General features: G+C 46.2%; 1 protein-coding gene across 2 annotated transcripts; it reads right to left on the bottom strand.

Moving 5' to 3' along the window:
* Positions 1–19,863: 19,863 nt before the first annotated feature.
* LOC101604847 (arachidonate 5-lipoxygenase activating protein) lies at positions 19,864–62,420 on the bottom strand. Of its 2 annotated transcripts, XM_004659987.3 has the most exons (5): positions 62,307–62,420; positions 49,821–49,920; positions 39,401–39,471; positions 34,280–34,361; positions 19,864–20,305 (listed from the first exon to the last, which is right to left on the bottom strand). In XM_004659987.3, exons 1-5 carry the CDS (start codon positions 62,374–62,376, stop codon positions 20,143–20,145), a joined length of 486 nt encoding a protein of 161 aa, XP_004660044.1. In that variant the 5' UTR covers positions 62,377–62,420; the 3' UTR covers positions 19,864–20,142. The 2 variants fall into 2 exon arrangements, with proteins under 2 accessions (XP_004660044.1, XP_045011015.1); XM_045155080.1 differs by lacking the exon at positions 39,401–39,471.
* Between the last annotated feature and the right edge of the window lie 9,304 nt (positions 62,421–71,724).

The following is a 71,724-nucleotide window of genomic DNA, read 5'->3' as shown; positions in this document are numbered from 1 at the left end:
CGAACTCTGCATATGGGCTCTGCTTCTAGGGGAGGCTTGCCACAACTCAAGAGTCAAAGAACTGCAGTTTCTGAACACGAAAGGAAAGCCTTCCTACAGCTTCAGCACGAAAGATGGCTTCCAAGGAGGACCCACCGTTGAGGAGGGAGAAGGGAGGAAGGTCCTGATAACACAACGAATTTTGTCAGGAAGCAATTCATAGCAGTGCTGGAGAGATGGCTTAGTGGTTAAGGCACTTGCCTGCAAAGCCTAAGGACCCAGGTTCAGTTCTCCAGGTCCCATGTAAGCCAGATGCACATGGTGGCACACGCATCTGGAGTTTGTTTGCAGAGGCTAGAGGCCCTGGCATGCCCACTCTCTCTCTCTCTCTCTCTCATAAATAAATAAATAAAAATAAAATATTTTTAAAAATTATAAAAAGGGGCTGGAGGGATGGCTTAGTGGTTAAGGTGCTTGCTTGCAAAGCCAAAGGACCCAGGTTTGATTCCCCAAGACCCAAGTAAACCAGATGCACAAGGGGGCGCATGTGTCTGGAATTTGTTTGCAGCGGCTGGCGGCTCTGGTGCACCCATTCTCTCTTTCTCTCTCTCCCCCTCTTTCCCTTTGCCAAATAAATAAAAATAAAAATTATTGAAAACCAAATCCAGATGAATGCTTTCAGAATATCCATGTCTATAGGATTCCATGTCTGTAGGATTCATCGTGCACCAATGCTCCTTCCTCTCTGAGAAGGCTTCAGGACCTGCATATCCACGGGACTTACAGTAAGCCAAGCACCCTGCTGGGGATGGAGTCTAAGCCCTTGGTCAAGGCTGTCCCCAGCACACTCAAAGCCACTCCAGGAGGAGAAAACAGAATGCGTCTTCCGTTTTCTTTTCCTGCCTGCTATTGGGGCCTCGGTTTTCAAACTAGGTGGGATGTTCTGGCTGGCCACTTAGAGGCATTTCTCCACAGAAGAAGTTGTAAGTGGGACTACTGTGTGTTCCAGCAGCCCAGCCCCCAGGGTGTGGCCAGGTGCCCTGCTGGTTGGGCTGCTGGCTGGAGGGAGGTGCTGGGACTTGGGGCAGTTCCCATGGCAACATGCAAGAAGGCAACAACAGCATGGGGGGGGAGGGGATTCAGGAGCCTCAGAGAAGAATGCTTTGTAAGTGGTCAGTTCCCATGGCAACTCCATCAGCCAGAACCAAGTAGCCAAGGCTGGGATACCTGTGGCTGCCCCCTGGAGTGTAACACCTTTCCAAACGGGGTATTTCTAGTGCTGGCATGCCCCAGGTGGCTCTGCTCTCATTCCCTGCAGACAGTTTCGGAGCATCTGCATGGGACCCTGGGAAGAAGACAGTCACCCTGGCAGAACTTCCACCTGCTCACCTGTTGCGTGAAGGAATAGTGTCCATTCCAACCAACGAGTCCAGAAGGAGGACGAGAAGAATTGTGCACTTTCCCGATTGTTTTGAGAGGCGGTCAGCGAAATATGTCACAGATGAGGAACGGGAGGCGCAGAGAGTGGCCCAAATCTGCAACCGTTCCTTCGTCCTGGGAAGGTATAAGCCTGTTTCCTTTGCAACTAGGCGTGACCCTGTGGTTATCCACATGGGTGATGCATTTTCTCTACTGAGAGCCACTTCTTCCAGGCCCGGTCTCAGCTGCCGAAGCATGCCACCCCATTTTCATCTTTCAGCCTGGCTGGAATGGCAGTGGACCCTGAGTGTCCTGACAATCAGCTGGTGACGATGACAGAGGCTTGTCCAGTATGAGTCCCTAGGTGGTCATGCAGAGGAGCAGCTGCCCCACAGACCAGTTTCCTGGCTCAGCACTGTGACTTAAGTAGGAAATCAACTTCCAGCATGACTATGGACATTACTCAAGTTGGTTACTTTCTCCCCAGTTAATCTCCCCTAAACCAGTACATGGAGGAGAGTATCATCTAGCTTCCCTGTGCCACATTTTAGACATGAGTGGTGGTTTCAAGGTAACTGATGGCATCTAAGCTATGAGGATCAATGCTGGACAGATCCAGAGACACTGGGGTCAGAGCTGCGCTGTGCATCACAATAGCTTCTACCTGTGGTCTGGAGACACTCTTAAAAAGTTGGCCCCAGGGCTGGAGAGATGGCTTAGCAGTTAGGCGCTTGCCTGTGAAGCCTAAGGACCCTGGTTCGAGGCTTGATTCCCCAGGACCCACATTAGCCAGATGCACAAGGGGGTGCACACGTCTGGAGTTCGTTCGCAGCAGCTGGAGGCCCTGGCGTGCCCATTCTCTCTCTATCTATCTGCCTCTTTCTCTCTCTGTCTGTCACTTTCAAATAAATAAATTACAAATAAGCAAAAAAAAAAAAAAAAGTTGGCTCCAACAAAAATGAATCATTCTCAGGATACATTCTTGGGAAGATATGGATTTGCTGCAGGGTGTTATATAAAATATTTGTGGGCTGGAGAGATGGCTCACTGGTTAAGACACTTGTCTGCACAGCCTGAGGACCTGGGTTCAACTCCCCAGTACCCACATATAGATGCATAAGGTTCTGCTTGGGCCTGGAGTTTGTTTGCAGTGGCTAGAGCCCCTGGTGTGCCTACCTCTCTCTCTCTCTCTCTTTCTCTCCCTCAAAACATAAATAAACTATTTTTTGTTTATTTGTATTTCTTTCTTTGAGAGCGACAGACAAGATAGACAAAGAGGGAGGGGGGAGAGGGAGAATGGGCGCATCAGGGCCTCCAACCACTGCAAACGAACTCCAGACGCAAATGCCCCCTTGTACATCTGGCTTATGTGGGTCCTGGGGAATCTAGCCTCGAACTTGGGCTTCACAGGCAAGTGCTTAACCACTAAAGCCATCTCTCCAGCCCAAATAAAATAGATTTTTAAAACTACTTGTGAATGAATGAGTGGGTGGGTGGGTGGGTGGGTGGGTGGGTGGGTGAATGGATGACAGCAGATCTGTGGACAGATGAATGAATGAAAGGTTAGTAGCTGAATGAATGAGTGGATGGATGGGTGGAAAACCACCTCTACGATAGGGCAAGGGAATGAAAGAATGTCACAAGAGCCGAGCCATAAAGGTGATCACTGCAGCAACAATATCTTCTTGCTGAGTGTCGGCATGTTCAATCAGAGCAGTTGCAGAATTCTAGAAAAGAGCAAGAAACAAGGGTCATGGCTTAAACGGCCCTCGCCACTGAGAATGCTTCCCACTCGTCCTAACCAGAGCCACAGAGTTGCTGCTTCAGCACATGAAAGTACCCAGGAAATTTTGAATTTCAGATATAGGTGGCATATTCTTTTTAAATTTTTTTTTCAATTTTTATTCATTGATTTGACAGAGAAAGAGGAAGAGAGAGAGAAAAAAAAGAGGGTGATAGAGTGAGAATGGGTGCATCTGGGCCTTCTGCCTCTGCAAATGAACTCCAGATGCATGCATCACCCTATGTATCTGGCTTACATGAGTCCTGGGGAGTCCAATCTGAGTCCTTTGGTTTTGCAGGCAAGCAGCTTAATAGCTAAGCCAATCTCTCCAGCCCTGGAATATTTTTATACTAAAAAAAGTATTGGACTGAAGAGATGACTTAGAGGTTAAGGAGTTTACCTGCAAAGCCAAAAGACCCAGGTTCGATTCCCCAGGACCCACGTAAGCCATATGCACAAGGGGGCACACACATCTGGAGTTTGTTTGCTGTGGCTAGAAGCCCTGGCACGCCTGTTCTCTCTCTCTCTCTTCTCTCTCTTTCTCTCTCTTTCTCTCTCTACCTGCCTATTTCTGTATTTATCTCTAAAATAAATAAATAAAAATAAAATATATAAATTTAAAAAGTATACATCATAGGCCCAAAATGCAAATTAATTGGCCACTGTGTGTTTGCTCTTCCAACCCTAAGCCTTGTGAGGGACCTGGCTTGCATAGACAACAGGGGAGACACTGTCATGCACTGGCCAAAGGCCACAGCTTCAAGGACTCCTGCCCTGGGTCAGGTGTAGTGTGCCTGTTAACGACCAGGTCAGAGATCTCCAGCAACTTCATTTGGCCTCTTTCCTGCATTGTAGAATCTCGGTGTTCTAACTATAGACTATGGTGAGTCTATAAATAATGGTGTAAATTGGAGCAGCAAACACACACACACACACAAAACAACCTTTGGTTTTCAGTCTACTGGTTTCAAAACGGAAATCCGTCCAAGTAGACTGGGTTTAGTGTGAAACATAAGGTTTCATTCATTATAACTTAGAGGGTGGGAGCGCAGGAAGCCTGTCTGCTTTTTACCGTTGAGGAAAGTCCCTGTGTTCTTTCCAAGATTCTGCAAACAAGCCTGAGTCATATACAGTTACTGTCACTGACGAAAAGCTGGTGGAAATACAGTCTTGTTAGCACAGGGGTCTTTGTCGTTTTACTCTGGTGCTGGGTTTTGTTTTGTTTTGTTGACAGGACCTCATAGCTCAGACTGCCCTGAAACTCACTTACGTAGCTCTGACTGATCTCCAGCTCATGATCCTTCTGACCCTTGTCTCCTGAGCGAGAGCACAGGTGTCCCACTCAGTCTTTGAACACATGTCATTGACCTTGTTCTTAAGGTTCGAACAATCTTGGCTTGTTTTCTTAACATTTCCTGGAACCATGCGAAAGTTAGAAATTAAAGGAATCTCACCTCATCTTTCTCTCCTATACTAATGGCCTTGCAAGTCTACATTAAAATCTCCATAGGAGGGCTGAAGAGATGGCACAGAGGTTGAGGCGCTTGTCTGCAAAGCCTAACGATCCAGGTTTGATTCCCCCGCGCCCTTGTACCTGGAGTTCATTTGCAGCAGCTGGTGGCCCTGGCGCACCCATTCTCTCTGTCTGACTCTCTATCTCTCTCTACTTGCCAATAAATAAATGAAAGTATTTTCTAGGCATAGTGGTGCATGCCTTTAATCTCAGCCCTTGGTAGGCAGAAATAGGAGGACTGCTGTGAGTTTGGGGCTACCCTGAAACTATATAGTGAATTCCAGGTCAGCCTGGGCTACAGCGAGACCCTACTTCAAAAAAAAAAAAAAAAAAGTCTCTTCCCTCCTGGAGCTGTGTAGGGGTGAAAGAGGGGTGAGAATGGTCAAGTTTTAAACAGTATCTCTTGGAGATAAGGTTGTCAGGATTTGTTGGTGGCAGAATTCATGTCAAAATGAGCCCAGTGTTTTATCTCAATTACAACAGTGTTAACAAGAGCAGAGGAGGAACCCCCTGGAGAGAGGGTGGTTGTGGGGCTGGAAAATGCGGGGTTTGGGTGTCAGTGAATGGATGGATCATAAAAAATTTACTAAGTAAGTTTTAAAATTTTTTTTCTTATTTTTGTAGTCAGTAAATATATTCAAGTTGGTACCATTGTTAGCCTCCTCCCTGTCCTCTCCCCTCCACCGGGACCCTCCTTGTTGGGGTATATGGGTCGTGCATTGTGGGGTTAGCGTTTAGTTTCAGATAGGAGGAAATGTCTCTATGTGTTATGACCCAACGTATGGCCCTGACATTTTTTCCGCCCCCTCTTCCGCAAATTTCCCTGAGCCATGTTGGGTTCATATTAGGTCTGCTTCCATGTCTCTATCACAACTTCCAAGGCTCAGTGTCCATTGAGGAAGAGGTGGCAGGAAGAATGTAAGAGTCAAAGGAAGAGTAGGACTCCTTACAACGTGCTCCTCCAGACACAAAATGGCCTGGATATCCATGACCTCACAGTGCCTGACACTACCTACACAAGACCATCATAAGAGGAGGAAAAGATGATGATGACATCAAAATAAAAGAGAGACTGTTTAAAAAGGGCAGGGGATATGAGAGTGGAGTTGTGAAGGGGAAAGTGAGGGGAGGGAATTATTATGGTTTATTGTCTATAATTATGGAAGTTGTCAATTTAAAAAGTTCAAAAAGGGCTGGAGAGATGGCTTAGCGGTTAAGCGCTTGCCTGTGAAGCCTAAGGACCCCGGTTCGAGGCTCGGTTCCCCAGGTCCCACGTTAGCCAGATGCACAAGGGGGCGCACGCGTCTGGAGTTCGTTTGCAGAGGCTGGAAGCCCTGGCACACCCATTCTCTCTCTCTCCCTCTATCTGTCTTTCTCTCTGTCACTCTCAAATAAATAAATAAATAAATAAAAATTTTTTAAAAAGGTTCAAAAAAAGAGGGCTGGAGAGATGGCTTAGTGCTTAAGTGCTTGCCTGTGAAGCCTAAGGACCCCTGTTCAAGGCTCGATTCCCCAGGACCCATGTAAGCCAGATGCACACGGTGGCACAATGCATTTGGAGTTCGTTTGCAGTGGCTGGAGGGTCCATTCTCTCTTTCTCTCTCTCAAATGAATAAATAAAAATATTTTTAAAAATTCAAGAAAAGAATATGAGTTTGTTTCATAATGCCCACAATTTATTTTTAAATAGTTGGACACTGGGAAAAATAGAATTGTGAGTTTTACTAGTCTCTGTTGTAGAGGCATTGAGTTGCTATCACAGAAACCCCATCATCCAGGGGGGTGACCTGGATTCCTACCAGAAAACGTCACCTCTTCCATCAGCTGAGGTTTTGAAACGTGGCATGTGAGCAACAGAAATGAGTTTTGACTAGTAAAACGAGACACTGATTATCAGCATGATGATACAAGAAAGTGGGCCCTCAGGTAAAATTGAAAATATATTCGAAATTGTTGTTAGACTTTTTCTCACCCATGCATGATCAGGCCACAAAAACCAAGTGAGGGGTAAGGGGATGACTCAGCAGTTAAAGGCACTTGCTTGTAAAGCCTGTTGGCCTAGGTTCAATTTCCCAGCACCCATATCAAGCTGGATGCAAAGTGGCACAGGTATCTGTGATCCCAGGGCACCTGTGTGGTATAGCATGCACATGCCCATACACACAGTAAATAAATAAATTAGCCAGGCATGGTGGTGCATGTCTTTAATCCCAGTCAGTACTCAGAAGGCAAAGGTAGGAGGATTGTTATGGGTTCGAGGCCAGCCTGAGCTACAGTAAGACTCTACCTTGAAGAAACAAATTAATTAATTAATACATATTTAAGAAAAACAAGTAAGGGATCTCCAAAAGTTTGAGGCCACCCTGAGACTACATAGTGAATTCCAGGTCAGTCTGAGCTAAAGTGAGACCCTGCCTTGAAAAACCACACACACACACACACACACGCACACACACACACACACACACACACACAAACAAGTGAGGCTCACCGCCATGCCCGTGAGAATAGAATTATAGCTCTCATAGAAAATCCTGGGACCAGCCACTGGGAGAAGGATTCTGGTTTTCTGGTGATGGCCCATGGGTGTCAGAGTTCCTTTATTAAGTGATCTTATACCAAGAGGTGGAATTCATCCAGCTCTATTTTTTAGGGGGGGGGCTGTTTGTTTTTTATTTTGTTAATAACATGATGAGGTTTCAGGAAATGCTAACCTTCACACACGTGAAACTCAGTGAGGACATATATCCAAAAGGCAAGAGTTGTGCAAAGACTTACCTGCTGAAGTCACTTCATAATATAATAAGATGAGATATATCTGAATTTGGACCCCAGACACCAGATATGCTACTTCCTAGCTCTTTGACCTTGGGCAAATCTGTTTACCTTTGAAACAAAGAAGTCAATATTACTTGCTTACTTGTGTTATTGAACAATTAAATGAGATACGACAGTGGCTGAGGACCTGGCACACCAATTCTCTCTCCCCCCACCTCATTCTCTTTTAAAAAGAGAGAGAGAGAATATTTCTTTACATGGGCATGCTGAGCCATCCCCTCAGCTCTCACTTGGCTTTTTTTTTTTTTTAAGATTTTTTTTTTATTTATTTATTTGATTATTTGAGAGTGACAGAGAGAGAAAGAGGCAGAGAGTGAGAGAGAGAATGGGCGCGCCAGGGCTTCCAGCCACTGCAAACGAACTCTAGACGCATGTGCCCCCTTGTGCATCTGGCTAACGTGGGACCTGGGGAACCAAGCCTCGAACCGGGGTCCATAGGCTTCACAGGCAAGTGCTTAACCGCTATGCCATCTCTCCAGCCCCTCACTTGGCTTATGAGGTCTGATCATGCATGGGTGAGAAAAAGCCTGACAACAGTTTCGAATATATTTGGAATTTCACTTCATGTGTTAATCTGCCTGAGCTAAGAGCGGCCCAGATAGCTAGAATAATATTATTGGGGGCGGGGGGGGGGGAGTGAGAGAGGGTGTCTTCAGAAGAGATTAGTGTTGGAATGATGAGAAAAGAGGATCCGCCTAACCAAAGCGGGTAGGCCATCCAATCCCCTGCGGGCACAAATAAATAAAAAATGGGAGGAAGGGTGGGTCCCCCTCTCCTTGGGCTGAGACTCATCGTCTTCGCTTCATAGTTGCTGCTTCTGGTTCTAATCACCCCACGGGACGGGATGCCGCCTCCTCCAGCCTCCAGCTCCTCCCATCACACTTCAGAAACTCCAGGAGGAACGCAGGCACTTTCGGCTGGGATCTCAAGTCCACCACCACACCTTAGGGCTGGGCCCTAAGAGCCACCTCCTCTAACCAGGTGGCTGCAGATCCAAAGTACAAACTAGTAAAACACTGAATATCCTGGGGACCATCTATTCAAACTACCACAAGTAGCATCCATGATTCCTTCTCCAGTCTGAAGAAAGCAAGCCCTGAGTTCTCTCCCATGACCGAAGGCTTGCTGATGGTCTTTTTAAAACATTTTTAAAAAGAAAGAAAACAGAACAATGGGAAGGGTATTAAGAGTCATAAATAATGTTACCTTTTTTTTTTTAAGCCTTTCCTCAAGGTCAGGCTCTGGGCTCAGCACTCATTTGCTATGTTTTATAACGTGCCAGTTGGGACTCCCTCACTGAGGTAAAGTGCATCAGTGCAGAAAAGTACACAAGTCATTCTCAACTTCTTCGTGACCCACTTTCTTGCTCAGTCCGGCCTCTCCCATTTAATTTTTCAGTTATAGCCCCCCACCACAAGGAACGAATGGAGGCAGGAAATTCATGAAAGTTGGGGGGGGGGTGCTTGGAAACTAAGAATTAAATGAGGTGAGAGTCCAGCATTAGCTCTGCTTTCTGTGGTCCCATTAAGCCAGATGATTGAAACACTAAAGCCATCATGACACTGTGGCTCTTTTACACACACACACACACACACACACACACACACACAAAGCTTTCCTACAGCCTTTCTCTGTAGCCCAAAGCTAGAAACTCCAAACATCATCAAACCTTAAGTATCAGTCCTTCTAATGTGTGACTGGCTGATTGGCTGGTAAATTTAACTATCACCAGGAAGCACTGGGTTTGTTCAGGTTATTATGATAAAACACCACGGATTTATAAACAACAGCAATTGATTTCTGACAGTTCTGGAGGCCGTGAAGTCCAACATCAAAGAACTGACATTGGTGGTGTCCAGTGGGGGCTTGTTTACTACTGGGCATCACTGATGCGACCTCCCAGGGTCCTTGCATGATGGACTGCATTGAGCTTGCTTTTTATTTTATTTTATTTTATTTTATTTTATTTTATTTTATTTTATTTTATTTTATTTTATTTTATTATTTATTTGGAAGAGAGCCAGGGAGGGAAAGAGAGAAAGGGAAAGAGAGAATGGGTGTGCCAGGGCCTCCATCCGCTACAAATGAATTCCAGATACATGTGCCACCTTGTGCATTTGGGTTTTTGTGGGCACTGGGGAATTGAACCTGGGCCCTTAATCTTCGCAGGCAAGCACCTTAACCACTGAGCCGTCTCTCCGGCCCTGAGCCCGTTTCGTAAAGCACTCTTCCCTTCATGAGGACTCGACCGCTCAAAGGCCCTGCCTCCGTATACTATCCACCTTGAAGACTGGCACCTCAGTATAAAAATATCGGGAGGGGTATAACCATTTCAGACTGTAGTCAGGACAGGGTGAGAGTGTAGGGTTGGTGTGCATGACCTCTTGACTCCCTGGAGGAATAGACGTTTCCGGGCAGTCATAGTGACCTCATTCTAGTTGCCACAGGGCTGACCTTGAGTCTCCGGATGTATATACATTAAAGTGATAGTGCCCCAAATGCCCGTTCTTTTGCTCTCTTGTTGATTGGCTGAGAACTTATTAGCTTAAATTCCAATAAGGCTTCTATTTCATGGTGTTTATGCCAATCTATGAATAGTGAGCCTGTGTTTGCTATTTAAGACAATTTTCGTTAACATTTGTTTCCAGAAGTTATAAGAGATAAACAGAGTTCTTTCTCTTTCAGTGGATTATCTGACTTTTTTTTTTTTTTGGAAGCCTCTCCCGCTTTCTTTCAAGGCAAGGGTGCCCACTTGCAGGGCCGCAGTCAGCTCTAATCTGCATGCTCCACGCAGACACTGTGTGCTGCCTACCAGCACGGTCTGAGGGCTTAGCAAAGAGGAGGCTCCACCCCTCTTGGGATTCTGGTGTGTTGGTGTGCCTGCCAAGGCAATATTTTTAATCTGGATGGCACAAATGAAGAGAAAGCCCTCTTAAACATTTTAATAAGAAAAAAAAAAACCCTGAGCCAATCTGCCATCGAGTGCCTTGCTTTCTAGTGATTTCATGTCTACAATAGCTCCACAAGCTGTTTGGCTCTCCATATCCAGATACCACAAGCCCCTAGGGTGACCATAAAAAAATATTTTAATGACGTACCACATCTGCGATCAGAACTACCTCGTGAAATGCTCTCGGGATCTTATGGTAACATGCTTCAAGGAGCTGATTTCCATATTTAGCTAAGACTGGTATATTGTTTGTGGCAACTTCCACAGACACGTTTCCCCGTTGTCTAAGAAATCGTATCTGAAGGTGTGTGCTAGGAGCAGTGTGTAGCCTTTATTTCAGCCACGAGGCTCTGCCCAGCTCCTGCAAAATTTAAGGAGCCGCTCTCTCCAAGGGGGTAGGCTAGAGCTGCAGGTGTCTTGAAAGCTTTTGAATGGCCACATTAAAAGCTATACAATAGGGCTGGAGAGATGGCTTAGCGGTTAAGCGCTTGCCTGTGAAGCCTAAGGACCCCGGTTCGAGGCTCGGTTCCCCAGGTCCCACGTTAGCCACATGCACAAGGGGGCGCACGCGTCTGGAGTTCGTTTGCAGAGGCTGGAAGCCCTGGCACGCCCATTCTCCCTCTCTTCCTCTATCTGTCTTTCTCTCTGTGTCTGTCGCTCTCAAATAACTAAATAAAAAATTTTTAAAAAAGCTATACAATAATGCATGACATTAATTCTAACAATCTGCCTTATTTAATGTAACACATGCACAAAACTAACCATGTCAACAGATGGTCCGTACAGGAATATTATATTGAGATATTTCACATCCAACATTTCCCCATTTTGTCTTAAAATTCCAATGTGTAGGGCTGGAGAGATAGATGGGTCAGTGGTTAAGGTACTTGCCTACAAAGGCTAAGGACCATGGTTCAATTACCCAGTACCCATGTAAAGCGAGATGCACAAGGGGGCGCATGCATTTGGAGTTCACTAGAGGCCCTGATGCGTCCATTCTCTCTATCTGACACACACACTCTCTCTCTCTCAAATAAATAAATAATAATCCAGTGTGTGTTTTACATTTTCAGCACATCTCTGCAGAGAAGCCAAGCAGGCTGGTAGATGCTCGTGCTGAAGGAACCCCAAGATGGGGACCCCACGCTCTGCCCAGATATGGCGACACCCCAAATCACTCACGAGAAGCGGTCTTGATGCAAACTGCAAGAGGATTTTATTCCAAGCGCGCTGGGGCCCACAGTCGTACACCGCACAGGGGTAGAGGACTGCAGAGCCCCGAATGCAGGAACGGGACAGTTTTTATAGGGTTTCTAACAAAGCCTGTGCATTAGACCAATCATTTTTTTAACATCAGGAGCCCACGGGGTGCGAGCCAGTCAGTTTGTGCCACTCCATAGTTTCTAAGCCAATTAGTTTAATTTGTTCAAGCCCCTCGTGGACCAATCAGTCTCCTATGACCTTGGCGGTCAGCATTTGCGCAGGTCCTTGGGTGGGGGTAGCAGAGTGTGGTATCAGTCTCCTATGACCTTGGTGGTCTGAGGCAGGCTGCTACAGCTTATGGTGCGGGCTACTAAGGCTTATAGTGTGGGCTATTAAGGCTTATGGTGCAGGCTATTTACAGACACCAAATAAGTGGTTCACTTCATTACTCATTTCCCATCCTTGAGGGCTATCTCATGCCCTTTTTACCTAGTTTTATATTAGGAGCGGGCTCTGATATAATGAGAAGAGGGATTCTTTACTTGCTTCCAACAGAGAGTAAAGCCTGGAGTTTGAGGTATGCAGGGGCCCGCTTAAGCTCCCTTTGGAGCGTGATAGTATTTCTGTGCTTCCGAATTCTTGGGCCTTTCAGTGCAATGCTAGGATGAAGCTCTCCTAGGGGTAGGGAGTCTGAAATCACACATGCTGAGGAAAACCCAACAGTCTGCATAGGAGGGTGCTAGCAAACCCTCTCTGGAGTGGCACTAAGGTTTGCATTTTTAAAAAATATACATTTTTTAGTTTATTTGGGAGAGAGAGAATGAAAATAGGCATTCTGAGGCCTTTTGCCACTGCAAACAAACTCCAGATAGATACGCTACTTTGTGCACTTGGCATTACACAGCACAGTAGGCAGCTTGGGTTTGCTGAGATCAACTTCCAAAGCAGGCAGCTATGGAACAAGGGACTTACTGAAACTTACAGATCAAATGAAGTTCCATAATGGCAGAAGTTGGCCCTCTTTCACAGGACCAAGCAGAGAGACAGAGAGAAGCCACAAGCCACCAGCAGCAGGCAAGCACACTTAGAACGGCAAGCAGAGCTCAGGCACGCTGCATATCTTTAGACAGGAGTTCCAGATCCACCCTCATGCCCCAGGGATGGACCCTAGGATCAAGCCACAGTGACGCCTCCTCCATCCAGGTGGCTGCAGATCTAAATTACAAACTTTGATAAAAATCCGGCGTATTCTGGGGGCCATCCATTCCAACTACCACACACGGGAACTGAAGAATTGAACCTGGGCTGGCAGGCTTTGCAAGCAAGTGCTTTAACTGCTGAGCCATCTCCCGAGCCCAAGATTTACATTTTCAAAGTAACTTCTACAGTGGTGTTTTGCTTACTAAAGTTTGAGAACATCCCTTGCGGTTTCTGGAATGTCCCCTGTAGGTTCCTGTGTTTGAACACTTGGTCCCCAGCTGGTGGCGCTGTTTTGGAATGTTGTGGAATCCTGTGCCACAGGAAGTGGGTGGCTGAGAACAGACCTTGAGGTTTTATCACTGGGCTCCACTTTCTCTCTGTGCTTCCTGACTGCAGAAGCAACATGACACGTTGCCTCATGTTCCTTCGGCCGTGCCTTCCCCATCCTGTACCCCTTCTTAAACTATGAGCCAAAATAAACCCTTCCTTAGGTTGTCTTATTGGGCATTTGGTCACAGCATTAAGAAAAATGACTAATACACATTTATCAGGATCCCTGTTCCAAATGTGCTTCTAGCCCCATGGCCCTTACCATCAGGCATCACGGCCCTCACACATGGTTACAGAGACAAGCCACTCATAAGACCTAGTCCATTCTTTCAGACATTTATTGTGTATTTGTTGAGCATTGATTATATACCAGTCTAGCAAGATGAGCAAAAAAAAAAAAAAAACCAAAAAAAAAAAAAACTGTCCTTCTGAAAGTTACATTCTTTCTTTTTGTTTGTTTGTTTTTTCAAGGTAGGGTTTCACTCCAGCCCAGGCTGACCTCCTGGAATTCACTATGTAGTCTCAGTGTGACCTCAAATTCACAGCTATCCTCCTACCTCTGCCTACCAAGTGCCTGGAAGACTGGCTTTATTCTTTTTTATTTTTGGTTTTTCAAGGTAGGGTCTCACTCTAGCTCAAGCTGACCTGGAATTCACTATGTAGTCTCAGGGTGGCCTCAAACTCATGGCAATCCTCCTACCTCTGCCTCCTGAGTAATGGGATTAAAGGCGTGCGCCACCACACCTGGCTTGGTTTTTTTGTTGTGTTGTGTTGTGTTTTGTTTTGTTTATGCAAGGGAGCAAGAGTAAGGGGGGAAAAGCTTAATATTCTTTTTTAAAAAATATTTATTTGCAAGCACAGAGAGACAGAAGAGAGGCAGACAGAGAGAATGGGTGTGCCAGGGCTTCCAGAGGCTGCAAACAAATTCCAGATGCATGTGCCACTTTGTGCATCTGGCTTTACATGGGTAATGGGGAATTGAACTCAGAGCATTAGGCTTTGGAGGAAAGTGCCTTAACCACTGAGCCATCTCTCCAGCCTTGAAGCTTACATTCTTTTTTATTTATTAAAGAGAGAGAGAGAGAGAATGGGAATGCCACAGCTGCCAGCCACTGCAAAGGAACTCCAGACACATGTGCCCCCTTGTTTGTGCATCTGGCTTTACATGGGGAATTGAAACTGGGTCCTTTGGCTTTGCAGACGAGTGCCTTAACTGCTGAGCCATCAGCCAGCCCTTGAAGCTTATATTCTAACGCAGGGGACACGGAGGGACAAGTAAAGGAGGAAATGAGTGTCCAGGGCTTCCAGTAGTCAAACAAAGCCAGGCGGGGAGTGACCAGGCGGCGGCAGAGCTGGGAGGAAGGGCTCCCTGCGGAGGGAGACACTGAGTGAAATGAGGGACCCCAGCATATTCACAGTCTCTGCGATGGGAGCAGCATGAAGACTAGGGTAGGGCTGGAGCAAGCCAGCAAGGGATTTGGCAGAAAACAAAGACCTACCTGGTCTCTTGTTGAGAGCGTGGGTGGCCACCCAAAGATGTTTGAGGGTTACTCTTAAGAGCAGTGAGGGTCTCCTGGTAGGGTGGAGCAAGGTCATATAAGGCAGCATCTGATGGAGCTGGCTCTTGCTAATTGTCCAAGAGAGACCATGTGGACTCAGGCAAAGGCTTCACCAGCTGTGAGGTGATGGCAGGAAGAGCTTGGCAGTGGTTGGCTGTGGGGATGGGGAGGATGGAGAAGCGAAGCGCATCTTTGCGTGAAGCCGGAGTATCTGAGCGACAGGTGAGCATTAACTGAGAGAGAATATGATAGTGTGACTGTTTACGACTCCAGGACAAATTCATATTCTTAAATCTCACTGCCCACCCCCCCATATGATGGTGCTAAGGGGTAGAGCATAGGAGAGAGATTAATTTATAAAGCCAAGCCCTCAATGGGATTAGGATACTTATAAAAGAGATCCCAAATAAATTCCCTACCCCTTCAGAGAGAAGACGGCATCTATGAGTTGTGAGACGAACGAACCCTTACCAGACACTGAATCAGCTGGTGTCTTGTCCTTGGACTTCCCAGCTTCTGAAATTACAAAACAAATTTCCATCATTTAAATAAATGTCTATTGTTTAAGTATAAATGTAAGGATTTCAGAATCCCCTTCTTTTACCCCTATTATCTTCCACTGCCCTGTCCCTATTCTAACTTCTCAAGGAAGCTACCTCTTGTTAAAGAAATTAAGGTTTTCAAAGAGTTTTTTTTTTTTAATTTTAGAAAAAGAGAGAGAGAATTGGCACACCAGGGCCTCAGACACTGAAATTGAATGCCAGATGCTTGTGCCACCTAGTGTGCATGTGCATCTGCCTTATGTGGGATATGAAGAGTCGAACATAGGTCCTTAGGCTGCGCAGGCAAGTGCCTTAACCACTAAGCCATCTCTCCAGCCCAAAGAGTTGTTTTGAACCCCTCCCTATAAGTAGGGTTAGAGACTAGGTCTGGGATTCTAGAATCTGCACCTTCTGTTATGGTCATTTCTAGACCCTTCTGTACCTGAGCTGGTAGGAAAAACCATTCCTTCCCTCAGCCACACCCGCTGAGCCAAAATTAGAAATGAAAGCCCAGCTTCCCAAGATCTGAACAACGTGCCTCCAGTGAAATTTCCACCTCTAGAGCCAGACATTTCATGCAACACAGTGCAGTACCCTTCCCTTTCTACTTTTCCGCAAGAAAACCTTAAAACATTTCCTTTCTCATAGTAGATGGTTCAGAGCCTCCTTCTCTCTTTCTCGCTCTGAACCCCACCACTCCCTGGCTGGTATTAACAAAACTTTGGGCCCAAATAAACCATCTTCCACAGTGGTCACCTAAATTCTGAACCTAACAACCAGCTTATAGTGTTTTGTTATAGCAGCAGAATGCAGTATATAGATTCTTACCATGAAAATTCCATGCTCATCCATCAGTATGGAGGGGAGACAGGAGTTCACTATAGTTCTCAGCCTCCTTTCTTCCTTATTTGTACCTTTTTTACCCCATGGGGATAGGAAAAGGTCAAAGAAGGTTACTGCAGGGAGGAGGAGGGCACTCTGCTTCTTCCATCATGAAATTCTCTCCCAGGTGGTCACACACACACACACACACACACACACACACACACACACACTGCCCCACTTCTTCCCAGAAACCCACAATATCACCATTCATCTGGCTCCCTTTGGCTCCTCTGAGCCTGGGAGCCAAGTGAGGGAGACAACGTCCAGCGGGGACCCACCGTTCCAAACACTTCTCTGGAGTGTGAGCAGGAACACAGCACAGTTTGACTCCTGCCACTTATAAGGGAAGGGTGGAGAGAATTTATAGATGTACTTAAAGGTCTCTAAGTCAGTTGGCTTTAAGCTAATCAAGGGTGAAGTGACTGCTGAGTAAGAGGAGGGACTAAAAGCCACCGGGTGAAGGAGAAATGTTACAAGAAGAAAAAAATAGAATCGATTCCAAAGAAAGGACATTGCAAAGGAAAGAAACCAAGCCATACACAGCTTTAGCCCTGTGAGTCCCCCAGTTGGGGAGGAGAAGCAAAAGCCTCATTTAATAAGGTAAGCCAGACATCCCTGAGGGAAGTCTTACCCACGGGACAAGCCCACAGCTCTGAGACGCAAGTCCAGTTGCAAGTCTTGCTAAGGCAGTGACCTTTTCTTGTTTGTTTGGTTTGGTTTTTCTTTTTTAAAAAAAGAATTTATGTAATTTATTTATTTATTTTTGGTTTTTCAAGGTTGGGTCTAGCTCTAGCCCAGGATGACATGGAATTCACTACGTCGTCTCAGGGTGGCCTCGAACTCACCTCGATCCTCCTCCCTCTGCCTCCCGAGTGCTGGGATTAAAGATGTGCGCCACCTCGGGTCAGTGGGGAGAGAAGTTGTTCCAGCTGAGATGGCTGTCGTCAAGCACCAGCTTAAAAGGAAACTGTTTAAACCTGAGCTACCCTGGTGGGCTAAGAAAAGGCACAATCCCAATTCTGGGAGCCAAAATTTAATTGTCCACAGGCTCGGGATGAGAGATGATCCTAGAAAGCAACCATGGAGACTGGAATGGATGGATACCAACAAGCCAAAAAGCAAAATATACGGGGAAACGAAGCCCTGCGCACTGTGGCTGGGAGCAGACTTCATGGACAGAGAATAACCATGGTAACTGACATCCCTGTGTCTGAGGTCAGGATGCTGAGGAACCTCAGGAGCCACCTACCAGCTGTGAGGTTCAGTGCTGGAAAGTCCGAGAGCTCCAAAGCTCTAGAAGGACACTCTACATTCACAGTCACATGCACCTCTCTGGGCAGTTAATGCTTAGCGGATATGAACACGTGAAGACGGATGTACCGCTCTCACAGGTACAGGTCTCAGTGCTGTGGTTGGTCCCCCATGCCCTTATACAAATTAGGAGCTAGGTTGCTTTCTCCTGGCAGGTGGTTAGCCAGGAACTGACTTACAGAAACACAGATGCCCCCAGATGCCCCGCTCTTGCCTGCTCTGGCAGAACTGAAGTTCACATCTGATTCAGTCTCATCCAAGATGGCTGCCAGCAACAACTTCCTGTTTCTTTTTTTTAAAAGGTTTTTTTTTATTATTTATTTATTACAGACAGAGAGAGGAGTAGGATTAGAGAGAATGGGCACGCTAGGGCTTCTAGTCACTGCAAACAAACTCCAGATGCAGACGCCACCTTGTGCACCTGCATTATGTGGGACCTGGAGACTCGAACCTAGGTCTTTAGACTTCGCAAGGAAGCACCTTAACCGCTAAGCCATCTCTCCAGCCCAACTTCCTGTTTCTTTCTCAACTTTTCCAGGGTTTAACACCTGTGGGCTGGCACTTCCTGAGTCAGTCTCTTGAGCCCACCAACCAATCAGGTCCCTCCCTTGTATGCCTGAGCCCAGTGATAAGGCTCGTTCTAATTGGATGCCTGATTCTGGACCTGAGCGGTGTGTGAGCCCCTAACCCTTCTTCTTTGCCCTTAACCTCTTTGTAGCCTTCTTACCTTCTCTCCCCTTTGTGAGGTGGATTTTCTCCTTCCCTCTTAGCTCTCTTTAAGATAAAATTCATGATTTTCCCTCTTCTGAGTCTGCATTCTCAATTCTTTGTTGACATGGGTAAAAACCTGAAATGAGAAGTGCTGAAATGGGAGTTCTAATCCCACAGAGCTCTCTCTCCCACACACCATCAACATTGGCCACCTCAGGATATAAACTGGGGAGTCTCAGGAGAGTAGGAGAACCTGCTCAGCTCACGGAGTCGGAGTCGCAAAGCTGTGTGGCCACCTGGTAACGCAGAGGAGGGAAGCTATTAAAGTGAAGGCAGCTCGCGTGAACATCAGACACTTGTCCAATCCAGACTTACGACCAGCCCAAGACATAGGAAAGATAAGAGATCACAAATCCACTTAATCCCACCTTGTGCATAGAACTGACAGTGTCCTGTGTGGAGCGTCCCACAGAGGCCCAGACGATCCAGGCTTTGGGTTCTATCCTCTACTTTCAAGCGGGCAACTCGGACATACCTGGGGGAGGTTCACATTCTTCCTGAGCTTGTGACCACTGTGACACTCAGCTGGGGGTGGCAGGGCCCATGTATTGGTAGGCACCTAAATTAAAGCCTGGTCCAGACACTGTGATTCCCTGTGAAAGCTGCCTTTCTTCTGTGGAGTGTCCGGGATGCCTGACTATATACCCTGCATCGTCTCAGTGCTGTATTTTGTGCCAAATGGCACCTGGGATGGCATCAGTTGAGTCACTACAAATCTGTCTACAATATGGGATGTACTTTAGTAAATACAGCCAGCAAGTAATTCATGATTCATCTATTTATTTGTTCATTTGTTCCACCAACATATGATGGCATCTGTGATGGGCCTGGAATTAGCGTAGGCTCTTTTTTATTTTTAATTTTTAATTTTATTTTCAAACAGAGAGAGAGAGAAAGGAGACAGAGGGAGAATGGGTGTGCCAGGGCCTCCAGCCACTGCAAACTCCAGACACATGCGCTACGTTGTGTATCTGGCTTACATGGGTACTGGGGAATCAAACCCAGGTCCTTAGGCTTCACAGGCAAGTGCCTTAACCACTAAGCAATCTCTCCAGCCCTGGCTTAGGCTCTTATAGGGAACTGCAGCACATTTTAAGCCTCGTGATATGGTAAAGGTGGTGTGCAATGCTGGTGTATCAAGACACAAACCTGGTCCAAATAGGGTGTTTGGAGGAACAACCTTGGTCAACCCTTTAAAGAATCTTAAAGGGTCTGGAGAGGTGGCTCAGCGGTTAAGGTGCTTGCCTTCAGAGCCTAACAACCCAAGTTCAATTCCCCAGTATCCATGTAAAGCCAGATACACAAAGTGGCACATGAATCTGGAGTTCATTTGCAGTAGCTGGGGGCTCTGGCATGCCCATTCTCTTTGTCTGTCTCTCTTCTCTCTCTCTCTACTTGCAAATAAAGAAATAAATAAATAAATAATTATTTTTATAAGAGAGAACTTAAGGAAGCCAGTGCTCATAGGATGGATGTTCTTTTTTTTTTTTTAATCATCATTTAGGTTGACAAAAACACACTAATAAGTAATACAAAAAATATACTCCCCCAAACTGAGCCATCAGTCCATAGACTTTTATTTTAGGAAAACATATGTTTGGCATAAAACATCTTCAGAGAGCGAGACAAGTCAGGAAACATACAGAATGGTTCAGAATGATAAATCCTGGGCCACTGCCACGTTCAAGGGGCAGAGCTTACGTGAAATTGTTTTCTTCCCGGAAAAGCAAGTTTAACTGAAGCCATGGAGCCCAGATGCTCATTAGATTTATAGCTAAAGAGAACCAGACTCCTTTAACGGGCTGAGTTATGACTCCCACGTATTGATTTGGCGAGCACACGGGCCCTGCCTTCCACCGTCAGGGGATGAGAAGCAGAGGGGAGATGGTGGTGGTTACAGCCTTTATGTAGTTTTTGAAGTCGCTTCCGAAGAAGAAGATGAGATAATAGTTGAGAATCCCGGCGAGGGACATGAGGAACAGGAACAAGATGATGCGCTTCCCAAAGATGTAGCCAGGAGTGCTGGAAGAGAAGGAAGAAGGCAGTGGGTGCAGCATAAATGAACCTATTCAGCTCCAAACTGCTGCCACCTGCAGACACGGAGCATGGGGGGTGTTCAATGATAGCTCCTTTTGCTCAGTAATAGTCCATTTGCCCATTACCTTCTTAGGACAGGTGGAAGAGCCTTTGCTGTTATTTCTCAATGCATAAGCTCTTGTGCCTGGGACCCCACAGGGCCAGCTCTCCTGAGCTCTCTCAAGTCAATTCTATGGCTCCCTACCTCCTTGATTGGGAAGAGACTGGCAGGTCTAGCCGATGGATGGGCAGTCTGACGGAGGCTGACAAATGCTATGGACCCATTAAGGCCCTCTGTGTAGTGGCCTCTCTCAAGACTTCCTACAAGGCCCACGGCTGTGTGTACTGCAGGCTGTCAGGAGTGACAATTTCAATGAGCCGGCAAAGGCACTCGGGGCCTCTAAGGGTTCAATCTGCCCTCCTGAGGTTGCCTGGGAGGAAGGGACATCTGCATTAGTGAGTGCTGAGCACTCAGTGATGGAAGGCAGGCTCTTACATTCTGGAGTAGACAGAGAAGGATTTTTAAGTTCGTTTCTCTCTCTCTCTCTCTCTCTCTCTCTCTCTCTCTCTCTCTCTCCTCCCCCCCCCCTCAAGCTTTCGATCCTACACTGCTTAGGCAGAACATCATTTGGGGATTTTCTCAGTGAGAGTGACAGCCTGATCCCATGCAGGGCCATCCACATCCTCTCTCTCCTTCTACAGTATCCCATGGCCACTGTGCCTTGGCTCATCTGAGTGGCGTGGGCATGCCCAGAAAGTCCAGTGAGATGGCTTACTAAGGTTGTCCGCAAAGACCCAGCAAGAACATCCTTTGGCAACCAGGACTGCTCACTGAGAAGAGCCAACACAGCTGAACGGGCGGGTTCCACTGCTGCCGGCTATTTCTCACTATGGCCAGAGACAGCAGTATTTGGCATCCATGGGTTCCACGCTAGAAACACTTTCAACATGAAAGGGATGCCAAGGAATCATAGCTCCTAGAGCAAGAGTTTGGAAGTTGCCCAGCTGCCAAGTACCAACCCCCTCGTGACTCAAAATGTGGTCTATGGACCAACAGCATCTACATCAGCTCAGAGCTTGTCAGAAATGGAAAGCCTTGGGCTGGAGAGATGCCTCAGAGGTTAAGGTGTTTGCCTGTGAAGTCTAAGGACCCAGGTTAGATTCCCTAGTACCCATGGAAGCCGGATGCACAAGGTGGCACGTGCATCTGGAATTTGTTTTCAGTGGCTGGAGGCCTTGATGCATCCATTCTCTCTCTTTCTGTGTGTGTGTGTGTGTGTGTGTGTGTGTGTGTGTGTGTTTCTCTTTTGCTATCTCTACCTCTCTCTCATTCATTCATAAATAAATAAATAAATAAATAAATAAATAAATAAAAAGAAATGGAGGGCTGGAGAGATGGCTTAGCAGTTAAGGCGCTTGCCTGTGAAGCCTAAGGACCCATATTCGGCTCTCCAGATCCAATATAAGCCAGATGCACAAAGGTGAGCCAAGCATAATGTCACACACGCCCAGTAGGTGGCGCAAGCATCTGATGTTTGAGTGCAGCCACTGAGGCCCTGGCATGCCGTTCTCTCTCTCCCTCTCCCTCTCTCTTTCTCTCTCCCTCTGTCTCTCTCTCTCAAATGAAATAATAATAATCATAATTTTTTAAAAAGAAATAGAAAGTCTTAGGGCCTTCAAACCCAGGGAATCAGATCTGCATTCCCACAGTCCGCATGTGACACAAACACATGCCCTGTAAGAAGGTGCTGGCTGACTGCTAAGGCTTGGCTAGGAACGGTCCCCAAAGGCACTTGTGTCGAAGGCTTCCCAGCTAACAGCACGACTGACCAGTAATTTGATCATGAGACTGTTAATCTCACCCCTTCATAGCTGAATGGGCTATCAGGAAGTGGGGTGCAGTCAGAGGAAGTTAGTGACTGGGAACAGGCCTCTGAAGGGTACATTTTGTCCCTAGATATCTCTCTCCCTCTCTCTCTCTCTCTCTCGTGTGCTCTCTCCTCTGTCTCATATACAGTGTGGTGTTTTGATCAATGTATACCCTGTGCAAACATTCAGTCATGCTAATTAGCACAGCCATTACATCTATTTGAGCAATTTTGAAATACATAATAAATTATTAACTGTGGTTACCACACAATGCAGTAGGTCACTGAAGTTTACTCATCCACTCTAACTGAACCTTTGTGCCTTATGAAGAACAACTCCCCTCACCCTATCTCTTCTCGAGGTAAGACTTTTAGGCAGGTAATTAAGGTAAAATGAGATCCTAGGGGTGGACCCTAAACCACACTGACTAGTGTCCCCATAAGAAGAGAGTAATGGCAGGGCATGAGAAATGGCTCAGTGGATATGGTGCTTGCCACACAAGCACGAGGACCAGAGTTCAAATCTCCAGCACGTATGTTCATGCCAGGTATATGTGGTGATCCAGCTGCACTCCCAGCGCTTGGGCAGTGGAGAGGTGGAACCCATGCCCAGGCAAGCTGGCCAGCTAGTCTAACTGAATCAGTAAACTCTGAGCGCAAGTGAAAGATCCTGACTCAGTAAACAAGTAGAGAGCAATTAAGGAACCTCTGGCCTAAACACACTCACAGTGCACACGAGTGTGCACACACACACGCACACACAAGAAGAAAGTAGGACACAGCTAGGTCCAAAACGAAGACTACATGAAGACACATAAAACCCAGCCTTGCCCACGGCCTTGATGTTGAACTTCCGCCTCTAGGACCACGAGACAATGAAGTTCCACTATGGAAGCCTAGATCTGGTCCATTGTATTTTAAATTTTTTTAAAATTTTTTATTTATTTATTTGAGAGCGACAGACACAGAGAGAAAGACAGATAGAGGGAGAGAGAGAGAATGGGCGCGCCAGGGCTTCCAGCCTCTGCAAACGAACTCCAGACGCGTGCGCCCCCTTGTGCATCTGGCTAACGTGGGACCTGGGGAACCGAGCCTCGAACCGGGGTGCTTAGCCTTCACAGGCAAGCGCTTAACCGCTAAACCATCTCTCCAGCCCCCATTGTATTTTATTATGACAACCCCAGCAAGCCAATACAGAGTCACCTGCTACTGGCGGAAAGGGCAGTGAAAAGAAAATAAAGGTGTCCAGGTAAGAAATATTTTTAGCAAGAGGATGAAGGGCTCAGAGAAATTAAATTGTGAAAGTCAAATGACATGGTGGCTCATATCTATCATATGAATAAAGTTACCCTAGCGACATTCTAGAAATGAGAAAAAGTGAAGAGATGACTCAGCAATTAAGAGCACTTCCTGTGCAAGCTTAAGCATCTTCAGGATGAATTAAAAAAAAAAAAATACAAGGGCTGGAGAGATGGCTTAGCGGTTAAGCGCTTGCCTGTAACCCTGGTTTGAGGCTCAATTCCCCAGGACCCACATTAGCCAGATGCACAAGGGGGCGCACGCGTCTGGAGTTCGTTTGCAGTGGCTGGAGGCCCTGGCGCGCCCATTCTTTCTGTCTCTATCTGCTTCTTTATCTCTCTGTCACTTTCAAATAAATAAATAAAAATAATTTTTAAAAAAATACAAGGGTCAAAAGAGGCTTGAGAGACTTTTGAGTTCAATCCCTAGGACCCACATAAACAGCTGGGTGTGGCCATGAACATCTATAACCACAGTCTTGTGGGACACAGAGACAAGAGAATCTCTGGGGATATCTCTCTCTCTCTCTCTCTCTGTCACACACACACACACACACACACACACACACACACACACAAAAGTGGCAAACTCAACTGGGCGTGGTGGTGCATGCCTCCAATCCTAGCACTTGGGAGGCAGAGGTAGGAGTATCGCCGTGAGTTCAAAGCCACCCTGAGAATACATGAATACATAGTGACTTCCAGGTCAGCCTGAGCTACAGTGAGACCCTATCTCGAAAAACCAAACAAACAAAAGTGGCAAACTGGGCTGGAGAGATAGTTTAGCAGTTAAGGCCACTTGCCTGCACAGCCAAAGGACCCAGGTTTGGTTCCCCAGGATTCACATAAGCCAGATGCACAAGGTGGTGCACGCATCTGGAGTTCGTTTGCAGTGGCTGGAGGCCCTGGCATGCCCATTGTCTCTCTCCCTCTCTCTCTATTTCTCTCTCTCTAATAAATAAATTTTTTAAAAAATGGCAAACTCCAGGATCAGCAAGAGACTCCCACTCAGGTAAGAACAGGCAGAAGAGCTATGGTGGTGGAGGGGACACCCAACTTTCTAGGCTGGCCACTGCAAATGAGTGAGCCCTGCTGCAGGGGAGCACACAGCTCACTGTATGGGCACCAACACGTGCACACACTACCTACACGGGCAAAAGTGGTTTGTTAAAAATATGCTTACACTCCAGGTAGTGGAAAGATGCAAAGCAGTGCCTCCTAGAGAAACAGCGGTGCTCTTGAGCTTAGGGGCAAGTTTTCAGAAGTGTCAAGACACATGGCCGCCCAGGAGCTAAGGCTGGAGTTCTCTCACTGCTCCTAAGCCAGGCACGGTGGGGGGTAAGTGTGGTAGGCTAGGGTCAGATACATGCTCCGTCATCTTCAGGGGGAATGCATCTGGGGGATGCCCTAAGGAGGTGAGCCTGAGTCTCTAAAGATTTAGAGAGGTGAGCCTGTCTCCCTGGGAAGAGAACATGATATTTGCAGAGGAAGAATTTGTCTCAGGCATAGGCAAATTCATTAAAGGCTGCAAGAAAGCAGAGGGCAGAAGCAACTGTTGGGAGCCAAGATAGTACACACAGGCCGAACTTTCCAGAGCTTCGACTTGCTTGCCTTCAGAATGTGAAGAAAAATCTACATAAATTTTCCAATCCATGACAGTTTGTTTTAACAGCCTGAACTCAGACACTCGTAAGTGCTCATCCACCAATGAGCTGAGAACTTTGATTTTGTTGTTTTGTTGCTGCTGTTTTTTCCAGGTAGGGTGTCACTCTAGTCAGGCTGACCTGGGATCGACTATATTGTCTCAGGCTGGCCTTGAACTCACAGCAATCCTGCTACCTCTGGCCTCCTGAGTGCTGACATTAAAGGCATGCGCCACCATGCCCAGCATGCTGAGAACTTTGAATTGCCAAAAGAAATTAGTGGAAACTCTACGAGAGAAAGAGACTCTGAGGGATAGGAAGAGGGAACAACTTTGGTGCCAGCTGAGGAAAGTAGATGAAAAGGGACATCATCAGAATGCGGTGCACACTGCCATGTGGTTTGTCCCCATGAATCATTTATAATGAAAGAAGGGACACCAGAGAAAGTCCATCCTGAGAGGCTGTGGAATCACTATGACCCAGCTGAGCCACATAAAACATCGGGTACAGGCTCCGAAAGAAAGAGGAGGTAAGAAGAACAGTGGAATACTCGGAGGAGAAGGAAAGACAAGACGCAGTCAACTCCTCACGGAGCACTCCACAGCCTGGAGGAGATGATTCGGCATGGGGACATACGCGGTGGGATGGCTTAACCATCAGACCAAGATGAGGTTGGAAATTCTGATGTAAATAGGGGCCAAAGACCTCTGGGGAGAAGCAAAAGTGTCCTGGAGCCCAAGAGCAAAATGATTGAGCAAGGTTCTTATAAAGCAGCACCCTCATCCTCACATCATGAGACCAAGGCCAAGAAAAATCCCAAGGGATGTAAAAGACTACAAGTATGACACGGCCCAGGGTGGCCTCGAACTCACGGTAATCCTCCTACCTCTGCCTCCCCAGTGCTGGGATTAAAGGCGTGCGCCACCACGCCCGGCTTGATCTCAATCTGCCATGACACTCTCTATGGCTCTAGCTCAGTCCCTGGGCCTTAGCATATGTGCCTCTGCCTCAGGCTTTACGCCTCTATGACAGGCCTCTGCTTGACCTCAGCCTCCTTCTGCCTCAGACTTTGAGTCTCTACCCAAGGCTCCGTCCATGTCGACTTCAGGCCTTGTCTACCTTGGGCTCCTTGCCTGTACCTCGAACTTTGTGCCTCTGTTTCAGGCTCTGAGTCTAATCCAGGCTCTGTGCTTCTATCTCAAACTCGGGTGCCTTCCTCAGAGTGTGTATTTTGGACTCTACCTTATGTCTGTGCTTCTGCTGCAATTATTGTGCATAATACCATGGGCTCGGTGTCTTTACTCCATGCTCTGCTTTTACCCCACACGCGGTTCTACCTTGGATTCTGTGTCTCTGCCTCAGACTCTGTATTTGCCTCAGGATTCCTGCCTACCTCGGGCTCTAGATCTCTGTTTCATGCCTGTGTCTACCTCGGGCTTTGTGTCTACATAAGCATCTGGGTCTATCCCAAGCTTTGTGCCTCTACCTCAGGCTGGGTGTTTTACCTCAGGCTGAGAGTTTTACCTCAGGCTGGGTGTTTTACCTCAGGCTGAGAGTTTTACCTCAGGCTGGGTGTTTTACCTTAAGCTGAGTGTTTTACCTCAGGCTGGGTGTTTTACCTCAGGCTTAGTGTTTTACCTTAAGCTGAATGTTTTACCTCAGGCTGGGTGTTTTACCTCAGGCTGAGAGTTTTACCTTAAGCTGAGTGTTTTACCTCAGGCTGGGTGTATTACCTCAGGCTTAGTGTTTTACCTTAAGCTGAGTGTTTTACCTCAGGCTGGGTGTTTTACCTCAGGCTGAGAGTTTCTACCTCAGGCTGAGTGTTTTACCTCAGGCTGGGTGTTTTACCTCAGGCTGGGTGTTTTACCTCAGGCTGAGTGTTTTACCTCAGGCTGGGTGTTTTACCTCAGGCTGAGAGTTTCTACCTCAGGCTGAGTGTTTTACCTCAGGCTGAGAGTTTTACCTTAAGCTGAGTGTTTTACCTCAGGCTGGGTGTTTTACCTCAGGCTGAGAGTTTTACCTTAAGCTGAGTGTTTTACCTCAGGCTGGGTGTTTTACCTCAGGCTGGGTGTTTTACCTCAGGCTGAGAGTTTTACCTCAGGCTGGGTGTTTTACCTCAGGCTGGGTGTTTTACCTCAGGCTGGGTGTTTTACCTCAGGCTGAGAGTTTTACCTCAGGCTGGGTGTTTTACCTCAGGCTGAGTGTTTTACCTCAGGCTGGGTGTTTTACCTCAGGCTGGGTGTTTTACCTCAGGCTGAGAGTTTCTACCTCAGGCTGGGTGTTTTACCTCAGGCTGAGAGTTTTACCTCAGGCTGGGTGTTTTACCTCAGGCTGGGTGTTTTACCTCAGGCTGAGAGTTTTACCTCAGGCTGGGTGTTTTACCTCAGGCTGGGTGTTTTACCTCAGGCTGGGTGTTTTACCTCAGGCTGAGAGTTTCTACCTCAGGCTGGGTGTTTTACCTCAGGCTGGGTGTTTTACCTCAGGCTGGGTGTTTTACCTCAGGCTGAGTGTTTTACCTCAGGCTGGGTGTTTTACCTCAGGCTGGGTGTTTTACCTCAGGCTGAGAGTTTCTACCTCAGGCTGGGTGTTTTACCTCAGGCTGGGTGTTTTACCTCAGGCTGAGTGTTTTACCTCAGGCTAGGTGTTTTACCTCAGGCTGGGTGTTTTACCTCAGGCTGAGTGTTTTACCTCAGGCTGGGTGTTTCTACCTCAGGCTGGGTGTTTTACCTCAGGCTGAGAGTTTTACCTCAGGCTGGGTGTTTTACCTCAGGCTGAGTGTTTTACCTCAGGCTGGGTGTTTTACCTCAGGCTGGGTGTTTTACCTCAGGCTGAGAGTTTCTACCTCAGGCTGGGTGTTTTACCTCAGGCTGAGAGTTTTACCTCAGGCTGGGTGTTTTACCTCAGGCTGGGTGTTTTACCTCAGGCTGAGAGTTTTACCTCAGGCTGGGTGTTTTACCTCAGGCTGGGTGTTTTACCTCAGGCTGGGTGTTTTACCTCAGGCTGAGAGTTTCTACCTCAGGCTGGGTGTTTTACCTCAGGCTGGGTGTTTTACCTCAGGCTGGGTGTTTTACCTCAGGCTGAGTGTTTTACCTCAGGCTGGGTGTTTTACCTCAGGCTGGGTGTTTTACCTCAGGCTGAGAGTTTCTACCTCAGGCTGGGTGTTTTACCTCAGGCTGGGTGTTTTACCTCAGGCTGAGTGTTTTACCTCAGGCTAGGTGTTTTACCTCAGGCTGGGTGTTTTACCTCAGGCTGGGTGTTTTACCTCAGGCTGAGAGTTTCTACCTCAGGCTGGGTGTTTTACCTCAGGCTGAGAGTTTCTACCTCAGGCTGGGTGTTTTACCTCAGGCTGGGTTTTTTACCTCAGGCTGAGAGTTTTACCTTAAAGCTCTGTGTCGCCCCCTCAGGCTTTGTCTACCTGGAGCTCCCGTCTGTTTTGGGCTCTGGGCCTCTCTCTGCCTTCGTGCACGCAATTCTGCTTCAGATTCTGCTGCTGTGCCTCTGCCTCAGGCTGTGTGCTTCTATCTCCAGCTCTGTATCTCAGGCCCTGGGTCTACCTGAGGCTTTGGGCTTCCAGTTTTAAGTATCTACTCAGGCTCTGTGTCTCTTCTTCAGCCTCCATGGCTTTGTCTCGGGCGCTGTGTCACTGTATCTCTGCATCTCTTCCCCGGGCTCTGCGCCTTTACTTTAGGCTCTCTGGCCCTATCTTTGCCTCTCTTCCTCTACCTCAGACTCTATTTTGATCTTAAAGATGATTCAAATTTTCCTCTGTATCTATCCATGATAACTACTCATTTTTAAATTTTTTTTGTTCATTTTTATTTATTTATTTGAGAGTGACAGAGAGAAAGAGAAAGAGGCAGATAGAGAGAGAGAGAGAATGGGTGCGCCAGGGCCTCCAGGCACTGCAAACAACCTCCAATGCATGTGCCCCCTTGTGCATCTGGCTAACGTGGATCCTGGGGAATCAAGTCTCGAACCGGTGTCCTTAGGCTTCACAGGCAAGCGCTTAACCACTAAGCCATCTCTCCAGCCCTACTCAGAACTCTTTTGGGACCAGTAAGAAGCTCTATTGGTGGGCACTAAATAAATAGTATTATATTATTAATTAATTAATAATGTATTATTAATTAAAATATTATTATTTTAATAAATTTAAATGATATTCCTATATGGCAAACAACATGGGAGTTTCACAAATAACTAAGAAAAGAAGAAAAATATGATTCAGTAGTTCCAGTACTAAATATCTCCAAGGGAATTAAAATCATACTGAGGAGACATCTTTATTCACATATTTATTCCAATATGTTTCACAAAAGCCAAGATATAGAATCAACTCAAATGTTTATCACAAATCAATAAAGAAAAGTTTGCATATATATGGAATATTTTACATCTATAAAATAGAAATTTGTCCTTTTAGCAACATGTATGAAACTGGACAACGTTATATTAAATAATATAAATCAGATATGGAAAGACAAAGATTCTATATCTTCACTTACATTTGGAATCTAAAACATTGATCTCAAAGAGTTAGAGAATAGAATAGTGATTACTAAGACCTTAAAAAATATGTATGAGGGTGAGAAGTAGAAAATGGATGGTGATGAAGAAGGAGGGGAAATAGTCCAGACAGAAGGTGGAAAAAGCTTAATATTAAAATAATGGAAGGGAGGAGGGTACTTAATAGGCTGGTATTGTATATATGTAAGTACAATGATTGAGATGGGGAGGTAATATGATGGAGAATAGAATTTCAAAGGGGAAAGTGTCGGGGGGGGGAGGGAGGGAATTGCCATGGGATTTTTTTTTTTATAATCATGGAAAATGTTAATAAAAATTTAAAAATAAAAAATAAAAAAAATAATAATGGACTCTGGTTGGTAAATCCCCAGGCCCAAAATTGGTTTGTCCCCCCACAGTGAGCTGTTGGCCAGAGATACTCATGAGGTCCCCAAAAAGGCAAGATTGTATTGCTGAACACACCACTGGCTGTGGTCACAGGAAACTAGCTCCCTCCCGGCCAGCCGTCATAGTGCTGGAAAGCCCTATGGGAGCTGCTGGAGAAGAATGGTCAGCAACAGCATGAATAAAAAGGAGACCCTACAGACTATGAAATCAGCCAGCCAGTCAAGAAGTACACACTTGGGCAACACTGACACACAGCCTCTGTGGGTAGTAACTATTCTCTGATTGGACTGAGGCCCGCTCATTGGGAGCGAACTCATATCTGGTATTGGAAACCAAGTCTGAATCCCATTGTTAGGAAACTCGTAGACTCTAGAGAGAAGCCCCCCTGCTCTCTGGAGAAGAGTAGGCTTGCACTCAGGAAAAAAAAAAAATCTCTCATATTTGCATTACTCCCTTTAACTGAAGCTGCTCTCACTCCTGTTTAGAGAATCTGTTTTATTTTACAGTTGGCAGAGAAATCAGAGAACCAAGAACCACCAATAAGACAAAAAGTTAGCTGACTGCCCACCATGAGAAGTGTCACTTCGACCACATCTGACATGGCCCAGGAGAAATTTCAGGGGAGGTGACGACATGAACACTGCTCATACTGCCGGGCTGACAACCAGCCCCAGGCTGGGATGGTAACAAACACAGTGATCAATCAAAACCTATCAGAACAAAAATCCAGAGGCGACAGAGAACTCAGCACTAAATTAGACTGCTGACAGGCCCACTATGGCTCAGGGAACATTGAGGAAGAGGGAGTGAAAAGATTGTAAGAGCCACAGAGTGGGTAGGAATATCCGGAGGCATGGTCCCCCACTATCTTACAGGGTCTGACTGAGGCCTTCATGACCCTAAAGTCACTGAGTCCACTGAGGAGGGTCTCCAGTGTAACGGAATCTGGGACAAGGGTGATAAAAGGGAATAACCTGTTATAATTTATATAAAATAAAAATTAATATAAAAAGAAAGAAATAGATGGTTAACAGTTACAGGTATGAACTTGGATAGAAGGAACAATTTATTTATTTATTTATTTATTTATTTATTTATTTATTTATTTATTTGAGAGCAACAGACACAGAGAGAAAGACAGGTAGAGGGAGACAGAGGGAATGGGCGCGCCAGGGCTTCCAGCCTCTGCAAACGAACTCCAGACGCGTGCGCCCCCTTGTGCATCTGGCTAACGTGGGACCTGGGGAACCGAGCCTCGAACCGGGGTCCTTAGGCTTCAAAGGCAAGCGCTTAACCACTAAGCCATCTCTCCAGACCAGAAGGAACAATTTCTTAATGTTCCCTAGCACTATAGAGTAATTATGACTGACAATAGTTAACTGTATGTTTCAAACTAACCAGTAGAGGACTCTAGTATTATCTAATGCAAGGAAATGATAAGTATTAGAGGTGGCAGATATGCCAGTTATCTTGATCTAACCATTGCCTATTCTATACATGTATTGAAAAGTTACACTATACTCTATGATTATGTACAATTACTAGATATGAAAGGAAGCAAGATGGGCTGAAGAAATGGCTTAGCAGTTAAGGTGCTTGCCTATGAAGCCTGAGGACCCAGGTTTGATTCCCCAGGACCCACATAAGCCACATGCACTAGGGGTGCATGTGTCTGGATTTCATTTGCAGTGGCAAAAGGCCCTGGTGCACCCATTCTCTATATCAGCCTCTCTTCTCTCTCTTTCTTTCTCTCTCAAATAAAGAAAATAAAATAATTTTTTAAAAGGAAGTGAGGAGCCGGGCGTGGTGGCGCATGCCTTCAATCCCAGCACTTGGGAGGCAGAGGTGGGAGGATTGCCATGAGTTTGAGGCCACCATGAGACACCATAGTGAATTCCAGGTCAGCCTGGGCTAGAGTGAGACCCTACTTTGAAAAACCAAAAAGAAAAGGAAGTGAGGAGAGAAGTCCTGGAATTGAAAGGAGGGGGGGGCCTGGAGGGCTGGCTTAGCAGTTAAGGCATTTTCCTGAAAAGCCAAAGGACCTAGGTTTGATTCCCCAGGACCCATGAAAGCCAGATGTACAAAGTGGCACATGCGTCTGGAGTTCTTTTGCAGTGGCTAGAGGCCCTAGAGTACCCACTCTCTCTTTCTGTCTCTTTCAAATAAATAAAAATAAAAAATATTTGAAAAATGAAAGAAAGAAAGGAGAGAGGGACTAAAGGAAGGAGGGGAGGACAGAGGTTAGGAGGAAAGAACACCATAATACACCAGTAATGCCCACTACAACAACAGGAAAGTGACAGGTTTAAGGGACCAGTGAGATCTTATTTTCATCTAATGCATGATATCAGAGGGACTTGAGAGGTGGAGCCATGCACATTTCAATAAAGTCCATAGAAGCATTGGAGAAGCCGAGGCAGGAGATCGCTGTGCGTTCCAGGCCAGCCTGAGACTACATAGTGAATCCCAGGTCAGCCTGGGCAAGAGTGAGATCCTACCTCAAAAACCAGAAACAATAAAAAGTAAAGTCCATAGAATCCAAATATCTTTAAGATTTCTTATAATTCTATATCCTATTGTTTATTATGCCAATATGTGTTTATTTTTTGATAGTAGTTGATTCATAAAACCTTCAAAATTAGAATTGCTTATGGGTATAGGTGGACAAATTTTATCAGAATTAAATCAGTTGTAGACTCTCAAGCAAGTGGTGACAAAGGGAGAGAGGAAATATGACTAAGTGTAGACCACAGTACTTCTAGGGAAAAAGTTCATACCGCACTGGGAACCATCCTAGGAGACAGTCCACAGTCTCCCCTCGATAACATTCACATGGGGAAAGGCACGGTGGATGTTTTACAGGCTAAACGAAAATGAAGGAGGCTGGAGATGATGGTTCAGTGGTTAAAGGCACTTGCTTGCAAAGTCTGACTACCCAGGTTCAAATCCCCAGTACTCACATAAAGCCAGATGCACAAAGTGCATCTGGAGTTCATTTGCAGTGGCAAAAAGGCTCTGTTGCACCCATACTCTCTCTCTCTCTCTCTTTTTCCTTCTCTCTTTCTGCTTGCAAAGAATTAATGAATAACATTAAAAGAGAGAGAGAGAGAGAGAGAATTGGAAGCAGGCACGGTGGCACACACCTTTAATCCCAGCACTAGCACTCGGGAGGCAGAGGTAGGAGGATCGTCATGTGTTCAAGGCCAGCCTGAGAGTACATAGTGAATTTCAGGCCAGCCTAGGCTAGAGTGAGATCCTGCCTCAATAAATAAATAAATAAATAAATAGAGACAGAGAGAGAACGAAGGGTATCGTTTAGGATAACTGATTAAAATAAAAGCGGCACCAGAATCATGGGTGAGAGAGAATAAATATAAATGCCAGCAGAGAGGAGTTAGACAGGGAGGGGTGAGGGGAACGAGCTGTTATACAAACGGTCCCTTCTTTTCCTGGCTGCAGCCAGGCTCACCGTGGCCACCCCGCCCCCGCCCCTTCTCCAAGCTTCTCAAGTTCCCAGCCTCCCCACGGGCAGCGCTTTCACCTAACCCAACTTCCCAGGACGTCACTGGGGGGGAAATGCCATCTAACTGGAGAACCTATAAACCACTAGAGAAGAATGCTGTTTTCAAAGTGACAGCGGAAGGGAAGGGACACAGACAAGAGAGGAAAGTAACGGGAAAGACTAAGTAAGAGTGACGCATCTCTGGACAGCGTAACGGTTGGCCTTTCCCGTCGCAGCGGGCGTGCGCCTCTCCTATTCTCAACAGTCCCTGCGTGGGTTCCCAGAAGATCTGTTTCTCAAGAGAGGCTATGGGAAGGTGTAAGCTGTTTCTCTTGGCAAACGGTGAGATGTTTCACTAGCAGGAGGCCAAGGAAGCCAGACATACAGGGATTGTTGCCTCAGACCGTGTACAGTGACTAGAGCACGGGCTGCAAGAAATGCACAGCGCATGGTGTTCAAAGCACCCTGCATGAGTCAATGCTGCACGGAGGAACTTTTAATGGGAAAACTCGAGAAATCTTTGGCTGTATTCTCGAGCCCTCAAAGCTAACGGAGAGGGGGATCCTAAATTGTCCCTCTACCCAAAGGGATCCTGCTGAGCTCTTGTAAATGGCAGCCACAATATTGCTTTGAGTCACCACACTCTTGCTGGAAAAGCCGGCATCACACCAGGTTCTTCGTCCCGTGAGACCCACCTCTGAGTTCTCTCTCCCAGATAGCCGACAAAGTACTTTTGCCTCACAAACAGGTACATCAGGCCAGCGAAGGCGGCAGGAACTAAGTGGAGAAATGAGAACATACGTGTTAGTTTCACAGCCTTGCAAACACTCTTGGTGAGCACAAGAGTAAGGCAGCCCCTTGCTAAGCAGCATTGGTCACAAAATGCAGCAGACACCAGTTTTGATAGCATGCATGAAAGCCAAAGGAGTGGGGAGGGCCTGGAGAGATGGCTTAGCAGTTAAGGCGTTTGCCTACAAAGCCAAAGGATCCCGGTTCGACTCTCCAGGACCCACGTAAGCCAGGTACACAAGGGGATGCATGCATCTGGAGTTCATTTGCAGTGGCTAGAGGCCCTGGTGCACTCATTTTCTCTGTTTCTCAAGTAAATAAATAAATTTTATATATATATATATATATATATATATATATATATATATATACACACACACACACATATATATATATATACACACACACACACACATATATATATATATATATGTATATATTTTAAGCCAAAGGGCTGGGATAAACTTGAAAACTTTAATAACAGGACAGGAGAGATGGCTTAGCGGTTAAGATACTTGCCTGAAAAGCCCAAGGACCCAGGTTTGATTCCCCAGTACCCGTGTAAGCCAGATGCACAAGGTGGTGCATGCCCCTGGAGTTCCTTTGCAGTGGCTAGAGGCCCAGGCATACCCATTTTCTCTCTCTCCCCCTGTCTCTCTCACAAATAATTTTTTTTAACTTTAATAGTAGTAATATATGACCTTATATGACACCATAACACGGTTACAAAGCATTTGCTTACATATCATGTCGTGTGCAGTCTTTCAATATATCGATCTCTAGATGAGGAAAGTTGGGCTCGGGTGCCTGAGAGGGCTTAGGCGAGGCCTTATTCTCCCCGGGTAAGGAGAGAATGATAAAAGGCATAACTTGAACCCAAGCCCAGCTCTGAAACTGGTTCTCTCTCTCTCTCTCCCTCCCTCTCTCTCTATCTATCTTTGTTGTTGTTGTATTATGAGATAGGGTCTTGCTCTAGCCCAGACTGATCTAGAATTCACTATGTAGCCTCAGGTTGGCCTTGAAATCACAAGAATCCTCCTACCTTAGCAAAATAGAGAGAAAGAGACAGAGAGAGAGATAATGAGTGTGCCAGGACCTCTAGCCACTGTAAACAGACTCCAGACACATGCTGGCTTACACAGGTACTAAGGAATCGAACCTGGGTCCTTAGGCTTTGCAGGCAAATGCCTTACAGCTAAGCCATCTCTCCAGTCCTGAAACTGGTTCTGTTAATAGCATATCCTGTCCTCATGGGGCTCTAAGTGTCACACCACTGTTTTCCTGGCCAGCCACGACTCTCTAAAGGACTCTAGGGAAGGAGAATCCTTTGCCTTGTAGCCCCTGAGGAAACAGACCCACGCAGCACCCCAACAGCCCATAAGGGCCTGAACCTGAAACTGGGAGCTGAAAAGTTCAGTTCTATGAGGGCTGGTTTGATATGGAGCCAGCCCTTAGCTGGGTTTATGCGTGGACACAGGCTCATTACAGCTTTCCTGCCTACTAGGAAGGGTGTGTGTGTGTGTGTGTGTGTGTGTGTGAAAGTGAAATAGGGCTACAGAAATAGAAGCACTTTGAAAACATCCAAGCGTTAGTCAAATGCCAAATTATCCGCCACTGGTGAGCACTTTTGTCACTGCCAGGCACCTCCCCCAGCTCTCTGGGAACTTGGAGTTCACAAGCCACCTGCTGGTTGGAGTACTTTTCTGTCTCTACTGGGAAAAGAGGAACTCAATGATAAGGCCAAAAGGTCCATGGGGACAACTGGCTTTTCCCAGATTACTTCTGTGCCTGAGATCACGCCTAACCTATACAGACTTGCAAAAGTATTTAACAAGGGCTGGAGAGATGGCTTAGCAGTTAAGGCACATACCTGAAAAGCCAAAGGACCCAGGTTCAATTCCCCAGGTCCCACGTAAGCCAGATGCACAAGATGGCACATGTGTCTGGAGTTTGTGTGCAGTGGCTAGAGGCCCTGATACTTCCATTCTGTCTCTGTCTCTCTCCCTTCCCCTTCTATGCCTATTTCTCTCTGTGTGTTGCTCTCAAATAAATAAAAATTAAAAGAAAAAGTTGTTCTGGGACTGGAGAGCTGACTTAGCAGTTAAAGTACTTGCCTGCAAAGCCTAAGGACTCAGGTTCAATTCCTCAGTACCCATATAAGCCATCAGATGCACATGGTGGCACATGTACCTGGAATTCATTTGCAGCGGCTAGAGGCCCTATCACACTCACTCTCTCTCTCTTTCTCACTCTGTCTCTCAAATAAATAAAAATAAAGTAATTTTTTTAAAGTTGTTCTGATGCTCACACTTTATCACCACCAGCAGCAGCATCAATAATATAACTTAAGTTGAACCACACTAAAGTAACATGTCTGTGGGTCATAAACACTCAAGACATTAATGGTTATAAGGCTTTAGTCTGATGCTTAGCAAGAATATGTCAGGAGCTTCATGCACTTCATCTCCTTTCTTCATTGTAGGAACATAACTTGGTGGACAATGGTCCTCTTTTGCAGTGAGGAAACTTGGCCTGAGAAAAGCTAAAAGCAACAACTTGGTGTGGTGGTACACAGCTGTGGTCGCAACACTCAGGAGGCTGAGGCAGGAAGATCATGAGTTTGTGGTCCAACTGGGTTACATACATATTAATGTCCCATTAAGAGAGGGGTTGGGGGCTGGAGGGATGGCTTAGCAGTTAAGGCACTTGCCTATGAAGCCTAAGGACCCAGGTTTGATTCTCCAGATCCCACGTAAACCAGATGCACATGGTGGCCCATGCATCTGCAGTTTGTAGTGGCTAGAAGCCCTGGCAATCCATTCTCCATTCTCTCTCTCTCTCTCTCTCTCTCTCTGTGTGTGTGTGTGTGTGTGTGTGTATGTGTTGCTCTGTCTATCTTTCTAGAATAAAGATTTAAAAAAAAAATTTTAGGGCTGGAGAGATGGCTTAGTGGTTAAGCACTTGCCTGTGAAGCTTAAGGACCCCGGTTTGAGGCTTGATTCCCCAGGACCCACATTAGCCAGATGCACAAGGGGGCGCACGCTTCTGGAGTTCGTTTCCAGTGGCTGGAGGCCTTGATGCACCCATTTTCTCTCTCTACCTGCCTCTTTCTCTGTCACTTTCAAATAAATAAATAAATAAATTTTTAAAATATTTTTAAAAGCCAAAAAAAGAGCCTCTATAATCTACTGTATTTATTAAAACTGACAATACTCAACCAGAATTTGAGCCCTGGCAATGCTAACGTTTGTTTTGACAGGAGACATACATTTCCAGGGCTCTGAAACTTATCTTCAAACTCCCTTTGTGTTTCCCGAACTAGAGCTGCTGCAGATTAATAGAGATCAAGGATCATCTTGACATAAAAGAAGCCATAATTCCTAGTATGAGTGTTGTTGGACTTGACTTTTCAAGTAACGCCAAACATCTTTCTTATTTCACTCAAGAAAGAAGATGAAAGATAAATGGTGAGTTTCCTGACAGTCTTCCAGACACCAAAGGAAGGTGTTCAGTGCTTCCTCAGAGGGCTCGGCTGCGCTACGAGGAGGTCTCACTCTTGGCAGCAGCATACCCACCCGCCTGCTTCCCACAGTCCATCCTGGTAGTCTGTATGTATTTCATTCCATCTCTGTGTTATTTAATCCAGGCCCAGGGCTTGGCATGTGGCAGCTGTTCAAAGTGTACTTAGTCTCTAAATGAATCAAGGAAGAGGATGCTTGAGGGAAATCCAGAATTTAGAACTGAAAGACCTGGGCTCTGATCCTGCCCCATGGCTTACTGGTTGAATAACTTTGAACAAGTGACTTTGTCTCCTTGAACCAAAGTGTCCTCAAGGGCAGCAGGGGAACTAATATCCTGAGTGGGGAAAAGATCAGAAAGCAATAGTGTGTCAGAGGACTGCCTTTTCACAAGGGACCTGCTGGGCAACAATAGCTGGTCAGTTCACATCAAGTCACCACCAAATGCCCATCATGGCCAAGACTGTGTGTGTGTGTTTCTACTTTCCACTTGATTCTAAAAGTTGAGGGGTTTTTGTTCTTTTTTTAGGGTTGGGGAGATGGCTTAGCAGTTAAGGCACATGCCTACGAAGCCTAAGGACCCAGATTCGATTCTCCAGGACCCACTTCAGCCAGATAGCGGCACAGAGGGCACATGTGTCTGTTCATTTGCAGTGGCTGGAGGCCCTGGCATGCCCATTCTCACTTTCTCTCTCTCATAAATAAAAATAAATCTTTTTTTAAAAGGTTTTCTAATGTTTATTTATTTTTGAGAGAGAGAAAGAAAAACAGAGGGGCAGACAGAGAGAATAGGTGCGCCAGGGCCTCCAGCCACTGCAAACGAACTCCAGATGCATGCGCCCCCTTGTGCATCTGGCTAACATGGGTCCTGGGGAATCGAGCCTGGGGCCTTAGGTTTTGCAGGCGAGCGCCTTAACCATTAAGGCACCCCTCAGCCCTCCACTTAATTTTAAATCAACTTCGGGAGTTAACCTGCTCTTCCAAACTTGTCAAGACCATGGGCAGTTTATAATCCAGGGTAGACTAGGGACCTGGGCTCCAACCTGACTCTACAGATACGTGCCCCCCCCCAACTCACCCACCCAAGGAGACTGTAGCCCCACCATGCGAGGAGCTTATTAGCAGAAGAGCCAGCAACAGCAATCCCAGAATAGATCCCTCAGGCGCTCTCATTTATAATGCCCTTGTATCTGAGCTAACACTGCTTAAGGATTCGGGGAGTCACATTTAGCCTTAAACCAACCTTGTCAGCGCAGCAGCTCTCAACCAGCCACCAGAGAGCAAGCATTAGCAATGCATTATCACGCGGGGCTGCTGGAGCACGGAGCGTGCCCCCCAACGCAGACTCCGGGGGCTCTCATCTCTCCAGGGCTTCGTGCGTGGGAGGCAGAGAGCAGGTCAAGGCTTTTCAATCAAATGCCTGCCTTTTTTTTTTTTTTTTTTTTTCTGATCGTCCCCTCGAGCCGCACATTCCAGAACAAAGAACCCGGGAAGCAAAGTCACAGTTACCTTGGCTGCAAAGTAGCCCCGCCGTCCAGAGTACCGCGAGAAAAGTGGGGTACGCGTCTACACAGTTCTGGCTGTAGAGGAAAGAGACCAGGAAACACGTGAAGCACTGCAATGGGCTCTGTGAAATGACTTGAAATCCCAAGTTCGTGATGACCGTAGTGCAAAGGGCCACACATCTCTCCACCATTGCCCTTCTATCTAAACTGTAAGTAAGAGGCATCAGCCAGCAGCAGACGCCGGTGACAGACAGACGCTCGCTCAGCGTCCATTAGCCGCACTCTTGGGGGAAAGCGGCCCAGAGACGGGGTTTCTTGATGTATTCGCTTTGGCCGGGTTTCTGGCCAAGCCCATGTGCTTCTTGGAATTGAAAGGAAAGCAAATGCAGACAACGGGGGCTGTCAGGGTTTAAAAAGCTCCATTTGCTGGGTGCGGTGGCGCACGCCTTTAATCCCAGCGCTCGGGAGGCAGAGGTAGGAGGGTCGCCCTGAGTTCGAGGCCACCCTGAGACTACATAGTGGATTCCAGGACAGCCTGGGCTACAGTGAGACTCTAGCTTGAAAACCAAGAAAAAGGAAAAGAAAAAAAGGAAGGAAGAAACGAAGAAAGGAAGGAAACAATGCTCCACTCAGGTAAATTTTGTGTCAGACACGAATCAGCAGAAAACAGGTAGAGAAAGAAAGTGATCTTTAAGCATTAAGGAAACCCAGGTTCAGGCTAGAGAGATGGATTAGTAGTTAAGATGCTTGCCTGCAAAGCCTAAGGATCCAGGTTCGATTCCCCATTACCCATGTAAGCCAGATTCGCAGGGTGGTGCATCTGTCTGAAGTTCATCTACAGTGGCTGGAGGCCCTAGTGCGCCCATTCTCTCCCTCTCTCTCAAATAAGTAAAATAAAAAAACAAAATATTTCAAAAAGAAGCCAAGATCCATTCACAAAAGCTGGTATGAGAAAGGCTTGCTGACTATGCGATCACCATATGCCAGGTATAGTCCTCATCCCCCATGAATGCCATCAGTCTGTGCCAGGCACCACACTGATGCTGATACCCATGCCCTTTACTGCCTTCAAGCTCCCTACAAGCCCGCGACTGCACAAAACGACTCTATTCCTTTGGAGACCACATGGAATAGGTAGCCACAAACAAAGTCATTACTGACAGCTCCTGCTCAACTGGCTGGAGATATGAATCATTAAACTAATACACACACTTATTATAATGTCCTCTCCCTCCCACACACCCATACTTTGGGCCTGAACATTCAGCACCATGAACCACAAGAAGGGCTGGAGAGATGGCTTAGCTGTTAAGACACTTGCCTGCAAAGCCAAAGGACCCAGGTTCAATTTCCCAGGACCCACAAGGTGGCACATGCATCTGGAATTTGCTTGCAGGGGCTAGAGGACCTGGCTCTCATTCTCTCTCTCTCTCTCTCTCTCTCTCTCTCTCTCAAATAAATATAATATGATATATTTTAAAAAAAGAAAATGAAGCTGGGCGTGGTGGTGCATGCCTTCAATCCCAGCACTTGGGAGGCAGAGGTAGGAGGATCACCAAGAGTTCAAGGCCGCCCTGAGACTACTTAGTGAATTCCAGGTCAGCCTGGACCAGAGTGAGACCCTACCTCGAAAAACCAAAAAAAAAAAAAAAAGAAAGAAAGAAAATGAGGGCTGGAGGGAGGGCTTAGCAGTTAAGGTGTTTGCCTGCAAAGCTGAAGGACCCAGGTTCAATTCCCCAGAACCCACATTAGCCAGATGCACAAGGAGGCACATGTGTCTGGAGTTTGTTTACAGTGGCTGGAGGCCCTGGTGCATCCATATTCTCTCTCTCTCTCTCTCTCTCTCTCTCTCTCTCTCTCTCTTTCTCTGTCAAATAAATAAATAAAAAGAAAATATTAAAAAAAAAAGAAAGAAAATGAACTCTCTTTACTTCATAAGCAGCCTGTGTCTGGTATCTTTGATACAGCAAAGCAAAGCTAATACCTGTGGACTGGCCAGTACTTGATCCAGACAGTGCAGAGAGGCCAGGCTGCCCTTGCCTAGCACAGGAACCCTCGTGCCATTCCAATGGTCAAGAAGCCCGCTCTAGGGAAGTCTGTGAATATCATACGTGACAAACCCATGTCTCCTGTCCTGGGAGAAAGGCACAACCAAAAACCAGATGGGGGCTGGAGAGATGGCTCAGCAGTTCAAAGCACTCGCATGGAAGGCCTGACAGCCTGGGGTTCAAATCCCTGGTACCCACATAAAGTTAGATGTACAAAGTGGTGCATGTGTCTGGAGTTAATTTGCAGTGGCAGGAGCCCCTGGTATGTTAACCCCCTCTCCCCTTTCCCTATCCTTTCCTCTCTCCCTCTGTCTCTCTCTGTCTCTCTCTCTCTCTGCTCATAAATAAATAAAAACACTTTTTAGAAAACAGGGCTGGAGGGGCTGGAGAGATGGCTTAGTGGTTAAACACTTGCCTGTGAAGCCTAAGGAATGGGTTTGAGGCTCAATTCCCTAGGACCCATGTAAGCCAGATGCACAAAGGTGGCGCATGCATCTGGAGTTTGTTTGCTGTGGCTGGAGGCCCTGGAGTGCCCATTCACTCTTTCGCTCGCTCACTCTCTCTCTCTCTCTGCTTCTTCCTCTCTCTGTCTGTTGCTCTCAAATAAATAAACAAATAAAATTAACAAAAGAACAAAACAGGGCTGGAGAGATGGCTTAGCAGTTAAGGCACTTGTCTGCAAAGCCTACAGATCCATGTTCGACTCTCCAGATCCCACATAAGCCAGAAGCACAAAGGTGACTCTAGCGCAAGGTCACATGTGCCCACTAGGTGGCGCAGGTGTCTGGAGTTGGATTTCAGTGGCTGAGGCCCTTGTGCACCAATTCTCTCTCTCTAAAATTAAAAAAAAAAAAGATGAAAAGGAGAGACCTGCTGGTCTTATGGGGTGCTCCTGGTCCCCATAAGTTTCACAGATCTAGAGGACATAGTCAAATCCAAAGGGCAAGAGGCCTTCTTCACACACTCTCTGTGTGGAGTGCCACACTTAGCAAATCAAACAGCTCCGTGGTGACAACTGTAGCACCTCACTCTGTCCTCACAGACCAGGAGAGCCACAGAACTGCAGCCTCGGAGGACTGGGACAATGTGGTTCATTTCCCAGCTTGAGAAAACTTGAGAAAAACTTCGGTTTTGGTTGGTTGAGTAATAGACTCTATCAGATGGGCTATAAAAATCTGTGACCTAATAGCTTGCAAACATTATTAATAACAAGTCTTCCTCCGTGCTCATGCCTCATTCTCTTGTTTCTGGGAGTGTCACTTATGTTCAAGCAGTGATTTTTGTCTGAGTGACACAATGAGGAAAGCCTTGATGTGCAGAAACCTCATCGTTTTTTAATATTTTATTTTTATTTATTTATTGGAGGGGAGAGGCAGGTAGAGAGAAAGAGAGAGAATGGGCACACCAGGACATCCAGCCACTGCAAACGAACTCCAGATGCGTGCGCCACCCTGTGCATCTGGCTTAGGTGGGTCCTGGGGAATTGAACCTGGGTCCTTCGGCTTTGCAGGCAAGGGCCTTAACCACTAAGCAATCCCATCTCTCCAGCCCAGAAACCTGATCTTTTGAGAGAAGTGGTGGGGATTTGGCTAGATGAGGCTTTCAGTTGCCCCTCCTGTTACTTTAGTCATTTTGTTTATTTTTTAAAAAATATTTTATTTATTTATTTGAGAGAGCGAATGAAAGAGGCAGATAGAATGGATGTATCAGGGCTTCCAGCCACTGCAAATTCCAGAAATATGTGCTACCTTGTGCATCTGGCTTATGCGGGTCCTGAGGAATCAAACCTGGGTCCTTAGGCTTTGCAGGCAAGCGCCTTAATCACTAAGCCATCTCTCCCTTCCCACCATGTTTCTTTTTTTTTTTTTTTCAATTTTTTAAAATTTATTTTGAGAAAGAAAGACGCAGAGAAAGAGAATGGGTACACCATGGCCTTCAGCTGCTGTGGACAAAAACTCCAGATGCATGTGGCCCCCTATGCACATGTATGACATTGCCCTTGCATCTCTGCATCTATATGGGACCTGGAGATTCGAACAGGAGTTCTTAGGCTTTGCAAGTAAGCGCCTTTAGCCGCTAAGCCCTCTCTCCAGCCCCCGTTGTATTTCTTAATAAAGCATGTTCTGTCTGTAACTGAATGAAATTCTCCCAACTGTCAGAGAATGGGCTTTTTGTCTACATTTCCAGAAGATTCAAGGTTCCATGGCCCTCACTCTGCCAGCCTTGCAAGGCTGTAAGCAACCGTGTCCCTGCATGCGGGGGGCTGCTGGGCTGAGGCCCAGGCACTCCACGGCTGCCTGTGTGGGTCTCACAGCATGGACCCAATGCCAGGGCTGGCACAACTTATTGACATTTCCTGTACTCAACGGAGCCCCATTTTGCTCTTCTGCGAACATGAAGGGAAACATTATGAATTTTCCCCCTAGACTGTTGTGAGAATAGAATGAGATAATGCACTGTGTGGCTCATAGGAAACATTCTATAAATAGCAGCTACTGTTGATGCAATGTCTATGCTCTTAACCTATTTGAAGTCACCTTTCCTAGCGACATATCGTTGTTGTTCTGGATTTTCTTTTTGAAGAGTTTTGTCTCTCTCTCTCTCTCTCTCTCTCTCTCTCTCTGTGTGTGTGTGTGTGTGTGTGTTTAATCGAAACAGGACTCATACATGCATTTCGACTCTCATTTTGACATCTAAACTGGAGCTTCTCAGTTGATCTAATCTTAACAGTCATTCACACTACAACAAATTGATGTCCTACAATCTTTATGGAGAAAGGATCTTGGGCTATCTTTTTTTGGGGGGGTTCCACCTTTAGGAATACACCAGAGAAACATTAATATTATGTTTTAATATTAATTATTATAAATATTAATTATGTTTAATATTATTGGTTTTGAAAAGAAAATACATGAATAACAGCTAATAATAGTATCAACACTAATGAATAGGATCATTGTAGATACACTGCCTTTGAAAAATTGTCTAAGTCTGTATTACTTGAAGGAGGAGAGTCTGCAGAAGATGCCGAAAGATGCAAGGGAAACATGACATTAGGGTGGCATTGCTCAAAATGTGCCGTGGGAGCTGGAGAGATGGTTCAGCAGTTAAAGCGCTTCCTGCAAAGCCTAACAACTCAGGTTCGATTCCCCAGTATGCACGCAAAGCCAGATGCACTAAGGGGCGCATGTGGCTGGAGTTTGTTTGCAGCAGCTGAAGTGCCCGGCGCACCCATCCTCTTGGTCTGTCTCTCCTCTCTCTGTCTTCCTCTGCTTGCAAATAAATAAATGAATGAAAATGTGTTCTGCGAGGAAGAAAAAAATGAAAGGGAAAGGAAACATTTGTGAATATCAAAGCCATTCCTCTCTTAGGGAAACAAGAACCAAACTGCCCCATAGTACATCAGAGGTTCTCAAAAGTCACTAGGAAGAACTTGGTCCTCACTGTAACACTCGCTAACAACCACACACTTGAATCCACAGAACACATTGCAGGATGACACCTCTCCAGACACCCATCTCCCGTCTGCAGCCTGTGCACCGGGTGCTCACGGGGAGGAATCCTCCATCAGCTAACCAAGCTTTCTTTCTCCAAAAGAATCAAACTTTGATCTCAGCTGGAAGTGCTGTGCTTGTCCTGCGGGGCCAAAGCCCTGAACTACATTCTGCACGTGTGAGCAGAGTCAAGGCCCAGCTCATTTTATCTCTCAATCCTTGACTCAGCGAAGCCCCGGCAGAAGACTGGTGGTGGGACAGGTCATTAATCAAGGCTGTCAGCTCTGATGGGCTGTGCTGGCTGGGATGTCTGGGAAGCCACCTCCGCAGAATGTCAAGCGCTCTGTTTCCATCCACAGCCACCGTCTGTGCAAAAATAATATGCATCCACCTTTCCAATCCACCAGTAAATATCATTTTTTTAAATTTATTTATTTATTTGAGAGCGACAGACACAGAGAGAAAGACAGATAGAGGGAGAGAGAGAGAATGGGCATGCCAGGGCTTCCAACCTCTGCAAATGAACTCCAGATGCGTGCGCCCCCTTGTGCATCTGGCTAACGTGGGACCTGGGGAACCGAGCCTCGAACCGGGGTCCTTAGGCTTCACAGGCAAGCGCTTAACTGCTAAGCCATCTCTCCAGCCCGTAAATATCATTATTAAAGATACTTTATTTTTATTTATTTATTTGAGAGAGGGAAAGAGAGAGAGAGAATGGGTGCACCAGGGCCTCCAGCCACTGCAAACGAACTCCAGATGCATGCACCACCTTGTGCATCTGGCTTACGTGGGTCCTGGAGAGTTGAACCAAGGTCCTTTGGCATTGCAGGCCTTAACCACTAGGCCATCTCTCCAGCCCCCACCAGTAAATATCATTTATCCTTCATGTTATTTCTCCTTCCTAGCCAGGGTCTTGAAACATCCATGATCCGATAGCTCATCAACCAAAGTGTGGACCACATAAACTTATGACAGACATATTTATGTGTATGCTATGTATAGCTCACTCAGAACTGTCAATCTATTAATATTGGTGCATCTTCATTTCTCATATTTTAGATAAGAAAATTAAATGTGGGTGCGCACTGGTCTTCCTGCATGCACACAGGCCACCTGTACCTCTTCTTGGTTCTTTGGGGGGGGGGGGGCCTGGACAAGCTGGTGCTGGGATCACTAGCTACCAGAATAGCATGGAATTCTCTTCCTGTTAGTCTCCTGGCACAGGCAAGCAGCCTGGTCACCTCTGGCTTTTGCCAGCATGCGGTAGCCTGCTGTCTGAATCCGCAGCCCCTTTTGTATGCCAGAGAGAGAGGGAGAGAGAGAGTTGTTGGCCAGGGAGGAAGTGGTCTTGGTGACAGAGCTACAGCAATGTCTGAGCAATCTTGATCTTACAGAAAATTGTCCTCCCTGCCCCTTTACTTCCTCCCTCCCTCCCTCCCTCCCCCTCTCTCTCCCTCTCTCTCTCTCTCTCTTTCTCAATTTCTTCTCCTCCTCCTTCTTCCCTTCTCAAGAAGGTTGAATGGTAAAGACATATGAATTTTGAAAACTGGGCACTGGTGCCCCCAAACGCAACCACCCGCTCCTCTCCTCACACCTATTATCTCTGGGACATCTGCACAACTGCAGTTTCCAAACCAGCCTCCCAAGCAAGGCAGCTCAGCCACAGCCACAGCCACAGCCACCGGCCACTTCTGCATTTTGCAGGCGGGCAGCCAGCGGAGGTGAGGTGTAAGCACACTGGGATCTTAGACCGAGAGCTGTCTCACTCCCCGGGAGAAGTGACAGAAATGAGACGGGCAATGCTGGGCATGGTGGCACACACCTGTAATCCCAGCAGTGGGGCTGGCAGTGGCAGGAGAATCACAAGTTTGAGTTCCAGGCTGAACTACATAGCAAGACTTTCAAAACAGAGAGAGAGATTGGTATTGAAACCACCAAGGCTCTGAGAATACTAGAAGAAAAGGCTGAGAACACCGGAAGAGAAGGCAGAAAGGACAGAACAGCCCAGAGGAAGGGGAGGAGTGCTTTGGGACCATGTCCTCTGGACATGAGCAGCTGTTGCATTCTTGATCTCACAGTGACTGTTGTTAGGACCTGCACAATATTGAGCCATCAACATTCTGTCATGGATAGTAGTGAACAACAGAAAGAAAAAAAAAGGTAGAAGAGGAACTATTGGAAAGAAGAAAGGGTTCAGTGGAAGGGCTCCAGGAGGCAAACAAGAAAAGGTAATGGGAGAGAATTGCGATCAAAATACATTATATGTATGTACAAAAATGGTCAGTACAAAGTTTTTTAAGGGAACAGAAAAGAAATGATAGGCTGTGGGTGTAGCTCATTTGGTAAACTGCTTGCCAGGCACGCATGAAGCCTTGAGCGCCATCCCCAGAACTGCATTCAACTGGGCAAGGTGGCACATGCCTGTAATCTCAGGAGAATCCAAATTTCCAGAAGTCCAAGGTCATCTTCAACTACATTTCAAGTCTGTGGCCAGCCTGAGCAACATGAATGAGATCCTGTTTCAAGAAAGAGGAAGGATAGAGTGGTGCATGCCTTTAATCCCAGCACTCAGGAGGCAGAGGTAGCAGAATTACTGTTAGTTCAAAGCCAGCCTACAGACTGCAGACTACAGAGTGAGTTCCAGGTCAGCCTGGGCTAGAGTGATACCCTACATAGAAAACAAACAAAAAGTAGAAAGAGAAATAAAAGGCTGGAGAGAAGATTTAGCAGCTAAGGTGTTTGCTTGCAAAGCCAGAGTTTCCCAGTTCAATTCTCCAGGACTCACATAAGCCAGATGTACAAGGTGGCACATGCATCTGGAGTTCGTTTGCAGTGGCTGGAGGCCCTGGCGTGCCCATTCTCTTACTCTCTCTCTCTCTCTCTCTCTCTCTCTCTGCCTCTCTCTCAAATAAATAAATAAAATAAAATTATATATATATATACATACATATATATATATATATTTAAAGAATGAGAAGTAAAGAAGGGAGGGAATAAGGGAGCAGACAGGAGGGGAGAAAAACAAAATAACAGAAAAAAGAAGAGAATTAGGGCAGCCCACTCAGCCTGCTCATGTCTGTGCATGGCCAGCCTACTGGAAACGTAATTTCTAAGCTGGTACAGGGTAACTCCACTGTCACTTCTCCCCAGTGGATGAGCTGAAGGGCCCATTAGAACTCGCTCTCACTGTGGGAATGTAGCCATCTGGACAGAAGGACGCTGCTCATTCAAACCGATGGTTTTCTTTGGATTCAATTTTAGAGAGGTTTTGTCCACACTACTTACCAAAAATACCTTGCTTGCATTTCTCACACATTGTCTGAGGGGCTCTTTTACACACACATACACACACACACACACACACACACACACACACAGAGAGAGAGAGAATGGTGCAAACCAATGATGGAACCTACATACAGTCTCTGCTCTCCTTGACTATAATATATTTTAAATCATCTCTTTTAATCTCTTAAACTGAGTCTGAGAATTAATGCACCAAAAGCCCACATGTTAGGATATAAATCTCCCCGTGGGTATTTCAACACAAGACCTCCTTAAGATGTGACTGCTAAAATAGCCCTAACAGGGGTGCCTCCCGTGGAGGAGTTGGGCTCAAGCAGGTGGGTGGATGGAGGGGAAGAGCTCTAAGGGATGCTCTGCAGCTGTCTGAGTGATCACCAGTGGCCTGAAAGAGCTAAGGGCCTAGGGAGGGCAAGGAGTCTGGAAATAAACATGGGGCAGTGCTGCTAATGTGTCTGTGAGGGATCCAGATAAGACACAGCAATGTAAGAGGGAGACCAACAGGGATGTCACAACGGAGGATTTCCTCCCCACCTACATCTCACAGAAAGAGTCTGTGGTATCTACACCAGGAAAGGGAGTGGAGAGAAGTCATGTTCATGAGGTCCATCCCATACACAGTCCAAAAGCTGGCTTAAACCCCAAGAACCACTGATGACTGAGTGGTACCCCACATCCTCACATGGATTTTGAAGTAGCCTCAGAGCCTCCTGCCCTGACCCTGAGAATCCCCTTCCTCACTTTGCTTCTGATATTCTTGTCCTTCTAAGCATCCTTTGCTTGGGTGGCCAAGACTTTTTTTTTTTTTCTTTTTTCTGGAAGGAGCTGAGAAGACATCAAAGTCACCTTGGGGTGGAACTGAAGACCAGCTCCCTGGCTAACCCCACAGCCCAGCACGGGGCCATCTTTTCTGACAGGCCCGAGGGCAGGGGACGTGGGAGAAGCTGGGACGCGCCCTTGGCTGGTCCTCTATTTAAATACATTCTGCATAAAGGAAAATCACGTGTTTGAATAACCACCTTTCAGATTTGCATCCCAAATAGGCCCCCACGACGCTCTTCTCGAAGCTGTCCAGATGTTTCCCAATAGCGTCTCTATTCAGAAGTCAAAGACTTGAGCAGGGCAGCTTGTTGCCCAATGCCCTGGCCTTTCTGTTCTCCCCTGGTTACTCAAGGGGACCACAAATTATGAAACTGGCATCCCCTCCAGACTGCCACTGAGCTGAGCAAGGATGGGTGAGTGGAAGGTTTCATTTGTGTGTGCTGCCCTGGTTTGGTTGTAAGCCTCCAACACCCACAGGAAGCTGGTCAGCTCTGGTACTGAATGGTAGGCATGATGTTTCTGGTGCATGGAGACCACACCTCCCCTTCCCCCAAGTCCCACTTCCTTCCTCTAATGCTAGAAGATGAGGAAGGGCATCCGAAGGCCTCCCAAGTGAAGTCCAGCCTTCAGGGAATCCCACCTCCCACACCTCCTGAGCCCTTTAAGGTGGGGGCAGGGGCAAAAGACAGATGTGTGCCCCTGGAGTTAGGCTTCACCCCATCACCCCATGCCAGCACCATCAGGCTTTGGGACTCACTTGGCAGTGTAGACCCGCTCAAAGGCGAAGGTTCCGGTCCTCTGGAAGCTCCGTCCATTCTGCATCTTGCTTTCGTGTTCCACTTTGTGGGCAAAGAATCCTGCCAAAGGGAAGGTTTGCATTTGGTTCAGAATATTCTAGAGGTCAGTTCTTTGTTTTGCTTGAATAGTAAAACATGATCACTTTACTTGATGTCCAAGCATCCCTACACATCCTTCTTGCCTCAAATGTCACTTGGCAAAAAAAAAAAAAAAAAAAAAAAAAAAAAAAACAGTATTCATCTGCTTGCCCTCTCCTAATCTCTGGGTGTGGTGTTGGAATGCAGTATGAATAAGGGGCGCCCTGAGCTAAGGATCTTTCACTGTAAGGGTATAGCTGGCCAAGGATAGTAGAGTGAGTCGAGCCAAGATGAGATTGAACACACTGGGCTATGAAAGGCCAAAGCCAGTACCTTAATCTGCCCTTTGGGTCACAAAGGGATTTCTAGAGAAAATGACACTTAAGATAAAAATCTGACCAGTAGGGCTGAAGAGATTGTTCAGCGGTGAGGGTACTTGCCTACAGAGCCAAACAACCCAGGTTCAGTTCTCCAGGGACCACAGAAAGCCAGGCGAGGAAAGCAGTGCTCACATCAGGAGTTTGTATGCAGTGGCTAGAGGCCCTGTTGTGCCCATTCTGTCTGCCTCTCTTTTCTCTATCTCTCTCTCTCTGCTTTCAAATAAATCAATAATATATATTTTTAAAAATCTGATGAACAGGATGGGGGATAAGGTTCAACAATTAAAGGTGCTTGCTTGAAAAGCCTGATTGTCTGGGTTCGATTCCCCAGTACCCATGTAAAGCCAGATGCACAAAGTAGCATACATATCTGGAGTTTGTTCGTAATGCAGGAGGCCCTGACATGCCCTTTCTCTCTCTCTCAAAAATATTTTTTTAAAATTCTGATGAACAAGAGCTAGAGAGATTGCTTAGCAGTGAAGGCATTTGTCCACAAAGTCTAAGGACCCAGGTTCCATTCCCCAGTACCCTCATAAGCCAGCTGCACAAAGTGGAGCATGTGTCGAGTTTGTGTGCCATGCCTAGAGGCCCTGGTGCACCCATTCTCTCCCCGCCCCCCGACTCTCTCTCTCAAATAAATAAATAAAATATTTTAAAAATGAAAAAAAAAAAAAGTCCAGGACTGGAAAGATGGCTTAGCAGTTAAGGTGTTTGCCTGCGAAGCCAAAGGACCCAGATTCAATTGCCCAGTACCCATGTAAGCCAGATGCACAAGGTAGTGCATGGATCTGCAGTTTGTTTGCAGTGCCTAGAGGTCCTGGTATGCCCATTCTCTCCCTCTCTCTCTCTCTCTATCTCTCTCTCTCTCTCTCTCTCTCTCTCAAAATAAAAAAAAATATATTGCACTGAGAAATCCTGCTGGAGCTGAGCTGAAAACCTCCTCTATGTAGATGACAGAAAGCTGGAAAAAGCCATGCTGCATGCTGTTCAATGGGAGAGAGAGAAATCACCAGTGAAGATATTCAACAGCAAGCCTTAAATTTGGCTAGCCAGGCCAAAGGAGCCAACAGGTACAATAGTGGCATATCTGTTATGGGGAAAACCAACTGCTCTCTAATTGGACTGGAGGCCCACTCCATGGGAGAGAATACATCCCTGATACTGAAAACCTACAACAAGGGATAGTCATGAGCCCTAGAGGTGTAACATCTGCTGGTGTCTGGCTAAATGTATATACTATACTCACCAAACTGCCCAGTAAGCACTTCTCTTAATGTTAATACCCATATATTAATGCTACTCTCACTTTTGGTTAGAGATGCTTCTCTTTTCAGATGGCAGTGACCTTGGGATGACTCCAAAGGCACCATGGTGCTGAGAAGAAGTGACAGAGGAGTGCTCAGCACTGAAATATCGCTATCACACCTTCCAAGGCTCAGGGTCCAGTGGCGGAAGGAATGTAAGAGCCAAAAGAAGGGTAGGACTCCTTACAACATGCTCCCCCCAGACACAAAATGGTCTGGATATCTGTGACCTCACAATACCTAACACTACCTACACAAGACCATCCTAATAGGAAGAAAAGATCATGACATCAAAATAAAAGGGAGACTGACTGATTGAGACGGGGAGGGGATATGATGGAGAATGGAGTTTCAAAGGGGAAAGTGGGGGAGGGAGGGAATTACCATGGGATATTGTCTACAATTATGGAAGCTATCGATAAATGTAAATAAATAAATAAACTGTTGAATAAGCAGGAATGTACAATTTGGGTAAAGGGAGCAGGGCGTGATGGGGGAGTTTCAACTCAAGTGGAGTAGCTCATGCAAGGCAAGGACTGTCCGTCTGCGCTACAGCATGTCTAGCGTAGACCAGGTGATGGAGTGAGCCAGAGATCAGCACCCAGGAAAACAATGAGACTAAATCAAGAGGTGTGGTAGACCATTGTTTCTGCGACATACGTCTGTAATCCATGGTCATAAGCTAGACAACTGCATGCAAACAAAACAGACCAAGGTCCTTGGCCCAGAGAGCTCGGTCTCACTGTAACAAGGGTAGTAGAAGAGGAGGAAACAAGTCATGCCCAGTAAACAAGCAAACAATGTACAATCATACAGTGTGGAGCTGTGGGGAAACAGAAAAATAATAATAATAATAATAATAATAAGAGGATCCAGGCTGCTCAAGGAAAAAGCGATGCCTAGCTGGGTGTGGTGGCGCACGCCTTTAATCCCAGCACTCGGGAGGCAGAGGTAGGAGGATCTCTGTGAGTTCGAGGCCACCCTGAGACTACAGAGTGAATTCCACGTCAGCCTGGGCTAGAGTGAGACCCTACCTTGAAAATAAAATAAAAACAAATTTAAAAAAAAAAAGCAATGCCTGAGACAGGGCTCAAAGGAGCTCATCAGCCAGAAGTGGCCGTTGCATCTGGTGGAATAGCTATGACGTTGGTGGGTGCCAGGTGAAGACAGCAACAAGGGGTTACCCACAGGCAAAAGGCTGTTGAGTCTGTAGGGTGACCAGTGCGTAGTAAGGTCGGACCCAGGACAGAAATGACATAGGAGCGGAGTAGGAAACCGTCTGTGGGTGTGGAGGGGCTGTGACACGAGACTGCAGGGCAGGGGACGGGGTAATGAGAGTGCTGTCCCCTCTCCTATTTTATTCTCCACTCCCATCGAAAGAGCGGAAAGGGATTACATCACAGGCTGGAGAGACGGTTTAGTGGTTAAGGTGCTTGCCTGTAAAGTCTAGGTACCCACGTTTGAGTCCCCTATATCCCATATAAGCCAGACGCACAAGGTAAAGCATGTGCAAGCTCTGGGGTTCAATTACAGTGGCTGGAGGCCCTGGCACCAATTCTCTCTCTCTCTCTCTCTCTCTCTCTCTCTCTCTCTCTCTCTCTCTCTCTCTCTTTAGTACAAAAAGGCCAGTGCATTGGGCTTGCCTCAAAAGGATTTTTTTTTTTAAAAAAAAAAAAGGGTAAAATGTGATTTGGTTCATGTTCACCACTTTCATGTTAGTCTCCTCAAAAAATCCCCATTCTGAGCATCTGCAAAGGGCCAGCTTGTAAAAGGAGAGCTCAGCCACACCCCAGGAGTTCTAGTGGGGACCTGACCCATGTTCCCACAGGTGAGCTCTGGAAAGAGCAGTGCTGTCTGGCTCTGAAGACAAGGAGACTCCTGCTCGCGGAGGTGGAGTAACTCTCAAAGCCACTGTGCTGGGAACCCCAACCCCACCAAGGGTAGGACGATGTGTCTCTCCTCTGGCTCGCGCCCCTGCAGAATTCCGTCAGGTGTAATAAGTCTCTGCTCTGAATGTCTCGACTTAACAGCAAGTATAACAAGAAAATTCTGGTAATTTTCCTTCCAGAATCCAAGATAGCACCCCTAGCCTCTGAACATGGAAACAGGACTGGTGTTGAGACTGTCAGGGGAGGGCTGGAGGGATGGATTAGTGGTTAAGGCGCTTGCCTGCAACGCCAAAGCACCCAGGTTCGATTCCCCAGGACCCACGTAAGCCAGATGCACAAGGTGGTACATGTGTTTGGAGTTCTACTGTTGGAGTTCGTTTGCAGTGGCTGGAAGCCTTGGCATACCCATTCTCTTCTCTTCTCTCCTCTCTCTCTCTTTCTCTCCATCTTTCCCTCCATCAAATAAAGAAAGAAAGAAATAGAACCTCAGGGACCATTTCCTTGACCGATGATACAACTTGGCCATGCTTTTCTCTACTGGCCGTTCTGCCATTCTTCCTCCCCTCTGTGGTTGGGAAAGCAAACTCCTTCCTTTCTCCCAAGGCTGAACCCCCTGTCAGCAATCTACACCCAGATCCGTGACCCTTGTCACGTCTTTGTGTCATCACTGCTGTCCCCACTCCTGGAACCCTCATTCTCTTCACCCTAGAAACACCTGCATGTCTTTCTTACTCACAAAACCAAACACGAGCAAGCCCTCTTCAGTCTGTGGTTCATGAGGGTGGACCTCTCCTTCCATTGTGCGCTCAACTTCAAAGAGTTGGCTGTCCACACGTATTCCTCAGGGCACACTTGCAACCTCTTATAATCCTCTGGTAGATTCCAGAAACTATGCGTGCAAAGACCATGAACCCAATGATCTTGGCTAATGGTTAAGATTACACCAAAACTAGTGAGAGAAAAGGGAGGCAGAGACACACAGTATGGCTGCAAAATTTCTCCAAATTCTCTGCCCGTGGACCACTGGCCACCCCTGAACCTGTGACTTCCTGCAATGCCTGTAACAGCCACCAATGGAGGCCGTCGCCCGTTCTACTCAGGTGAGGAAACCAGGAGTCCTCTAAAAATCACATGAGGTTTTAGTCACCAAATTCATGCAAGGCAGATGTGCAATAGACACAAGTCCTCAAAGGAGTAGCTTGTCCATAGACCATGTTTATAGAACTGGTTTCTGGGTGTCAGGAGCAGTTTTCCTGCATAGGAGACATATCTTCATTTTAAAAAGAAAAAGAGGGCTGGAGAGATGGCTTAGTGGTTAAGCGCTTGCCTGTGAAGCCTAAGGACCCCGGTTCGAGGCTCGGTTCCCCAGGTCCCACATTAGCCAGATGCACAAGGGGGCGCACACATCTGGAGTTCGTTTGCAGTGGCTGGAAGCCCTGGCGCACCCATTCTCTCTCTCTCCCTCTGTCTTTCTCTCTGTGTCTGTTGCTTTCAAATAAATAAATAAATAAATAATTTTAAAAAAAAAAAGAGCTGGGTGTGGTGGTGCACGCCTTTGATTCCAGAGGTAGGAGGATCTCCGAGAGTTCGAGGCTACCCTGAGACTACATAGTGAATTCCAGGACAGCCTAGGCTAAGTGAGACCGTACCACAAAAAATAAAATAAAATAAAAAGAAGCAGAAAAGGGTTGGTTCAGCGATTAAAAAAAAAATCTTCAAATCAAACTATATGACAAGCCATATGTTACCAGAGAGATATTACAGTTGATGGTGTAAACCTAGGAGCAGTGAACAGCCCAAGCTTTTCTAAGCAACAGCACACTACTGGATAAAGATATGGGGCATGCTGGGTGTGGTGGCGCACGCCTTCAATCCCAGCACTCGGGAGGCAGAGGTAGGAAGATCACCGTGAGTTCAAGACCATCCTGAAACCACATAGTGAATCCCAGGTCAGCCTGGGCTAGAGTGAGCCCCTACCTCAAAAAAAAAAAAAAAAAAAAAAAGATATGGGGCAGTAGACCTCAGCTAAACATAAGAAATGACTTCCTGGGCTAGAAAGATGGCTCAGCGGTTAAGGCATTTGCCTGCAAAGTCTAATGGTCTGGGTTTGATTCCCCCAGCACCCACATAAAGCCAGATGCACAAAGTGGCACATGCATCTGGTATTGGTTTGCAGCAGCAAGACATTCTGGGGTACCCATTCTCCCCTTTCTCCTCTCCCTCTCTTCTCTCTGTCTCTCTATGCCTGCACATAAATAATTAAGTTTCAAAAAGAAAAGACTTCCTGAGTAATAAATGCTGAATGGTGGGTTTAGACAGTGTTCATGACTCAAGCGACCATTCTCTAGAGTCAGACACTTCACCACCATTGGCATGATGATTTCAACCAGTGTCTGACATCCCCATGAATCATTTGCTTATCAGGAAAATATGGATAAATAATAGTCTATTTGACATGTCTACACAGGGTACACTGAACAGATAAGGATTTGTTTTTTATTTTTTGGTTTTGAGGTAGGGTCTCACTCTAGCCCAGGCTGACCTGGAACTCACTATGTAGTCTCAGGGTGGTCTCGAACTCTTGGCGATCCTCCTACTTCTGCCTCCCAAATGCTGGGATTAAAGGTGCGAGCCACCATGCCTGGCTTGAACAGATAAGGTAATGCTACATAACGTGGGGCCCTTGCTTGACACAAAGTTAGCTCTCAATGGCCATAAGGATAAGAATGGCCAAGCTCAAGGGCTTGTGATTTGGGTGTGTCGGAGGTCAGCCTTCCATCCTTGTTACCTGTGAGCTTCCTCGGGAGAGTGTGTTCTGGGGTGGAAACAGCAGAGACAATGGCAGTTCTAAGTCTCTCCTGAGCTCAGTGTTCACAAACCCTGGCCCGGCAGGGTCACTGCAGCCTACCCTCTTGCTTAGAAGAGATTTACAGGAGGAGTGGGACAGAGACATGCTCTTCCCACCTTCTCCTGACATTACACGGGCTGTGGGAACAGCTCTCTTTTCTTTCTTTCTTTCTTTTTGGTTTTTCGAGGTAGGGTCTCACTCTTGCCCAGGCGCTGACCTGGAATTCACTATGTAGTCTCAGGGTGGCCTCGAACTCATGGAGATCCTCCTACTTCTGCCTCCTGAGTGCTGGGATTAAAGGCGTGCACCACCATGCCCAGCCCGGAACATTACACAGGATGTGGGAACAGCTCTCTTACCGGAAGATGACCTTCCTCCACTGTCACTCTACCCAGAGCTCCCCTCCCCCACTTGCCTTCTTCCCCCCAATTCTCATTAGTTTGGTTTTCTGTAAAGGAAAAACAAAAATCACTTTCTCCTCCAAATACAGATGCCCTTCTACTTTTGGTTGGGGTTGCTTCCTCAATAAACTCATTGTAAATAGAAAATATCCTAAGTCAAAAATCCATTTAATCCACTTAACCTGCTAAATGTCAAAGCTTAGCCTGAACCACCTTAACTATGCTCAGAACACTTCCATTAGCCTACGGTTAAACAAAGCCATCTAACACCAGGTCTATAGTGCAGGACTAGGGAATATTTCACATAATTTATTGCCTTATCATACTGAACGTGGAAAGCAAAATGGTTATGTGGGTGCCCTTTTTGCACCATAATAAAGCTGAAAAATTACAAGAGAAACCATCTGAAGTCAAAGACCATCTCTCTGTTTTTCTGGGTCACCTGAAAGCTATTGGCATCTCAGCAGGAGAAAGTGGCCAATGGATGCACAGATATCTATACTCCCTGGATAAAAACAACTTTGATGGTTTGGGTGTAGTTTTTTCAGCTTGCTCTGTTCTGCCAAATCTACAGGCAAAAATTGAAAGACGAGGTCTAGAGGGATTGCTTAGTGGTTAAGGTGGTTAAAGCCAGAGGACCCAGGTTCGATTCCCCAGGACCCATGTTAGCCAGATGCACAAGGGGGCACATACATCTGGAGTTCGTTTGCAGTAGCTGGAGGCCCTGGTGTGCCCATTCTCTCTCTCTCTCTTTCTCCCTCTCCCTCTGTCAAATAAATAAAAATAAAATATAAAAATTGGAAGATGACCATAAGTTCAAAGAGTTGATGACTAAAGAACATTTGAAGGCAGAGGAGGAAGTTGTACCAGGAAAGTTGGGTGGTGTCCATCCTCATAAAACCAGGCTCACAGGATGTGCTGAGAACGTGCAGCCAAGGTCACGTGTGGTATGAAACCTTATTGTCTCAACATAGGCAGAGTGCTCAATGCCTGGTAACAACACAGATTTGTTTTTTAAATAACAGGAAGGTTTCAGAATGGCATGTTGGCACGGAGGGCAGAAAGTACAAAATGGCAAAGAGATGGGATGAAGAGATAGCTTAGCAGTTAAGGTGCTTACCTGTGAGGCCTCGGGACCCAGGTTTGACTCCCCAGTACCCACATAGGCCAGATACACAGGGTGGTGGTGCATGTATCTGGAGTTCATTTGCAGTGGCTGTAAGCCCTGGTGCATCCATTCTCTCTCCCTCTGTGTCTGCCTGTCTCTCTCTCTCTCTCTCTCCATATATATATCTTGCCTTATATAAAGCCATATATATATATATATATATATATATATATATATATATATATATATATATGAATTATTTTTTAAGTGCAAAGAGAGATTGGGCCTATATCTAGACCTTAGAGTTTGCCTAAAATCTCACAGTTACAGAGGACTTACCTCACAGCTCATCTTGTCCCAAACAGGCCTATTCCACAGTTACAGAAAGTCTTCATAGATAATTTTTAATTAGAGAAAAAGAGGCATATATATATAGAGAGAGAAAAACAAGCATGTCTTCCAGGATCTTTAGCCACTATGAACAGACACATTCACCACCTTGTGCATCTGGCTTACATGGGTACTGGGGAATTGAACCTGTGTCCTTAGACTTTACAGGCAAGTGCCTTAACTGCTAAGACATATCTCCAGCCATCTGACAGATAATCTTAGCCTCACCTGAGCTCATCATCTTCCATAAGAGGAGGACACAGCCAGCTGAAACTAAGAAAAATTGGTGAAACAAGCAAGGGTGCTGTTTTCCTGGTGAACTGGATATCAGCACAAGGGTGAAGGAGATCAACACAGAGAAAAATCAACTCCTACCAAATCAGAGAGCCAGAGACCCAGAGGCCCCCAATACCTCATCACTGAAGCAGACCAAAAATGAACCCAACATGGCTCAGGAAAATCTTGCGGAAGAGGGGGCAGAAAGACTGTCAGAGCCACATGTTGGGTCATGATATGCAGAGACATGTATCCTACCCATAACTGTGGGCTAACTCCAGAATGCACGACCCATATACCTCAACAAGGAGGGGCCAAGGGGAGGGAGTAAGTCACGGATGAGCCTAATAATGGTACCAAACTGACTGTATTTGCTGAATACAAAACTAATTAATAAAAATAATTAAATATTTTTTTAAAAAAAAGAGGAGGACACAGTTTGTGCAAAGCCACTGCACAGTTTGCAAGAAGCCTTCTAAATTCGGGTGTGGTGGCACACGCCTTTAATCCCAGCACTTGGGAGGCAGAGGTAGGAGGATCGCCGTGAGTTTGAGGCCACCCTGAGACTACAGAGTGAATTCCAGGTCAACCTGGGCTTGAATGAGACCTACCTCGAAAAACCAAAAAAATTAAATAAGTAAATAAATAAAAAATAAGAAGCCTTCTAGAGCTTTCCACAGGCAGTAGACACTCCCTTCCCCGAGCATATGTCCTGTGTAGTTAGTCTGACCCCACATTGTTCTAGTGGCCTCCAGAGGACTGGGGAGGGAAGGACAATGATGTTCCTCTAGCACAACCTGGTCATTTGCTGACTGTGAAAGTCACGGGCCGAACAGCAAAGGCCTCTGCTGATCCATCCTATGTCCCCAGCCAAGGAGACTCCATCATACATATCACCTGATGGGACTCACCATGCCCTGCTGTTATCTTACATGGTCTGTGAGGCATCAGGGACTTTAGGGTCTGTTGTGAAGACTTGGGCATTTGGCCATGTATAACTGCACCTCCCCTCCCAGATGCTCTACAGAGGAAGACTTTATCCCATCTGTCAAAAACAATTAGTGGGGCTAATTATTAGTGCGGTGAGACAGTTTAGTGATTTGCCTACAAAGCCAAAGGACACAGGTTTGATTCCCCAGGACCCACATAAACCAGATGCCCAAGGTACCGCATGCATCTGGAGTTCATTTGCAGCGGCTGAAGGCCCTGGAGTGCCCATTCTCTCGCTCCTCCCTCTCTCTCTTGAGGTCAGGCTTGAGAGATGGCTCAGTGGTTAAGATGCTTGCCTACAAAACCTGCTGACTAGGGTCTAATTCCCAAGTACCCACATAAAACTGGATGGACAGGGCTGGAGAAATGGCTTAGCGGTTAAGCGCTTGCCTGTGAAGCCTAAGGACCCTGGTTCGAGGCTCGGTTCCCCAGGTCCCACGTTAGCCAGATGCACAAGGGGGCACACGTGTCTGGAGTTTGTTTGCAGAGGCTGGAAGCCTTGGCGCGCCCATTCTCTCTCTCTCCCTCTATCTGTCTTTCGCTCTCAAATAAATAAATAAAAAATTTAAAAAAAAAACTGGATGCACAAAGTGGGATATGCATCTGGAGTTCATTAGCAGTGAAAGGAGGCCTTGGTGTACCCATCCCCCATCCTCTCTCCCCTTGCACAGAAATAAATAAAATAAATTCAAAAGTAACAATAATTAAAAATCGTATCGCTCACTTCAAGCATCCTCGGAATTTGCTAGGCTTCTCTGAGAAAAACCAGATCTCCCTCTGTCTCAGCTAGGAGAGGAGGAAAGACTGTCCTCACAACGGGGAACCTGAGAAGGAGCTGGTGAAAATGAACTTGAACTTCCCAACCTGAGTCCAGTCCCAACTGCACCGGCAGAAGAAAGAGCACCAGTCCCCTGTCCCCTGCTGCCCATCGGGCACACTGAGGGTACGAGGGGGGTGAAGGAAGAGAAGACTGTCCAGAGCCAAGCAAGCACTGCCCCTCTGGAGGGTCCCTGCAGGCTTCCCGCTGTCCCTTGCTCCTGAAAGACCTAAGGCAATCTTGGGGCCAGCCCTGCCTACAAGCCCTGCGAAACAAGGTTTCCACAGCTGTGGGGAGGCTGGATTTGTACCCCATCCTGTCAATTTACCAAGGCAAGAGAGCCCTGCCTGACATAGCAATGGTTTGAAGGAGGGGTAGTCCAAATAGGTCCTCGCCCTGAGCTCCACTGTGAGCCATCTAATATGGAGACAGTTGGGCCTGAAAACTATACATTGTAGTTTCACATCGGAAACATGCTTAGAGTATGCAAAGTTGGGAGGCCAAGGGAAGGCTTTGCTTTCTGCCCAGCAGGAGAAATTTCTGGCATCTGTCCACACTCAAGATGGGCACAGATATCAAAATATTCCAAGGTGATTCAGTACACCACGTTCTGAAGGGCGATACTATGTGAATATTCAGGAATTACCATGGAGGCACAGCAGCTGTCCTTAATAATTACTTTCCTAATTTCTCTAGGTAAACTCTAAAACACAAAGCCACCAGTGTTCTCATAAAAAAAAGCCTGAGAAAGACCTAGTTCAAAACTTTTTGGTGACATTTAACACAGCTCTGCCATTTGCAGAGCTCGGTGTCCTGTTTGGTTTTATAACTGAAAATGGGGTTAATGAAACTGCAAAAAGAACATTTCTAATTATTCATTCATAGATGATAGATAGATAGATAGATAGATAGATAGATAGATAGATAGATAGATACATACATACATACATACATACATACATACATAGATACATAGATACATAGATAGATACATAGATAGAACACGTGTCACAAACTATACGCTGCAGGCAGAACAGGAGGTATAGAAGGCAGTGAGAGAACACTTGTTTAGCATGTGCAATGCCCTGGTTACTGTATCCAGCATCATAAAGAAATGTAGTGCTAGAATAAAAGCAAATATTACAAAAAAAAAAAGGTTTCATCAGAAGAAAAGGATACTAAAATAAAATCATGATAAAGTCATTTCCCCTTTATAGCTCTCAAATTCACTTTTTGTTCTCTTTTCCTTTTTGTAACATTTTTTAAAATGTTTATATTTTATATTTTTTAAATATTTTAAAATATTTTAAATAAATTTATTTCTTTGCAAGCACCAAGAGCTAGAGGGAAGAGAGACAGACCGAGAGAATGGGCACAGCAGGACCACCAGCTGCTACCCACGAACTCCAGATGCATGTGCCACTTGCATCTGGCTTTATGTGGACACTGGAGAATCGAACCCGGATCATCAGGCTTTGTAAGCAAACGCCTTAACTGCTGAGCCATCTCACCAGCCCCTCTTTTCTCTTTCTTAAGAGGACAGGTGACATGTCTTCCCAGCCACACAGCAGACGAATTAGTTAGTTCAGCTCAATATCTGAATGAATATGCATCTCGTACGTCCTCCCTGGGCTCCTTGCCTTCCCCCTTCCCCGCTCATATTCATTAATAATTAAAATGCTGATACCAGACACTTCAGGCAGCTTTTTGCACCAGCCCTTCAACTTGCTGCCTTTTCTCTGCAGACGTGACCTATCATCACCATTAAAGTGACAGAGAGATCAGGAGGAGGCAAACCCAGACCTCCCCCAGGAAGGCAGGCACCTTCATCGATTCAGGTTAAAGGAAGTGAACAGAGGCGAGACAAGTGTCTGTGCGCACACGTAACTGCGTAAGCCTGGCTTCCAAACATCCACTGAGCCAAAGGCCCCCTGTGCTCCTCCCCGGAGGAAAAGCTTCCCTTACCATTCTGCACCACGCTGACAAGGGTTACAATGGCCAACAGCACAACGTTGCCCACGGTCTCTTGATCCATGCTTGACTTGCTTCAGGCTCCTCGTCCGAGGGAACTGGTCTGGCTCCAGGACTACACCCTCGCTGAGCAGGAAGGGGAAGTGGTGGCCTGCAGTCTGGATTTCATCAATAAAATTTCTAAAGTCTGCTTCACAGTCATACAGCGTCTCCTGTTCCTCCTCCTCCTCTTTTTCTCTTTCTTTCTTTCTTTCTTTCTTTCACTTATTATTTTTATTTAGTTATTTATTTATTTGCTTACAGAGAATGAGAGAGAGAATGGGCGTGCCAGGGCCTCTTGCCAAACTCCAGATGCATGTGCCACTTTATGCATCTGGCTTTACGTGGGTACTGCAGAATGGAGCCCTGGTCATTAGGCTTTGCAGGCAAGTGCCTTAACTACTGAGCCATCTCTCCAGCCCTTTCTTTTTTAAACATATTTATTTTACTTTACTTACTTATTTTGAGAGAGAGAGAGAGAGAGAGAGGCAGATACAGAGAGAGAATGGGTGCGCCAGGGCCTCCAGCCACTGCAAACGAACTCCAGATGCATGCACCACTTTGTGCATCTGGCTTTATGTGGGTCCTGGGGAATCAGACCTAGGTCCTTAGGCTTTGCAGAAAAGTGTCTTAACCACTGAGCCATCTCTCCAGCCCCTTTCTTTTAACTAGTCACCAAAGTGACTGGACCATGGTTGAGTGCAACCTGCCAAGACAAGCAGGGCTTAGGGAAAGAGGACGCCGGAAGCACATTGTCCTGCACTGCCTTGTCGTGGGTGGCTTCCCTGAGAGCCTCCATCCAGGAACCTAGATCTCAGGCCTGACCAGCCACAGGACCCAGAAGCCACTGACGTCTCTTATAGCCGGCAAAGAGAAAGAAGAGAAGGGAATCTGAAACTTTTTGAGAAGGTATATAACAGCCCAAATATTCTGTGTTCTGAGAGCATGTCCTTTTACTGCTTGAATTCCTAGTGGGTGGAAGGAGTGACAATACAATGTTGGACTTACAGTAGCAGCCACACAGGTTGTATGGGTGGATGGATGGTGATGAGTGTAAGACGGTTGGTATCTCCTTTTCTGCAGGCAAAAAAACATATAATGAGTGTCTAGGCAGTGGCTCAGTGGTTAAAGGCACTTGCTTACAAATCCTACTGGCCTGGGTTCAATCCCTTAGTACCCACATAAAGCCAGATGCACAAAATGGCACATGAGTTTAGAGTCTCTTTGCAGTAGCAAGAGACCCTATTTGCACCCATATACTTTCTCTCTCTCTCTCTCTCTCTCTCTCTCTCTCTCTCTCTCTCTCTCTCCCTCTCTCAAGTAAATAAACACAAATACTAAAAAAAAAAAAAGCACCAAACTATAATATATAATGAAAACAGCTAAATAATTAAGTGAGATTTAAAATAAACCAAAGAATGGGGCTGGAGAGGTGGCTTAGCAGTTAAGGCACTTGCCTACAAAGCCAAAGGACCCAGGTTCAATTCTCCAGGATCCATGTTAGCCAGATGCACAAGGTGGTGCTTGCATCTGGAGTTCGTTTGCAGTGGATGGAGGCTCTGATGCACCCATTCTGTCTCTCTCTCTCCTCCTCTCTTCCTCCCTCTCTCTCTCTCCTTTGTTCTCTCATTCTCTCTCTCTCTCAAATAATTTTTTTTAAAAGTAAGATAAAATAAACCAAAGAATTTAGCAATTCAGAAATACAAGTATCAGATAGCCCCCAAGGAAAACTCCCAAATGAGATTTGTCAAACACTGCAACCTGGGTTTCTCTGGGGCAGTTGAAGACACAGCTTTCCTGAATCCACTTTCAAGCTCATGAGAAGAACAGAGTCTTTCCCGGGACAGAAAGTGAACGCGTGGACCTGCTGGGTGAGCGCGGGGCTCTCCCGATGTTTGACAGGACAGCTTTCTCCACGTACGCAGTCATCCTGAGAGGTTTATAACAGAAAATGCAAGCATCTTGCAGCCGTTACCCCAAATCTAGCTATTTGACTTCCACCAAGAGGCACCTTTCAAGCCTCACTTTGAAAGAGAAAGCTGGTCACTGTCATAGGTGGCAGCAGGGAGCTTCATACAGCTTGAGGAAGGACAGACAGAAGGGGGAAGAGATCGTAGCTCCTGACCTACAACATGAGACACCAGCTCAGACAGCCTCGAAAACTGAGAGACATATGTTCAAGAGATTGGGTGCAGAGCTTCCATGCACGAAGGAGCCAGTAGTTGGGGCAGTCAGGCTGGCTGTGACACTCTTGGGGACTCCCAGCAGGACCTGGAGACTTCCTAGAACAGAGTATCAGTCAATGTTCTCCAGAAGGCAGAGAAATATATATAACAGATTTATTAGAAGCCTTAGTTCACAAGTCCAGTGATCTGCCATCTGCTAGCCAGAGACCCAGGAAAGCTGATGATATGGTTCAGTCACGGCCTAAAGGCCTGATAATTGGGGAGGCCAATGGTACAAGGTCAGATCTGGTCCAAAAGCCAGAGAGCGGCTGTATCCACTATGGTGTTGTGACTGTCCACGACTTCAAATCCCAACTGAGAGCTGGAGAGAAGGCTTTGCGGTGAAGGCCCTTGCCTACAAAGTCAAATAGCCCAGGTTGAATTCCCCAGGACCCAAGTAAGCCAGATGCACAAGGAGGCGCACACATCTGGAGTTCGTTTGCAGTGGCTGGAGGCCCTGGCGCGCCCATATTTTCTCCCTCCCTCCTCCATCCCCCCCCTTATCTCTCAAATAAATAAAGTATTTTTTTTTAATCCCAGAGGTGCCAGAAAGAATGTAAGAGCCAAAGGAAGGGTAGGACTCCTTACAACATGCTCCTCCAGACACAAAATGGCCTGGATATCCACGACCTCACAGTGCTTGACACTACCTACACAAGACCATCATAAGAGGAGGAAAAGATCATGACATCAAAATAAGAGAGACTGATTGAGAGGGGGAGGGGATGTGAGAGAGAGTGGAGTTTCAAAGGGAAAAGTGGGGGGGAGGGAGGGAATCACCATGGGATATTGTCTACAATTTTGAAAATTGTCAATTAAAATACATTTTTAAAAAAATTAGCCTGGCGTGGTGGCACACGCCTTTAATCCCAGCACTCGGGAGGCAGAGGTAGGAGAATTGCCATGAGTTCAAGGCCACCCTGAGATGACAGAGTTAATGCCAGGTCAGCCTGGACCAGAGTGAGACCCTACCTCAAAAAAAACAAAACAAAACAAAAAAATCCCAAACTGAGATCTCCAGGCTTTATAGCAGTTGCTGTACCCTGCGCTCTGACGTCTTAAAGCTCACCCCCATCTCCTTCCTGCTCTGGTAGGCATGTTTTGGTGTGCAAAAGGGGGTGCCCCATGAGCCTGCATGAAGGAAGCCACATCCCCAGGACATCGGTGGGAATCTCCACAGCCCTGTGGGAGAGGGGAAGAGGCTTGTTTCCTAAACCTTTTGGGGAGAGGATGTGGAGCCATGTGCACTTTAGAAGGTCGACAAAGTCCCTGGTTCAGGGACTACCCCCTAGCCCCCCCCCCACACACACACCCTGAACTCCCTAGAGTCGCCCAAAAGAACATGGAAAGCACGTGCTGTGGCGTGAGTCCACTTCACCCTGAAAAAAAAAAAAAAAACCGTGTTAATAGCCAGCCTAGATGGCCATTAAATCACAGAGCGCCCATTAAGACTCTGGCTGCGGCGGCAGAGGAGCACTTATCAGAGGTGAAGCCTGTGGAAAAGCCATTCATCTCCGTAGAGAGCTGCTGAGACAGGACAAAAAAGGCCGGGGCGCCTGGCCTGGCTGGGATTCCTGCGCATCAGCAGCAGCATCAGCACCAGCTCCGCGCGCCGCCCGGCCCGCGCACCACGCAAGGCATCCTGAGGCACTGGCCAGCTGTGACCCCGGGGGCTGCGGGGGAGCGGGGGGCGCTGGCTTGAGCTGGACTCAGTGCCAAGAGCTTGGTGGGCATTCCTCAGTACGGCCCTCCAGGGAACGAATTATTCCTTCCATAACCAGAAACCTGATGAAGCATAGAGCCATTGTTTTCTTTGGGGGGGGGGGAGGATAGAAAATCCCCTACCCGTGGGCAGCTTTGGGGGGGCCTCATGTTTCAAACGCTGCCCTCAGTGCAGCTCTGGAGTCATTTGGGGATGTTGGGGCTCCCTGGTTCTTTGCATCGGCGCTTAACAGTCCTCTCGGAGGCCAGCAAATGGAGCAATGCCTCTCTACTCCTGAAGAGAGAGAAAAAAAATTATATATATATAAATATATATACATATATATATATATATATATATATATATATATATATATATATATATATATATATATATACACACACACACACACACACACACACTGCACATGCATCACAGGAAATGACACGTCCCCGAGACACCTGGCCCATTAGTAAAGGTAATTTAACAAGAAGTACCCCACAGGCTCCAAGGTTATGAGGTCACCTTCCCATGCCCAGCCCCTGCCCTCAGACCCTCAGACTCTAGGCAGAGCCTCCCCCAGCTGCGTGTGACGGGTTAGACAAATGCGCTGGGAGCGGAAAAGGATAATTAGCGCGTTCATTAATTAGAGCGCTGTTAGTGGTTTCACTGTGAAGGACAACCATTTGTCAACAAGAGATCAAGAGAGCTGGGGCCAAGCGGTGACTCCAGGGACAGCAATCCAGGGATGGCAGTGGCACTGACCAGCTGCTATTTAGAAAGGTGGGGGACCCGTTCATGGGCTTAGCTCCCTGCTGCCTCCATCGCCATGGTAACCTGGGGCCACAAAGTGGGGCTATCTGGAAACAACATTCGTGATCTCTCATAAAATCCTTCCCTTCCCTTCCCAGGTGGTATTGAAAGGGAGATTCTGGCAGGTGGAGTCAGTGCCTGGTGGCCTAATGCATAGAGATACAGGCCCGGGCTACAGGCACTAATTACAAAATAGGTGGGTTGGTTTTTTTGTTGTTTTTTCTTTTTTTTTTTTTTCCATTTCATTTGCTCTAAAGAATATTCATCTTTAATCCCAACACTTGGGAGGCAGAGGGAGGAGGATCGCCATGAGTTCGAGGCCACCCTGAGACACCATAGAGAATTCCAGGTCAGCCTGGGCTAGAGTGAGACCCTACCTCAGGGTGGGGGTGGGGGAGAATATTCATGCATGGAATGATGGCCCAGCAGTTAAGGCACTTGCCTACAAAGCCTAACAACCTGGGCTTGATTCCCCAGTACTCAAAGAAAGCCAGACACACAAAGTGGCATGTGCATCCGGAGTTTGTTCACAACATCCTTGTGGACTTGTGTCACCTTGTGCTTAAGTGGGACCTGAAGAGTCAAACATGAGTCCTTAAAGCTTCAAAGGCAACTGCCTTAACCACTAAGTCATCTCTCCAGCCCCAAGAATCATTTTTTTTGTTTTGTTTTGTTTTGCTTTTCAAGGTGGGGTTTCACTCTAGCCCAGGCTGACCTGGAATTCACTCTGTAGTCTCAGGGTGGACTCAAACTCATGGCGATCCTCCTATCTCTGCCTCCCGAGTGCTGGGATTAAAGGCGTGCGCCACCACGTCCGGCTCATTTTTTTTTTTTTAATCAGTACACCTCAAGTGTCATTTCTCCTTCCTTGGCCACCATTAGATGGGCCATAATTTTGATTTGAACTGAATTAAAATGACTCTTCATGCCATTCTACAGATGAGAAAACTGGGTGAGAGTGAATTTGCTGCAACCTGGCGTGTGGCTGTTAGATTGCATGCATGCTCAGGGTACTGAGGTATGTGCTTGTCACATCAAAGAGGCCTGTACAGTTGCGACCCTCCTCCCTAGCACCTCATTATAAGGTGACCCTAGCAGCACAAAGCAAACAAGACGACTCAGGCTCCAGGCACAGTCACACAGATAACAGGAAGCCAAGGTAGAAACCACAAAACCCTTCCCCTCCCCTCACAAGCACATGCAACAGCGCATTATTCATTTTCTTTTTGGTTTTTCCTTGTTGTTGTTTTTTGACATAGGGTCTCGCTCTAGCCCAGGCTGACCTGGCTTCACTACATAGTCTTGCTGGCCTGGAACTCATGGTGGCATTCCTCCTCCCTCTGCCTCCCGAGTGCTGGGATTAAAGGCGTGCGCCACCACACCCAGCTAGCAGTGCATTATGTGTTAGCTTGAGGAAAATTGAGCAAGTGATCTAAAAGTGTGCAATGTGCTGTGCACAAAAACACACCTTTCAATAATGACTCTAAATATCAACGGCCTCAATGCCCCAAGCAAAAGACATAGCATTGCAGACGGGGTTAAAAAGCAGGATCCTTCAATTTGTTGCCTCCAATAAACTCACCTTTCTACAAAGGATGGACCCTATCTTAGGGAAGGTTGGAAAATGGTGTTTCAAGCAAATGGGCCTAGAAAACAAGCAGGGGTCACTATACTAATATCTGACAGATTACGCTTCACACCAACATTAGTTAGGAAAGATAAGCAAGGTCACTTTATATTGATTAAGGGCACACTCAAACAGGAGGACATTACAATTCTAAACATATATGCACCTAACATGGGGGTTCCCAACTTCATCAAACAAACACTATTAGAAGTAAGGTCACGGGCTGGAGATATGGAGTAGTGGTTAAGCGCTTGCCTGTGAAGCCTAAGGACCCCGGTTCGAGGCTCAATTCCCCAGGACCCACGTTAGCCAGATGCACAAGGGGGCGCACGTGTCTGGAGTTCGTTTGCAGTGGTTGGAAGCCCTGGGGCGACCATTCTCTCTCTCCCTATCTGCCTCTTTCTCTCTCTGTCACTCTCAAATAAATAAATAAAAAATCTTTAAAAAAAAAAAAAAAAAAGAAGTAAGGTCACATATAACACCAAACACAGTTGTAGTGGGTGACTTCACACCCCACTCATCAATGGACAGTTCATCCCGGCAAAAAATAAACAGAGATGCTTCTGGATTAAATTAGGTCATAGATCAAATCAACCTAACAGATATATACAGGATATTTTATCCAAATGCTGCAGAATACACATTCTTTTCAGCAGTACATGAAGCATTCTCTAAAGTAGACCATATATTAGGACACAAAGCAAATCTTAATACAGGAAAGTTGAAATAATTCCTTGCATTCTGTCTGATCACAATGGGATCAAACTATAAATCAATAGCAAGAAAAGCTATAGAGAATACACAAAATCATGGAAACTAAACAATACGTTATTAAATGATGAATGGGTCAGTAAAGAATTAAGAAGGAAATCAAAAAAATTCATAGAGTCAAATAATAATAAGAACACAACATACCAAAACCTTTGGGACACAATTAAGGCAGTCCAAAGAGGGAAATTTATAGCTTTAAGTGCCTATATTAAGAAATTAGAAAGGGGCTGGAGAGATGGCTTAGCGGTTAGGCGCTTGCCTGTGAAGCCTAAGGATCCCGGTTCGAGGCTCGATTCCCCAGGTCCCACGTTAGCCAGATGCACAGGGGGGTACACACGACTGGGGTTTGTTTGCAGTGGCTAGAGGCCCTGGGGCATCCATTCTCTCTCTCTCTCTCTCTCTCTCTGCCTCTTTCTCTCTCTGTCTGTTGCTCTCAAATAAATAAATAAAAATAACACGGAAAAAAATTTTAAAAAAAAGAAATTAGAAAGGTCACAAGTAAACAACTTAATGCTTCACCTTAAGGCCTTGGAAAAAGAAGAACAAGGCAAACAGAAAATCAGTAGACAGAAAGAAGTAATAAAAATTAGGGCAGAAATTAATAAAATAGAAACAAAAAAAAATCCAAGGAACCAATGAAACAAAGAATTTGTTCTTTGAGAGGATAAACAAGATTGATAAACCCTTAGCAAGTCTGAGCAAAAGAAAGAGAGAAGAGACACAAATTAATAAAATTAGAGATAAAAAGGCACCATCAAAACAGATACCAGAGAAATTCAAAAAATTATAAGGACATAATATAAGAACATATTCTCCACAAAGTTTGAAAATCTGAAAGAAATGGATGATTTCCTTGATTTATATGATCTACCTAAATTAAATCAAGATGAGATTAAACACTTAAGTAGACCTATAACAAGTATGGAGATCCAAGCACTTACAAAAATTATCCCAACTAAAAAAAATCCAAGCCCAGATGGATATACTCATGAATTTTAGGAACCTTCATGGAAGAACTAACACGAATGCTTCTCAAACTTTTCCATAAAGTAAGAAAGGAAGGAATCCTACCAAATTCTTTCTACGAAGCCAGCATCACCCTGATACCAAAACCAGACAAAGATAGAACAAAAAAAGAAAATTACAGACCATTCTCCCTCCTAAACATAGAAGCAAAAAATTCTCATTAGCAAACAGTATACAAGAATATATCAAAAAGATCATTCACCCAGACCAAGTAGGCTTTATCCCAGAGATGCAAGGATGGTTCAACATATAAAAATTGATAAATGTAATACATTATATAAATGGACTGAAGGACAAAAATTACTTAATCATCTCATTAGATGCAGAAAAAGCATTTGACAAAATCCAACATCCCTTCATGATAAAAGTCCTACAGAGACTGGCAATAGAAGGAACATATCTCAACATAATAAAGGCTATTTATGACAAACCTAAAGCTAACATGATACTAAATAGAGAAAAACTGGAAGCTTTCCCACTAAAATCAGGAACAAGACAAGGGTGTCCACTGTCCCCACTTTTATTTAATATAGTACTAGAAGGCTTAGCCGTAGCAATAGGCAAGAGACACACATAAAAGGGATACAAGGGCTGGAGAGATGGCTTGGCGGTTAAGCGCTTGCCTGTGAAGCCTAAGGACCCCGGTTCGAGGCTCAGTTCCCCAGGTCCCACGTTAGCCAGATGCACAAGGGGGCACACGCATCTGGAGTTCGTTTGCAGAGGCTGGAAGCCCTGGCGCGCCCATTCTCTCTCCCCTCTATCTGTCTTTCTCTCTGTGTCTGTCGCTCTCAAATAAATAAATAAATAAATTTTTAAAAAAAGGGGATACAAATTGGAAAGGAAGAGATCAAGTTATCATTATTTGCAGATAACATGATTCTATACATAAAGGACCCTAAAGACTCTACCAGCAAACTGTTAGAGCTAATAAACACCTATCGCCATGTAGCAGGATACAAAATAAACACACAGAAATCAGTAGCCTTTCTATATGCTAACACCAAACACACAAAAGATGAAATCAGAGAATCACTCCCATTCACAATTACATTAAAAAAAAAAGTACGTTGGAATAAACCTAACCAAGGAAATAAAAGATCTCTACAATGAAAACTTTAAAACACTCAAGCAAAAAATTGCAGAAGTCACTAGGAAATCCATTGTTCTTGGATTGGAAGAATCAATATTGTGAAAGTGGCAATCTTACTA

Source organism: Jaculus jaculus, chromosome 7, assembly GCF_020740685.1.
Source record: "Jaculus jaculus isolate mJacJac1 chromosome 7, mJacJac1.mat.Y.cur, whole genome shotgun sequence".
In the NCBI taxonomy this organism is placed as follows: domain Eukaryota; kingdom Metazoa; phylum Chordata; class Mammalia; order Rodentia; family Dipodidae; genus Jaculus; species Jaculus jaculus.
The sequence above is the reverse complement of the archived record's forward strand: the minus strand, read 5'-3'. Positions and strand labels throughout refer to the sequence as shown.

Coding starts and splice junctions, on each gene's coding strand:
- LOC101604847 (XM_004659987.3), bottom strand. CDS start 62,376: ATGGATCAAGAGACCGTGGGCAACGTTGTGCTGTTGGCCATTGTAACC. Junction 39,472..49,820: donor GAGCGGGTCTACACTGCCAA/GTGAGTCCCAAA, acceptor TTTCCTCTACAG/CCAGAACTGTGTAGACGCGT. Junction 34,362..39,400: donor GGGGCTACTTTGCAGCCAAG/GTAACTGTGACT, acceptor TTCTCCACTTAG/TTCCTGCCGCCTTCGCTGGC.